At 42.9% G+C, this 72,089-nt stretch overlaps 1 protein-coding gene across 2 annotated transcripts; it reads left to right on the top strand.

The window, feature by feature from the left end:
• The first annotated feature begins 24,556 nt into the window (after positions 1-24,556).
• PGRMC2 (progesterone receptor membrane component 2) lies at positions 24,557-53,034 on the top strand. 2 transcript variants are annotated; one of them, XM_036763544.1, is made up of 3 exons: positions 24,557-25,004; positions 49,771-49,926; positions 50,865-53,034. In XM_036763544.1, exons 1-3 carry the CDS (start codon positions 24,557-24,559, stop codon positions 50,960-50,962), a joined length of 702 nt encoding a protein of 233 aa, XP_036619439.1. In that variant the 3' UTR covers positions 50,963-53,034. The 2 variants fall into 2 exon arrangements, 1 of the variants encoding a protein (XP_036619439.1); XR_005010675.1 differs by lacking the exon at positions 24,557-25,004 and adding an exon at positions 25,109-26,019 and having other exon boundaries at positions 50,865-51,911.
• Positions 53,035-72,089: the final 19,055 nt, after the last annotated feature.

Below are 72,089 nucleotides of genomic sequence, written 5' to 3' on the forward strand. Positions count from 1 at the left end.
AGTTTCCTTCATTCTCACTGTTTCGCAAGTAAGAAACTGAATATAAGCAGATTTGAAATTTACTTTTTGCTAAAAAATTTTCCCTAAATTATCAATCAGAAGAAACAAATTCATGTTTTCAAAACAAGCATTAATCCTTCAGGGTGGGTGGGACTGACATGAGCCTTTAACACAAGACTTTGAAGCATTCCTGACGAAAACATCAGAGCTACGTGGAATTTTTGAAAGGTCAACACAAGGGAAAAATAAAAAAGCAAATATATTTGAGCAATTGAAGGTCTTAGGTCAATGAGCATTTATTAAGTGCTTTTTTTTTCTGTGCTAAGCTCTGAGAATACAAATAGAAGTAGGAAGAAAGACAGACCCTAACCTCAAGGAGCTTACAAAGAAGAGAAAATAATAAAAGGAAGTTGAAAAACTGAGGGTGAGGATAGAAGTTTCCCACATAGGGGCATGGTGGAGAAAGAAGTTTGGAGAGTCAAGAATGGAGCTAGAAGAGGGGTAACCATGCTTGGTCTGGGCATTTCCTTAAAATGCAGGCTCTGGGAAGAACCGACCAGTCAGAGGAAAGGGCTAAAAAGTCAGAGGCCTCTCCAAGGATGAGAAGGCTGCTGGAACACAGAGGCAGAGTCATTTCCAAGAGTAAGAATGCAGCTTGTAAATGGTGAAGAAAGAAGTCCTGAAAGTCAGAAGTGGAACCCAGAGAAGAATGAAAAGAGTGACCATGGCTGGCCTGAGAATTTAAAAGAAAGGGTCTGGGAGGAACTAACCAATCAGAGGAAGGGGCCACAGGGGTGGAGGCATCTTCCAGGATGAGACAGCTGCTGGCACATGTGGGAAAAGAAGTTCATAAGGTGAAGAGGAGAGAACAGAATGAAAGTACGGAACCAGCCAAATGGTGATCATGTGCTTACATTCTTATGAGGGAGAAGACGATATCACTATGTTCTTTTCGAAATTTTCTTCTCTTCTTTCCTTATGCTTCCACCACCCCCTTATTTTTATTTAATGACCCCCAATTGCAACCAAAGCTACTACCTGCCCCCTGGATCCTTCCAGCACCCACCAAGGGGTAGTATCACCCCCTTGGGGAATCTATTGATTAGCCTCTTGGAAGCCTCCATTCACATTGAGCTGGTGATGCTAGATGGTTCCCCTACATGCATGGGATCCATAAACTTTTTAAAATATATATTTTGATAACTGTTTTGATGTAATTGATTTTCTTTGTAGTTCAATGTATTTTTTTATGCATTTAAAGACATTACTCTGAGAAGGAACTGACAGCCTTCACCAGATAGAGGGTCAAGGACACAAAAGGAGTGAAGAACCCTTGAGGCTTACACAGTCTTTACCCCCAATTTCCCCTTCCTACTGGAACCATGAGTTTATGCCCATTTAATAGTAGTTCTCTTTGCTACCCCCTTGTGGTTCTCCTTTGTCCTGGTACTCCTCAGGCCCTTCAGTCTGCACCTTCTTTGAATATTTGTCCTTAGAATTGAGCATCAAACCAAAAGTAAATTAATGCCTATTCTTTCCTTCATGTCTTGGCAGAATAAATGAATAACAGCTGAACAGATTAATAACCTCAGTTTTAACCTCCTATCAATTTGACAGGTTGTACTTTTAGCTTCTAAGGCACAGGGGAACCTTTCTGTAGGGAGATATTATGTCAACACACCAGGCATTATCATTAATGAGTTATATAAATGCCCCCAAAGGGATGAGTAGAAGCTATTATGTTTTCTTGTCAACAAAATGAAAAGCTGGCCCAGTGCCTTAGTAAGAGAGTCGTAGCAAGAACCATTAAGAAAAAAATCCTCAAGGGAAGGAGCAGACATTCTTTTCCCTAACCACTAGGCTAATGGAGAAGTACTGATAGGCATTAAAGGGACTCCACTGTACCTTGGTCGCATTTATTTTTCCCAGGCCTTAGGTCTTGAGGGGTTGTTTAGGCTGCATGGTGTTACTCATCAGTTTCATCATCATTATTATTTGTGTCATCACAACTTTGATCTTGGGAGCTTCCCACCCATCTGAATTCAACCTGGCTTGTGAAATTGCTCCGAAATCTTTGATAATTACTTTCTCCAAATCCAGTGTGCATGAGGTAAGTCACTTCTCACCTGGCTGCCCTTCCTTCTCCAACATGCCCTTGACTCAGATATCTTCTCTTGCCCCCTCAACCTTTTCAGCTCCTTTTTTTGTATTCTGTCTTCCCTCCTTAGATCATAAGTTCCTCAAGGGCAAGGACTGTCTTTGCTTGTTTTTATTTGTATCTCCAGCATTTCCACGAGTGCCTCACCCATCATAGGTGCTTAATAAACGTTTATTGGCATTTGGCACTCATCTTCCTGTCATCCACAAACTCTAAGAGGCTCCATTCACTTCCTCCCAAAATTTCATTCCTTCCATTTTGGCAGCTAGCTCCATCTGTTTTGGTCAGAATCAGATTGTGCTAGTCATGATCTCAGGCCAGTTGTACTGCCATGGCATCTCCCAACAGTCAATTAGTCAGTCAATAATTTATTAAGCACCTACTATGTGCTAAGCACAAGGGATATAAAAAGAGGAAAGAGATAGGCTCTGCCCTCAAGAAGCTCACAGATCACAGGAAAAATTACTCCAGGCATTGGAGTCTTTTTTTATAGTCTCTAAATATTAGAATCTCTGGCTCAATTCCAGCAAACCAGTCATTTGACCATTTAACCACCAGGTAGTCTAGACTTACCAGGTTTGTCTAGCACCCAGAACCCTATCCCTGAGCACTGATTCTTCCTTAGCCTCAGTGTGAAATTCTGGTTGCTTCAAGCCTCTATTCCTTCTCTCCACTATCATATCTGCTCAGAGAAGCAAGGCTGCCTTCCCAAAGACCTAACTCTAGGTCTTTTAATATTACACATACTTCTATGAATTGATGCAAAGTGAAGTGAGCAGAACCAGGAGAACAATTTACACAGTAACAGCAATAATATAAAGATGATCAACTAACTGGGAAAGCCTTAGTAACTCTGATTAATATAATGATCCACCAAAATTCCAAAGGACTCATGATAAAAAACACTGTCTACTTTCAGATAGAGTTGATGGACTCAAATTGCAGACTGAAGCATTTTTTTCTTTTTCTGGTTGTGTGTGTGTGTGTGTGTGAGAGAGAGAGAGAGAGAGCTAACATAAAAATATGTTTTGCATGATTTCATACGTATAATGGGTATTGTACTTCTTGCCTTCTCAGTGGGTCGGGGAGAGGGCGAAGGGAAGGAAAAAATTTGGAACTAAAAACAAAAACAAAACTGAATTTTAAAAATTAAAGATCTTGAAAAAAAAACATTATATGGACAGGACATCACTCAGACTGTCCACAGGATATCATTCACTCTCTCTACATGACTCACTCCCTTTTCTAATCATGCATTTCAAGCCTAAATCTGTTTGTTTGCAATTTCCATACATTGCTTCTAGTGCTCCAGGTAAAGAGGACAAAGGTCACAGATGACCCAAGAAAGCAGAACTGCTCTTTGACCTCTCCTTTGTGCTGGCTTGATTTATTGGGGGAAGAGGGTGTTGAGCAAGGAGAATGATCACTAACGGTGAGTCCATGATACGGTCCCTTCCTGGCCATATCCCAACCATGATCCCTGTACTTAGGCCATCTTTTTCATTCCTCTCCCATCAGAATGCACACTCTGCCTCTGAACCCTGGGCTCTAATAAGTGAGCTTTTGCTTTATCTTTCTTGAAACGTCACCAGCTATCAGAGTCTAAGACTCAGCTACCTAGAGCTGAGAGGTCAAGTCATCCAGATCCAGCTGAGATACATTTTTCAAGGCAATGGTCAAAGAAATGATTTTAAGTTTTACCGCATAAACCAACCAATCAACCAACATTTATAATGCACTTCCTATGTTCTAAGCATTGTGCAAAGCACAGAAGATTGAAAAACAAAACCATCCCTGTCCTTATGGAACTTAAATGACAAGAGATAGTTTGTTATAATTAATAATAAAATTAAAAGCTAATAATAGCTAGTGCATGGATGCACAGTATATATAAACTATATTATAGGGCATCTGGAGGGAAGAAGCTCAAGCAGCTAAAGGGACTAGGAAAGGCCTCATGCCAAAGGTGTCCCTTGGATGGAGTCCTAAATCAATTAAGGGACTCCAGGAGGCAGCAGTAAGGGAACAGTGCATTCCAAACATGGAAGACAGCCAGTAGGAAACCAGGACCTGCTATCAATGTAATCAGCAGTATCTGGTTGGAGTGTGTCCTGGTCACTGCAAGAAACAGAGCCAACCCTGAGTTCAGAACTGTATCAGGAGAAGCCAAGGTCTAAAACCCAAGTCGAACCAACAAGACCGAGCCAAAACGTAGGAATTCCTGCAGAAGGTGTGTCCTATCTTAATCACTGCAACCAGGTACAAGCCAGGGCCTGCCAACAATATCCAAGATTACAGGAGAAATCAGAGTCTGATACAAGCACAAAGTTTCAATCTAGAAAATGAGAGTGGAAATGTGAATAAACAGAAGAAAATAGGGAACATGATGAAAAAAATACTATAGATTGATAGAAGCCAAAAAGACAAACCCAGAAGAAACTCCACTGCAATTCCAAATAGAGGCTCAGAAGAAAAATGACCTGACTACATTAGAATATGAAGCAAGAGATACAAAATATGATGTTAAGTGAAATGAGACCAAGCAAGGACAAAATGGAAAAGAGAACTTCTACCTTAGGACAGAAAGTGGTAAACCTTAGCCAAGAACTGAGCTCCCTGAAAACTAACATAGACCAACCAGAAAGCAATGGCTCTATGAGACAAGAAATATCATCTCCTGTTCTGTTAAACGTAGCAACTTATATTTTTGTAAATATTAAATCATTTCATAATTTAGACAGTTTTATTGGCATATAGATGTGTAAAAAATTTTCCTAATAAGTGCTTTAATTTCATCTTCATTGGTCATGCATTCACCCTTTTCATTTTTGATACTGGTAATGTGATTTTCTTTTTCTTAATCAAATTAGCTAATGGCTCGGAAGCGAGTCTGAAGCCGGGACTCCGGTCAGGTTGGGGCTTGTAACAGAAAAAAATGAACCAAACCAGAAATAATTTGATACTGGGCAACAAATAGACAGGTTAATCAGTAGAACAGATAAGGTATATAATATAAAGAAGCAAATGAGTACAGTATCCTAGTGTGTGATAAACCCAAGATCCTAGCTATAAGGAAGAGAAATCACTATTTAATCAAACTACTGGAAAAACCAGAAAACAGTCTAGCAGAAACTAAGTACAGACCAACATCTCACACTGTATTACCAAGATAAACTCAAAATGGGTCATGATTTGGACATAAAGAGTGACACTATAAGCAAATTAATGGAGCATAGAAGAAATTACCTTGTCACATCTGTGGACAGGTGGAAAGTTCATGAGCAAACGAGATAGAGAGGCTTACAGGAGATAAAATGGATAATTTGGATTGCATAAAATTAAAATGTTTTTGCAGAAACAAAACCAATGCAGCTAAAATAAGAAGAAAAACAGGAAACTGGGGGAGAGGGAGAATCTTTGAAGTAGGTTTCTCTGATAAAAGTCTCATTCCTAAAATATGTAAGGAACTGAGTCAAATCTATTCTATTTCCCAACCACTCAAGGGATATGAAAGGCAATTTTCAGAGGAAGAAATTCAAGCTATCAATAGCCATATGAAAACATGTTCTAAATCATTAATAATTAGAGAAATGCAAATTAAAACAACTTTGAGCTACCACCCTACACTGATCAGATTGGCTAACACGACAAAAAAGGAAAATGATAAGTGCTGGAGTTGCTGTGGGAAAATAGGTGTGCTAACATATTGCTGGTGGGACTGTGAACTAATTTAACCATTCTGGAAAGCAATTTGGAACTACACTGGAAAGGGTACTTAACTGTTCATAACTTTTGAACTAGCAATATTGCTACTAGGTCTATACCCGAAAGAGATCAAATAAATAGGAAAGGGACTTAAATATACAAAAAATATTTATAGCAGCTCTGTAGCGGACAAAAATTGGAAACTAAAGGGATGTTCATCAATTGGGAAATGTTTGAACAAATAATAGAATACGAATATGATGGAACACTTATCGAGCTATAAGAAATGATGAAGGGGATGGTTACAGAGAAACCTGGGAAGACTCGTATAAACTGATGCAAAATGAATTGAGCAGAACCAGGAAAACAATTTATCTGATAACAACATTGTAAAGATAATGGACTTTGAAAGACTTAGTAACTCTGACTGACACAATGACCAACCACAACTCCAAAGAATGAATGATGAAACATACTGTCTACCTCCAGATGGAGAACTGATGGATTCAACAAATGGTAGCCTATTTTCTCTTCTTTCTTTTCGGATGTAGTTAATGTGGAAATTTTTTCTGCATGACTACAGATATTTGTAATCAGTTTTGTTTTTCTTGCCTTCTCGATGGGTGGGGGAGGTGGCAGGAGGAAGGAAATAATTTGATTCAAAAATAATTGAATACATAGGAATAAGTATACATTTCCTTAATATGGTTAAGTAGTATAGATCTGAAACCAAGAGCCACTATTATATGTAGGAGAGCTCAGCCTTTCCAGCAAGATCAGGACTAAAACAAACATATCTATTAACATCACTATTATTTGATATAGTTCCAGAAATGCTAGCTATAACAGTAAGAAATTTTTAAAGTAAGGAAATAAGCATAAACAAACACGTGTGTGTGTGTGTGTGTGTGTGTGTGTGTGTGTGTGCCAGTTCTACAAAGACCATGCCTAGAAATAACAAAAAACAAAAACTTTTATCCAGGCTGACAGGAAACAAAATCAGAAAAGATGTACAAAGGAGAATATACCAGAAAATACATAGAGTGAATGAGCTCTCTCATTGGGAGTAAGATAGCTCAATCAAAAGAGGGAATCCAAGAGCTCACCTCAAGGGGAAAGTCCCCAAAGACTCTAGGTCTGGGGACAGAGATATGATCAAGGTACCAACTCCTCCAACACGTTGGCTTCTTCCCTGAGTTTCTCCCTTTAGGAACCACCACCACTCCCAAAGAGAAGTTGGAACCATATGTCTTTTATGTCACTATGTCTTTTCTCTCAAAGCTGGGAGCCAGAAGATCAAGATCTCTCTTCTCTCAAGCTCTCTACCACACAGTCCCTCACACAAATATGGAGGATTGAGTAATTAATCTCCACCAATAAGAAGAGTCTTATACAATTGAGTTTTGAGCCAAGAGTTACAATAAAATAAAATGGAGGAGCCAGACTAGAGGGCCTCTGAGGCCTGTAAAATGAGAATAAAAATGCCTGCAATAACTACCACACATCATTGTTCTGAGAATCAAATATAAATTTTGCATCAATATGTAAAATGCTTTGCAAACTTCTAAGGCCCTTTGTAACAAATGCTCAGATTTATACAACACTTTGAGGTTTGATCCTCACAGCAATTCTGTGAAGCAGATGCTGTTACCATCCTAACTACAGCTGAAGAAACTGAGGCTAGTGACTTAGCCAGCATCATACAGCTTGTAAGGGTCAGAGGCAGGATTCAAACCTAGGGCTTCCTGATTCCTAATTCAATGAGCTACTACCCACTATACCATAAAGCATATCAGTATTGGCCTGCATCAGCTACTTTTATTCCTCAGTGGCAGAGGAAACCACTAAAAATTAACTCTCCAATCATCAAATAACACGACCAATGGAAAACACTTTTGTTCCTTTGGCCCCTTGAGCCCTGATAAAGCCAACTGAACGCTCACCTTTACACCCCGTGATAATGCCATGACTGACAGCCATTGAGATGACATGTCAATAGCATGAGATGACAAAAGCCTGCAAAGCTGAGCTCCTAGTACCCTGACCTGGGGACCACAGAGTGCAGGGTGCCCCTCCCCCACCAGGCTGGCTATGCCCCAGCAGCTCTGCCACCTTCCAACTCACCCTGGAGGTAATAATCACAGAATCTCTGAAAGTTAGAGGTGGAAGGGACCTTAGAGATCCTCTAAAGCCAACACCTTATTTTACAAGATAAGGAAACTGAGGTCTAGAGCAGGAAAGGGACTTGCCCAAGGTCACAGATAAAACCAGTGGCAAAGTCAGGACCCTTCTTCTCTGACTGCCTAATCTGGCTACTCTTTCCACCAGCATTACAGAGGAAGAGGGTTGGAGAAAAGATTAAGCATTGGCTAGCTCTGGTCGTCTTATCTAAGAACAACATCCTTCTGGAAAATCACCAAACAGCGGAATGTCTCCAGGACAGATGGGGCTAACCTTAGCAGAGGAAGATGAAGCATTGAAGAGGTACCAGGAAGGGACCCTTCCCATACACAAACTATTTCCTTCCCTAACCTCCCTCACTATCTGAAATTCCTACTCTAATGGTCCATTTCTATAAAATTCAATTATCTAGGGGGCAGGGAGTATATTATGCTTTCAGCCAGTCACACTATAATGTGAATTCATTTTAAAATCTTTTGTTAGCAGAGATACCAGAATTCAGTGAGTTGCAGTTATTATTTGGGGGAGGGGTAGCAGGAAAGACTCATATGTAGAATAATGTTTAAAACAGCTCTTTTTGTAGTAGCAAAGAACTGCACACTAATGACGTACCCATCAACTGGGGAACAGCTGAACAAATCAACATAATGGAATGTTACTGTGACTTAAGAAATTCTAAAAGGAAAAGTTTTAAAGAAACCTGGGAAGTTATATGAACCCATGTAGAGTAAATAAGCAGAATCAGGAGAGCAATTTACACTATAATAACAACATTATAAAGAAAAAAAACTTTTAAAGCCTTAAGAACTCTAATTAATGCAATGGGTAGCCACGATTCTCAAGGTTCAATGATGATGCATGCTACCCATTTCCCAACTGAGGGATGACAGATTCACGATGTTGAATAACATCTATTTTTTTCAAACATGGCCAACACGGGAATTCATTTTGCTTGATGATGTATATTTATTTTAAAAGATTTTTTTTTCCTTTCCTTTTCCAATGGGAGAAGGAACAAAAATTAATGGTTATTAATTTAAAAATACAACAAAATTTAAATTTTAAAAAAGTAAGAGTTTGGCTCCCATGAGTATTCATAGCTTGGAGGCCTGCCACACACCATTCAAAGTCTTTCTCTTTCCACTTTAAACCTATAGAGGTCACCAAGAGAGAATGAGCAGAGAGAGAAGAGCAAAAGTCCCCTGACATAACCTTGGTGAACACCCACAGTTAGAGAACAACATATGCATGAGAAGACAGCAAAGAAGACTAATAAGGATTGGTAGACAGGTAGAAGGAGAATCACAATATATGACTCTTGTGAAAACTCATAGAGAGGGAACTCTGCAAGAAGTCCAGGTGATCAGCAATGTCAAATAAAGCTGAAAGGTTCAGAACTAGAACTGAGAAAACACAACTGGATGTGGCCATTGAGAGGTGACTGGTGACTTCAGGGAAGGCATTTTAGTTTAGAAGTGAGGTTGAAAGCCAGATTGCAAAGGGCTGAAGAATAAAGGAAAGGAAAATGGAAGCCACAAGTGTCAACAGTTATGTGGGGGATTTTCCCCCTAGGAATCTGGCTGAAAAAGGGAGGAGAGATATAAGATGCTATTTATAGGAGTTAACAGAAAACAGTAAAAGTTGGCCTTTTTAAAAAAACTTAACATATAGGTGCAATAAAGGAATAGATCCTGGGGTTTGAGGAAACAGAGGAATTGGGGGGTTAGAGAATTAGAACAAGCAACAACATGAATGATGAAGTCACCTAGTATGAGGGCAGAATTTGCAGAAGACAGGAAGGCTGTGAATCAGTTGCTGAACTCTTGAGAAAGGAAGGAGAAATACATAAGAATCAGTAGACCAGAGCCAATGGAATCTGTATCAAATAAAAAATTTTAATGGAGTGAACTTCAAAGCAGGAGAGATCACTGGGTACCTACAGCAAAGGGAGAGTCTGACAGTGGCAGGAGAGAACAAGAAAGAGTCTTACTCTCCCTCTAGGACCAGTAGAGTGGAGGGAATGGAGAAGACATCCAGGGATACAGTGTCATCTGGGAGAAACCAGGTCTCAGAGTATACAACAAGACAGAAGGAGTGTAAGAAGTCCAGAATGAATGGAAGTTTGTTTATTATAGAATGGGAATTCGAGAGGGCACAGTGGAAGGAAAGGGTCGAAGAAGATGAGAATGAGAGAATGGGAAGTGGAGGTTAGGGAATTTATTCCTAGTAAGCTGGTGATTGAGTAATTCAGGGATACTCAGAGTAACATACCCTGGGTTAGCCACAGGGGTATAAGGGATAGAAGATGAATCAGAATGCTCACTAGTAGAATGCTTAGAAATCTCCAAAGGAAATTCCAGATTTTCCAATCACTGGTCCCATGACACATCTAATAACAGCAATCATCTTTCATATTTGTATTTTGTTAATTGATTCACTTTGTATTTTTACACTATAGTCACTTCCCGATAAACCTTCCCCACCCATGGAACCATCATCCAGAACAAAGAAAAACTACTAAGCAAAACCAGTTTGCACAGAGATTGTGTCTGATATGGGATATAGCATCCCACATGCATTGCTTACCACCTCTCTTCCACCAAGAAGATGAAAAGTATGTTCCTTCTTTCCTAGAAACCAAGATATATCATTGTATTTAATCTTGGTTTTATAATCTTCCATCAGCAAAGAAATACCTGACCTCTACATCTAGTTGGCACGAATACTTAATGAAATAAGCTGTTCTTAGAGCTACTTCCTCTCTCCCTCCACCCATCCCTAATGGGTATATTCTAGGTAGGCCCATTCTTCCCAGCAGTAACCTTGCAGTGTCTCAGAGTCTTTCCTACACACACACACTATCTACATATTTTGTGCCACCTTCCCTGGGCACAGAAATTGTTAGCTGAACCCTTCCTGAGAACCTTTCTGCCATTTAATTCCCTAATCCACGTCCATGTCCTGAGGTCCAGGCAGTCTACAATCAATCCAATCAGCTATCAGTCCAAAAATTGGTAGAGGAGGGGGAGAGAAAGGAAGGGGTGGGGTGGAGTAAGATGCTTCTAATCGTACCATTAAATAAAAAAGCTGTTCTGCTTGTTGGTTTGGTCATTCATCTAACTAGAGGTTGGAAACTGGATTATTAATTCAACTCAATAAATCTTTACTGAGCATCTCTGGAAGTCATAAAACCATGAAAAGAACACCAGGGTTGGCAGTATATCAGGTGCCACTTACTACCTGAGTGATCCCAGGTAATTTACGTAATGCCTCTGGGTCTCAGTTCCCTCCTCTGTAACAGGAGGATGTTGGAATAAATGATGTCTGAGGTCCTCTCCAGATCTGAATCTATGATCCTCTAATGTGATGCATGAGCAATCTGAAAGTTATTTCCTAATTGCTTTATTCCATGACCAAAAACTCAGAATGAGCCCTTCCAACATTTTTGAAAGCCCTCAGGTCCTTCCATTTCTTTACAAATTACCCTGCAACCTTCCCACTACACCCAATTCCCAACACTGTCACATGGCCCTACTTGAACCTATACCATAGTTTCAGTAAAGTTTATTGTTGTTTGGTTGTTTTTCAGTCGTGTCTGATCCTTCATGACCCGGTTTGGTGTTCTCTTGGCAAACATACTGAAGCAGTTTGCCATTCCTTCTCTGGCTCATTTTACAGATAAGGAAAACTGAGGCAAATGGGATTAAGTGACTTGCCTAGGGGCACACAGCTAGCAAGTGTCTGAGCAGATCTGAACTCCTGAAGATGAGACTTCCTGACTCCACGCCCAGCACTCTATCCCAGCTCAACCTAACTGCCCATTCATTAAAATTACCAGAATACTAATTTCTATTAAGGATTAAATGTGCCTTTTCCCTGTAGGTATTTGAGAGTTGTTTGTGTTTTTTTTTTTAAAACAACAAATCAAGTGAACAAGTGTTTATTAAGTGCCTACTATATGTCAGATGCCGTGCTAGAGACTACACATAGAAAGCCAAACAGCAGTCCCTGACCTCATGAGGCTCACAGTCTAATGGGGGAGACAACCAGCAAACAATCTTGCACCAAGAAGCTATGGATTGGAGATCACCACCAAGGGAAGGCACTAGCATTGAGGAGAATTAGGAAGGGTCTCCTGTGGAAGGTGGTGTTTTGGTGAGCCCTTGTAGGAAGCCAGGAAAGCCAGAAGACAGAAATAAGGAGGGAGAGAATAATGCCTGGGAGATGGAGGGTCTTGTGCAAATAACAGCAAAGCAGTGAATGGCATTATGAGATAAAAGGCAACTGCCAAATGAGAAAGGGACAGGAGAGAGACAGACAGACAGAGACAGAAACTTTGAGACTTGTCCCTTTGTGAAGCTGTTGGAAATGGTTTTATTTCACAAAGGAAGACAGAAAAATCTCATTTAAAATAACCCTGGAGTGTGACAAGAAAGTGGAAAAACATCAAAATTCACAGTTAGGTGCCTTCCCTACATTATCCAAATGCAGTTCCAAAATATGAGGTTCTCCAGAATCACAGACACACTCCACAGAGCTCTCCCACCTGCTCCTGGGACCAGCTGTCTCAGAGGAAATTCTGTGAAAATCAAAAACACCAAATCTGATGTCCTCACTTCCCAAATCCTATTTTAAGGATTCACTGTTTATGGCAGGGGGCAGAATTATTTAACTTTTCCCCCCATAAATAATTAATAGAATGGTTCAGATAGAAACACAGGATGTTAACTGAATCCCATAATTTCTGAGTAATGGAACTAGAAAAAATGAGTTCAAATCCTGACTCTGTTACTTACTACTTATGTCATCCTCAGGAAGACACTTTACTATTCTGAACCTCAGCTCCCTAATCTATAAAATGAGGGAGTTAAATTAGAGATTCCATCCCTACTAATTCTACATAAACATGTGTGTGTGTGTGTGTGTGTGTGTGCTTTTATACATGTATGGAGAGAGGAAGAGCGAGAGAGAGAGAGACAGAGAGACAGAGAGACAGAGAGAGACAGAGAGACACAGAAACAGAGACCGAGAAACAGAGTTTAGGATCAATGACCCTCAGCCTTCAGGACCCAGCCAGTTAAGTAACTCAGCTTGACCTCTCCCTCTCCTCCTCTTTAAAGGATTGTAAATTTTGATGGCCGGGAAGCTCCCCAGTTAACTTGGGGTTTACTACCTAGATTCCTGCATTCCTGTCTTTCTTTCTTTCTTCTTTCTTCTTTCCTCCCTCCCTCCCTCCTTCCTTCCTTCCTTTTTTCTGACCTATTTCTCTCTGAAGCTCATCCAGGCTCCAATTAATGGCTATATTTTGGGCCCTCCTGGCTCAGAGTGAATGTCAATGGTAACTCTTTCTCTTTTGAGTAACAATGCTGAGGGTCTTCCCCTCCCAGCTTGATTTTTTTTTCTTTTTTCTAATTAAAAGGCCCATCCCTTAAAGAGGCCTATTCACTGAATGAAAGGCATTACCTCACTCAAAGTGAGAACCTGAAAAGGCCTTAGCCTAAAAGGGCCAGGGTCTTCCATGGCATACTGGGCCATCTCCAGTAATCCTGATGAATAGCAGGCCACTGGACCCAGATGGCTCTGAAAGAGAAAGTGAGGCTGGTGAACTTGCACAGCCCTCCCTCACTCAAATCATAGTCAACTCCAAGTCATATCATCATTTTCCTGATGTCATGGTCCTCTTAGAAAACGAAGGACAAACAACAATAGCCTTCATGTGTATCAGTCGCATGTACTAGTCAACAAGCACATGAAATCCCCACCACACAGTTTATTTGATCTGTTACCTTATTCATTATTATCCCAGGTTCTAAAGCAATCAAGGGACATATTCTAATTTTCCTCATCAATTACAAATTTTGCAACTATGATCAATTATCTACAAGCCCCCCATCCCACCCTGTGGTTAAGTACTAGTTCTTAAACAAACTGAGGAAATCTGTTTTCATATAAATATTTACTCCTCTAAAACCAAGGTCCCTAATCTTTTTTTTGCTACAGTCACAAACCCCTTTGGCTATCAGTAGAGCCTGTGACTCCTAAAAATAATGTTGTTTTTGTAAATTCATTAATGAAGGAAACACTAAATTTCAGTTGAAGTTTAGTGAAAATAAAGAGGTAATTTTTTTTCCCCAAGTAATCTTAATCCCAGGTTACAAAACTCTTCTCTAAATATCTCAAATCCCAGAATTGTCTAAGTTTAAATAGACATCAAGGTGAACTTCTGGTTAAGGTAACGATATTTAAGGTCCTAGAGAAGCCCAGCTTTCCAAACAAACACTTCAGCAAAGACCTAAAAGGGCACCAGTTATAAGGAAGATGAAGGAGAATCACTGGCATGGATCTCCATTCAATCCAGAAACGTACAAGATGGCCAAACGCTCCTGGAAGCTCACGGCAGGCAGCTCCAGAAGACAGAAGCCAGGACAAGCTCTGGTAAATGGGGCCTGAAGCCAATGAAGTCTTGGCCCTGGCCTATCAGAGCTGTGGGGAACAAAGCCAGCCCCCAGTAGAACACTGCATGGGAAAACCCAGACAGGCAGGACAATTATGTACTGTGGCTCCCCAAGAGGGAACAGTGGAGGGTCAAAGCTAAAGACAGAGAGGCAGGCCAGCTTTGTGGTGACCCACCTGTTAGGTTAGGGGGTCCTCCAACAGGCCTGAAGCCAGACCTCCTGAAGGAACCACAGCAGGAAACAGAGACAGCCCAAGCTTGCATATAGGGTCGAGGTGGGATGTAGGGGGTGGGGGCATCTCCAGAAGACACAAGACCAGCTTGATCGAGTTGGGGCCTGCTGGGACCACAGCAAGAGGGTGGAGCCAGTTCTTGGTGGGGATTATGCAAGAAGGAGAGCTGAGGCCAGCATTGGCATGGGGCCGCCAGAAGGCAGAGACAAAAGCCAGGGACTGTGGTAGAGGTCAGGAAATGGGTCCATCTAGAACTGTAATGGGAGCAGCATTTAAGAATAAAGAATAAAGATGGCCTGCCAGCCCCATCAGGGAGGGCAGGGCCCTGGCACAAAGTCCCAATCCAGGATCCGAGACTGGAAATATGAATAAAGCAAAGAAGATGTCAACTACTATGGAGAAACATTATGGATTAAGAGAGCCCAAGAACCCAGAAGAAGAATGGGACCCCATTACAAGAATAAGAAGAGCCACAAGGACTCCAAAAATGGATGGAAGAAATTAAAAAAGAAATTAAAATGAATTAGAACTACTGAGGAAAAAATGGACTAGGGACTAAATAGCTTAGAAAAGGGTCAAACTGAACTCTGGGATTCCACGAGACAAGAAGAAAGATGAGAACTAAGTCAAAAGAGTGAAAAATTACAAGAAGGTAAAAGGTATATACTATCAAAAACAACTCATTGGAAAAAAAAGGTTGAAGAGGAATGATTTAAGAATCATCAGACATCCTGGAAACCATGAAACATAAACCAGAAGAGCATGTTTCAATTTTTTAATTTCTTTTTTTTTTGGAGAGGGGAAGGCAGGGCAATTGGGGTTAAGTGACTTGCCCAAGGTCACATAGAAGCATGTTTCGAGAAGTCATAAAAGAAAACTGCCCAGATCTACTGGAATCAAAATGCAAAGTCAAAACAGAAAAAACCAACTGGCCACCTCTTGAGAGAAACTGCAAATTGAAAACACCCAACAATACCAAAGCCAAAATTCTGACCTTCTAAGTCATAGGAAAAGTACCACCAACAGCCACAGGGAAGAGTTCAGGTATAAAGAAAAGTCAAGACTCAGAGGTAAGCTACTCCATCCAGTCTAGAACTGCACAAAATATATGACTAGGAAAGGGTGGAAGCTGGCAGAGGGGTTGAACCAGAGAAGCCAGTGTAGGCTCAGGAAAACTCAGAAGCAACAGAGGCCAAAGGAGGGGTCTCTTGTGAACTCCAGCCACCCAGGTGAAAGCCAGCAGAGGTAGGGAGGTGGGTCACACTTATATAAATTAACCTGAGGCAGCCAGAGCTTAGACCAGTGAGTTCCCAAGTCAGAGTAACTCTAATAATCAGATGACTGAAGCCAGATCCCAGCCCAACCTGCCAAAACAGAGGTGCATACTGTAGCTGTCCCAAGGGTAACTGCACAAGGAGACAGAGTGCCTGAATGTGAACTCTTTCAAGCACTGTGAGCTTCAGCAGATGAGCAAGATATCCAAGACTGGGTGCCATGCTAGAAAGACCATCCAGGAGGTCTGAGAACAATTGGATCTTAAACCAACCATGGAGCGCACCTGTCAGGACTACATCAGGGCACAGAACCAACTGTGAGAAGCAATTAAAGAGAAAAAGAAAGATACAGCTGAGGTCTGAAGATGGTATGGATTACCAGGAAACAGATAAGAATCAAGGATAGAGGGTGACACCTAAAAACAGCCCATCCAGATCTCCAGCAAAAGCAGCCAGAATACAGTAGGAAAAGCATTTATTAAACATCTACTATGTGCCAGGCACTGTGCTAAATGATTTAAAAATATTCATCACATTTGATCCTCACAACAATCCAAGGAGGTAGGTGTGATTATTACCCCCATTTTACAGTTGAGGAAACTGAGGCAGACTGAGGTTAAGTGACTTGCCCAGGGTCACACTGGTAGTAACCATCTGAACTCAGGTCTTCCAGATTTCAGTCCCAACATTCCATCCATCACACCACCTAGTTTACCTAACCCATCCAAAAGGACTAGAAGAGACTGGCTGGAATGCAAAAACCTCATGAAAAACTGAAGCAAAAAATATGACTAAACACAAGGGGGAAAAACGGGAAAAGGGAGACTGGAGACAAAACTCCAGAAGAGAATAGCTCCATAACAGCTACAGGTACAGCCTCAGAGAAAAAAAGAAAAAGAGGTTTGATCATAAGGAAAGGCCAGAAGAAGTAAAACAAGTTAAAATGAAGTTAACAACAAAACAAAAACAAGTTAAAAATTAATCAGAAATTGAGAGTTTGGGAAAAAACTTGAAAGAGGATAAATAGCTTAGAGTAGAAAATGGAAAATTATAGGGAATAATGGATTCCCTGAAACATAGAATGGAGACAACAGAACTCAATAACTCTATGAGAAAGAAACATTAGAACAAAATCAAAAGATTAAAAATAAAAGAAGAAATATAAGGTATCCACTATAAAAAAAAACAACTGTCTTGGAAGGTGGGTCAAGGAGAAATAATTTTAAAAATCAGCCTCCCTGAAAAACATGACTAAACAAAACAAAGACATTATTTCAAGAAATCATAAGAGAAAACTGCCCATAACTAGTAAAACCAGAGGGGAATTTGAAAATAAAAAAAAAAATTACCTCCAACCACCTCCAAATCTTGAAACATAATATTGCAAAATGCAAAAGACATGCTTTCAACCAAAAATAATTTAGTCTGCATACAATCCTATAAGGGGGAGGGGAAATGGATTTTTAATAAAAGATTTTCAGACATTCCTAATGAAAAGACCAGAGCAAAGTAGAAACTTTGAAATGAAAACTGGAGGTAAGAGAAATCTAGAAAGGTAAATTTGAGTACTTAGAAGGAATTAACTGCTGATAAAGTTCCAGAAAGAAAAGATAAACATCCCATCTAATGTCTGTAAGGATAAGAAGAGTAAATAAGATAGACAGATGGTTTGGATATGGATTTACTATGTTTTGTTGGTTTTAAGAAAGAAAAGTTAAAGGGGGAAAAGAGAAATACTTGGGGGAAGAAGTGAAGGAAATTAAAAGCACACAAATGGTACATGTAAGAAGAATAACCCAGATTTCAAGCCTTAAGGCATCTGGTCCGCTCCTGCCGGATTCCTAATTTGGTAGAGAGTGATAATCAACACTGCATACCTTCAGGAAGAGTCAAGTTGGCATTTAGAAGAAGAGAGATATTGTTCTGTTTGTTTTACCAAAAGATAAAACATTTCCACATATGGGAAATAAAGAGGATTTTATATATAAAACCATGACTGCTAAACATAGCACACTTTTTTGAAAACTATGTAATAACTTCAACTTATCACTTTCAAAGCTGGACTGCTTCTTTGTGTTTCCCTCAGAACTTCCTTCTGTTGCCCTTTTTCTTCTTTTATTTTTCTTTGTTTATTTTTACACAAGTGTATTCTCGGTCCCTCTTACTCTCCTGCCCCACAATTGAACAATAAAAAAGAAAAAACCCTCATAACAAATGTGCATAGTTTGACAAAACAAATTCACACACTGGCCACATCCAAAAATGTCTGTCTCATTTTGCATTTTAAGCCTATCGCCTTTATTGCAGAAGACAGACGGGGAGTGTGCTCCATCCTCAGTCCCCAGGCATCGCCCTTTGTTGTTACATCGATCAGAGTTCTAATGTCTTTCGAAGGTAATTTTCTTCGTAACATTTCTGTCATGTTACATCTTCCTAGTTTTACTCACTTTACTCTGCATCAGATCACACAATTTCCTCTCATATTGTTCATTTCGTTGCTTTTTATGATACAATAATGTTACATGACTATACTATATGCTACATTCTATCATTTATTTAGCCATTCCCCAGTAAGTGCGCACGCCCTTAGCTTCCATTTTTGACTATGAAAAAGCTGTTATACTGTGTGCATAGAGAATTATTCTTCTAATTATTTCTTTAAGAAAGAAACAAGCAGTTCTAGCCTTAGAGACAGACCTTTGGAAAGAAAGAAAAGACTTAGGAAGGCAAACAGGTAGAAGAAAGCTGTCTCCTCAATAAATTCCTGATTTCCTGCTTGCCTCCTTAGAGATCTGGGGAATTTCCCCTTGGGTCAAATCAAGGCCTCTCTCTTGAGTGAGCTGAAATATCTCATTCCCCTTGGGAAAGCTCATTCAGTCTGTGTTTCTCTCAGCAGAGGACAAGATGGAGAGTGTCATGGAAACAATGAGCATGAACTTGGCCAGGCTTACAGAGAAGAGAGAAAGAGAAAGAGAGAGAGAGAGAGAGAGAGAGAGAGAGAGAGAATAGAAGGGCCTAGCATGGTCCATGGCGTCACAAAGAGTCTGACACAACTGAACAAATGAACGTTTTCTCATATACTCTAATTTGTCTAACTTCTCCAATTTTTGTCACTATTCACTTGGACAGATGGGTTGGTCATGATTCAATATCTGAGATGGTCTTTTGGGTAACTAGCCTTTGGTCAGAAGGTGCCAAGCCTATGGGTGTAAGCTTGCCTTACCCTCCCCTCTCTCCCCACCTTGAATGGATAGTGATTAGAGAAGCTAGCTGTCTGTTGCTTTTAAACCTGAAAAAAAGCATGCCTTTTAGGGGCAGGACTCCTCAGGACTCCAAGATTTAGGGAGAGCAGGCAGATAGAATTCTAATTTGGTAGCCTATCTTTCTCAAAGGAGAACAGAAAAAGCCTCATGGCCCCTTCTATTTCCCTCCATGCAGGAATCAAAGTGTCCCTTGGAGAGCAGTGGGCAAGAGTCCTAATTATCTATGCCTTTCCACAAGCCAAACTTGGATAACCCATGCGGACATACCCAACTTATGTGGGCAACATACTCCTTGCACAAACATGGATGAAGGGGAGGTAGGAGTAAACATCTCATAACCTCCATCTTCTCTGAACCAGACAAAAGAATAAAGTCAACAGAAAACACCTGAGGACAGAGGATGGTGAGGGGCTTTAGGGGAGTGACAACCACAAGCAAAACAAAATTCAAGCTTGGAAGGTTATTCATAAAGTGGGGATTGAAAAGAGAAAAAGTCCGATAATTAGAGAAATGGTTGTGGACTTGAAGGGATCATTACTACAGGACCTCAAGGTCCTGCCTTTCTAGTACAGTGCTCACAGAGCTCCCCATCCCCGGCACCAATTTGTTTTAAAATTTGTGCAGATCAAACTTTAAGACAGATTGGTGTACATGGTGGCCACCCCCACCTGCAATGGAAAACAAACGAAAGGTATATTGTGTTAGCCAAATTAGGGGTGGAGGTGAGGGAAAAAGACTGAACCAGGGTAGGAAAAAGAGCTTTGTATTTGGCTTCAGAGGACCTGAGCTCATGTTCTTACTCTACTTCTTACTTTCTGAGTGACTCTGGACAAATCACCTAACCTTTCTAGGGCAGGAAACACTGATAGTGACAGAGAGACAAAGATAGATGGGAAAGGGTGTAAGAGAAGGGCTAAAAGGAAGGAGAACAGGAAAGGGAAAGAAAAGGGAGAAAGAGAAGGAGGTGGAGGAACAAGAGGAGGAGGAAAAGGAGAGGACAGGAAAAAAGGAAAAGAGAAATAGAGAAGGGAGAGGGAGAATGAGAATGTTAGCCAGTTCAGAATGGCTTGAACCAGGAATATTTGCTCCAGGCTAGATGCCAAGCAGGTACAGGCATTCCAAGACAAGCCATTTTTAAACCCAGGCATCCAAGATACATCTCTCATCTCCCAGACAGAGTTGGGGAACAGAAAGAGGCCAAAGGGAAAGTGACCTCCCCTGGGCTACCCAATGTCTCTCCCAAAGGATACTTCCCTTCCCATTTACCTGTTGTGAAGGGAGAGGGGGTATGAAAGAGAATGTGCCCAGCCAAACTTTTGCCACAGGAAAACTTAAGTTACCAATGGAAGACAAACTTCGCAATAGTATGAACAGATTAGATCGAAGGACAAGGTGATGTAGTAGAATGAGTGTGGGGCATGCTGGAGCCAGCTCAAGCCAAAAGTCAACTGTTAAATTTGCAGTTTAAGTAACTCTACCTCAGGAAATGAGGAAACACTATGAACCAGTCTCGATTGTAGACCTAGGATAAGTGATGGGATGTTAGGATGTCTTAACTCGAGTCTTAGTGGAAACCCTACACTCCACCACCACCCAAAAGGGATATACACATAATAAAACAAAACAAAAAAACCCATCCTCAAATCTCCACAATGATTTTTCTCATAGCTGTTCCTAGGAAGAAAACCACAAGGTCTTCATTTCACGACTTTCATTTTTTAAGAGTGGGATGGGAGGATGTGTCTGCAGCATTTCTTCTGCTCTTTGCTGGCAACGTCACATTTTGTCTTTGACCTGTCGGAAGCTAAGGAGGATTTCTATTTCAGCGAGAACAGAGTTTAACAGCCACACAGAGCATCAAGATGTGTCTAGAGCTTTCTTTTTCAGCCTTGGCATCTTTTTCTCAAGTCTTGTGTGCGTGTGTAGTAGTTTGGGTGTGTAGATATAGCAAGGAGAGTTTCAAAATGGGTGTATTGGTTAACTGTCTATTCTTGGAAAATGGATGCCTGTCCATCTTGCCAAAGAGATTTTGGAAAGTTAAAGCTGCTAATGCTAAATGCCCAAAGCAAATAGTCATCAGGGTTTTGTTTTGGTTTTTTGGCTTTGGTTTTTTTTTTTTGCCAATGGCCACATAATAATTCCATTTTTACAAAAATAAACAAAAAGGCAAGTGATGGAGAAAATACTAACAATGCAGATTAAAATTTAAAGTGTCACTTTTTTTTTTGAGAGCAGCTTGTTAAACATTTACCAGCATGCCCCCTGGTTTAGGTTAAGACAACTCAGAAGCCTCTTTTGATAAGGCTACAATAGGCTGATTCATAGTGTTTCCTGATTTCCTGAGGTAGAATTACTTGAACTGAAAATTTAACAAGCAGATAGATTTGAACAAATATATCTAAATTTGAGCTTTGGCCTGTTTCTTTAACTATAAAATAAGGGGGTTTGGTCTAGATCAGAAGCTCTTACCTGCAAATCTACAGAACCCCAGAGTTTTATAGGGGGAAGAGGAGGGCCGTGAACTGGAATGGGGGAAAAATTATGTTTATTTTCACGCCCCTCTAACTGAAATTTAGCATTTCCTTCACTTAGGAGTTTAAACATTATGATTCTGAGAAGGGAAGCTCTTAGGTTTTACCAAACTGCATGTGTGGAGCCCCTGTCAGCACCAAAAGGGCAAAATGATTTCTAAGGTCTCTTCCAGCCCTGTCATACTATGAATTGGCACGGGTTCCAGATAATGGACAATGCTTTCGTGCCTTCCCAGTCACCAATAGAGTGAAACAAGGCTGTGTCCTTGCTCCCATGCTTTTCAGCATGATGTTTTCAGCCATGTTGTCAAATGCTGTCAATGAGGATGACACAGCATCAAGGTCAGCTACCGCACTGATGGCAAATTCTTCAACGTGAAACGGCTACAAGCCAAGACCAAAGTGGAGGGAGAGTTGGTGCATGATTTTCAGTTTACAGATGATTGTGCACTCAATGCAGCCTCTGAAGCTGAGATGCAACAAAGTATGGGTCACTTGTACTAATGAATGCTTGTGCTAATTTCTGCCTAACAATTAACACTAAGAAAACACAGGTGCCCCATCAGCCACTACCACACCATTCAAACGTGGAACCATCAGTTACGGCAAATGGAGAAGTTTTGAATGCTGTGGATTAGTTCATTTAGCTTGGTAGCGTACTTTCCAGGGAAGTACACATTGATAATGAGGTTGACACAAGCATTGCTAGAGCTAGCTCAGTGTTTGGGAGGCTCCAAAGTAAAGTATGGGAGAGAATAGGCATTAGACTGACTACCAGACTGAAGGTTCACAGAGCCTTCCTGCTGACCTCATTGTCGTATACCTGTGAAACCTGGACAGTCTACCAGCGCCATGCCAGGAAACTGAATTGCTTCCACTTGAATTGTCTTAGGAAGATTCTGAAGATCACCTGGCAGTATAAGGTACCAGACACTGAGGTCCTTACTCCAACTAAACTGCCAAGCATCCAAACTCTACTGCAGAGAGCACAGTTCCAATGGGCTGGCCACCTTGCTCAAATGCAAAAATAAGGCTTGCCAAAAAGACTATTTTATGGAGAACTCACACAGGGCAAGCATTCACACGGTAGTCAGAAGCAGCAATAGGAGGACACCCTCAAGACCTCTGTTAAGAACTTTGGAATTGTGTGACACGGGCAACATTGGCACAGGACCACTCAGCATAGCATGAGAGAATGTGCTGTGCTCTATGAGCAAAGCAGAACTGAAACAGCTCAAAGGAAATGCAGGATTCAGAAATTTAGACAATATACCCCAAATGTTCGCATGGATTATTTGTGCCCAACCTGCGGTACAGCCTTCTGAGCCCATATTGGTCTGATCATCCACAGTCAGACACATTGAAACTTGACTCTAGTGTAGTGATGTCACTTTGGTCATTTGCAAGAAGAAAGGACAACCACCAACCAGGCACAACTTCTTTTGGCAAAAGATAGTTTGAAGTTAACGGTTTTTAACTGGTTACACTGGTGGTTTCATAGAGGGTTATACTCTTGGATTGTTTTTGTTAATTGTTATAATGTATCTAATACAAGTGCCTATGTAGTCTATGAAAATGATTGCCTATCCCCTCCACAAGCACTGCCCCTGCTGAGTGAAGGTGAGGACCCCCCCCCCCCACCATGAGCACTGCCGCTGCTTAAAGGCTATCTCAGACTCTGGACGAGAACCTTGGCGGGGGCAGCCCCTCAGGAGCCGGGAGCCCAGCTCCGTGCATGCTGCCAATCCAAAGGCAAGGCGTGCCCTACAGGGGCTTATACTCTAACGCGGGCAGACTCACGCACAGGGTGGCTGAGGGGGTGCCGCGGAGCTGGGGGGGCCTATACAAGGTATGGCTAAGACTGCACCGAGTGACCCCAGGATTCCAGGAGAGGTGGCGAGCAGGGACAGCACGCCAGGGTGAGAAACGGCCGGTGCAAAAGCTCAGCGGGTGGTGCGAAGGGGACGAGGTTTGGCAAGCGGGTAGCCAGGGGAACACGGAGGACGCGGGGTAGGTTCGGGGCCCTGAGGATCAGGCTGGCGCACGTGGAACACGCAGGTGGCGCCATTTGGTGTCCGACTCCAGCACCCAAGTCACTCGGCCTACCTAGGCCCGGTTTCCCTATCTGTGAAATGGGGGGCGGAGTAGGCTGGACGTGAGGGTGCAGACGCCCTCCTTCCCGTGGCGCTCCCTCCCCCATCTTCCCTCCCCGGACCAGGCCTTGGAGGTCCGGGTGAGTGGAGAGGCACCCCCTGAGGCCCGGGCTTCCACCTCGCGCAAGCGCAAACCAGCGAAGCAATGGGGCGGGGGGGGGGGCGGGGACAGACTGCGCATGCGCAGAGGGGGGTTGTTCCCCCCCCCCCAGAATGGGAGGTGGTACCCTTAGAACGGGAGGGGCGGGGTGGGGCCGGAGATAGAGAGAGAGGAGGGACGCGTGGCGCTACGCACCACCAGTTCTTGCCCCGCCCCTCCTCGCGACAGGCGGTTGAGGCCCCACCTCCCCACCTCCCCACCCCAAGGAGAAAGGAAGGAGAGGAGGGAAGTGTGGGATGATGTGGGTGGGGCGGCGTGGCGTGCGCTAGGGCCGCGGAGGAGGGGCGGGCTCGAAGTGGGCGGGGCGGGCCAACGTCTCCGCCCCGCCCCCTCCGTGCGATCGCGACCCGGCCGCCGTCCCTCCCTTCGCGCGTCACCATTGGCCGAGAGGCGCCGGATGGGCGGGGCCGGGGCCGGGCCGGCGGGCGGGGCGGGCGGGCAGTGATGGCGGCGGGCGATGGGGACTTGAAGCTCAGCACCCTGGGCGGCGGCGGCGGCGGCGATAGTAGCAGCAGCAGCGGCGGAGGCGGCGGCGAGGCCGGCGGCGAGGCCCCGGCGGGCGGCGCGGAGGAGGGCAGCGGCGGCTGGACGCTGTGGCCTGCGGGCGGCGGCGGCAGCGAAGGCGGCGGCGGGATGCTGCTGAACGTGCTGCTCGTGCTGCTCGTGCTGCTTGGGGCCTACCGGCTGTGGGTGCGCTGGGGCCGGCGCGGGCTGGGTGCGGGCGCGGGCGCCAGCCCGGACAGCCCGGCCGCCGCGCTGCCGCGCATGAAGAAGCGCGACTTCAGCCTGGAGCAGCTGCGCCAGTACGACGGCGCGCGCACGCCGCGCATCCTGCTCGCCGTCAACGGCAAAGTGTTCGACGTGACCAAAGGCAGCAAGTTCTACGGCCCCGGTGAGGGCGGGGGCGCGCGGGAGGGGGGGGAAACGGACCGCCCATCCCCCATCGGAGCCCCGCGGCTCAGGCCCGGCCTCCGGGGCCCGAGCCAAGCCGGGGCCGCCTTTTGTCCTGGGGACCCAGGCCTGCCCGTGCGGGTTCTCGAAGCCGGTCTTGAGCCGCGCGTTGTGGCGGAATCGGGGCAGGTTCCAGAGCCGTGGGAGGAGGGGTGCGGGGTCGCCCGCTCTCGGGTGGGGCGGGGCGCTTTATTTTCACCGGTGTTTGTGTCGAGGTAGCGTGGAAAGGCTGTGCGAGGCCCCGTTAGTGCCGGGGAGACGAGCGTCCGGGCGCGGCGCTTGGCTGGGGCTCTTTCCTGGGGTGGCCGGGCCGGAGTCGCGCTGACTCCTCGGAGCCGCCTCCCGGGGCTGAGCCTCAGCTTGTGGAGGCTGAGCCAGCTCCGGGACCCTTAGGAAGGCATCGTCCGGCGTTTGCGCGCGGTTCTGCCGGCCGCCTGCCTGTGTCCGCTCCTGGCTAATGCCCGAGAGCCCAAGGGTCTGGAGAACCTCACAGACCCAGGCGTCCGCGTGCGTGTGGGCGCTTGTGGGCTCCGTGCACGCGAGGGCCGGGCTCCCGTGGGAGGCTGCAGGGGGCCGCGGCTCGAAACGGTCACCGCCGCACGGACGCTGTCTCCGTGTCCACCCGGAGCCCCGAGCTCGCCCGGCCACCGCCGCTAATGCTGATGTGGATGGTGAGCCCAGGGCCATGCCCGACCGTGAGTGCCTTAAAATAGCCGCGAGAGGGGGAGGCTACGGACATTTTGTGTGGTGCCCTGCCACGATCACACCTGTGATCCCACACGTTGGCACGTTTCAAATGGGGCCCGCTGGAATCCCCAGGAACCCAGAGATGAGCCCTGCGGACACCACCCAACCCCTGCTCCCTCCTGTCCAGTCCTGCTTTGGGTGACTGTGAGAAAGGTTGTCCACATAACTGTGTGGGCTTGGCACTTCCTTTATTCTTTGATTAGCAAACGGTAAGAAAGTCTATGTTTTAAGTTTAGCAGGGAAAATCGTTGAAATATTCTAGCTTTGCCACTCAGTATTTTAAGGAGGTTTTTCGAGGACCTGTGATTTCAAATTGGTGTAGAAAAGTGATCTCTCAATCTTCCACTACAAATCGGCACTTTGCAATTTGAGAGTTGCCTGGAACCCTTCGAGGTTAAGTGACTTGCCCATGGTCACACAGTCTGGGCCACTGAGTAGGGACTTGAACGTGTAGGTCTTTCTGACTGATAACAGCACCTATGGCTCCCTGCCCCTACTGCTTACTATTACTAGAAAATACATTCTATTTAGGGTTTTAATTTAAGTAATTTTCAGGTAAACCACTTTTTAGTTAAAACAATTTGCTAACAAGTATTAATCTTATCTGAGAGGCTGACCTCACCTTTAAGGATCACCGAGATTAAGAAACTTTCTATATCTAGCCAAACCCCAAATTGGACAGTTGTAACTTTATAGTGCCTTACTGAAGATGACTAGCTTACATTTACTTCATCAGGGTGCCTGGTGGGAGTTTTCTACAATAACAACAGAGTGCCTAGTTTGTAGAATTAAGTCATTTGATGGATTTAGCATTCTTTCAGCATTAGTATAGTAGAAATAACTTAAGATTCCTAGATGACCTGGGTTCAAATTTTAGTTCTGTACTTAATCACCCACATAACCTGACATCTGTCATTTCTTTGGGCCTCAGTTTACTTCTGCAGAATGAAAGAGTGTTGCTACCTCAGAGCTTTTAGCCTGGGGTCCATGAAAATATCTTAAAACTTTCCATGCTATATGCATTTAAAATATGCCCGAATCATCCCCAGACAGACCAAAAAGGATAGGAACCCCCACACTTGCTGATCTCTAAATCTGTGATCGGATATTGTAAATACAGAATTCTCATGGCCACACAGGAGAAACATGTATGATCAGTACAAGGAACCAGGAAAACAAGAGACAATGGGTTACGGCACATACTGCTGGCTGTTGTTGGCGTGACTGCTTATCTGAGAGAAACTTGTTAAGAGGCCCACTGGCAAGCCTCCATGTTATTGTGCTTTCTGAAGTTGACTTAACCTAGTCTAAGATTCGGATCCTTTAGAGAAATTACAATACAGACACTTGAAAAATTACAGTGGCTATCAGATAAAAGTAGTCTTTTATATCGGTTTTTAACTATTGAGTTGAACTAATTTTAGCCTTCGTTAAAATTAAGAATGAGGGGAGGTTATGATTTTGACATTTTATGGAACTATTCATTGACTTGCTAATAGTGGGAGAAATGAGATCTAATTTTCAGTTGAGATTTGTTCTGGTACTAGTGAAGTTGTTTTTGTAAATGTATTGTTTCAATTCAGCCAACAGTCAAGTGCCTATTTTCTACAAGGGTTTAGGGTCTTGAAGCTACAAAGACAAAAGCAAATAACCCCCATCTTGGAGGAACTTTCTAAATTTCTATGAACTGAGCAAATACATCACCTTATGGATCTATTATAAAGGGAGTGATCATACAGCTGGGACTGTTGGTAGGTGGAGGAGTTCTTTCATCTCTTTGGTCTTCAGTTTTCTCAACTCTAAATTTAGGGGATCGGTTGAGATGCTTTCTAGGTGTTATTATTCCAGTGCTTGTGTTTTTAAGAGCCCATCAAGCTCATTTCTGCCCACAGACATTCCTGGACATTGGACATTCCTGGTTTACAACAGCATTTGTGGAATTATTAAATTTCTTTTTTAATTTAATATTGCCATTCCCAAAGTTTTTCTTCAATATTACATTTGGAATATATGCTATGATACATGGATTTATGAATAAAATGAAAAAATAGGCATTACATTTCAGTTAACTTAAAACATGAAGAAAATGTCATGCTGAAAAAAAATGGGAGGAAAATCACAGCTGGAAGGGATCTCAGAAGTCCAACCTCTGATGAATCTGACATCCAGAAAAGTGCTCATCTAGCTGCTGCTTGGAGAGCTCCAGTCCTGGGGAGCTCCTGGTTTGGCAAACTGGGTAAATGTTTTTAGCCCCAGAAAGGGCAGTGTTGGAAGGAGCCCTGGAACCCTCTGGGGTGCTCACCGCTACAGGTGGCAGCGATCTTCAGGAACCCAAGTCAGAGCCAGCAGTACAAACAGGACAAAGGCTGCCTGAGTGTGTATACCATCTAGTGAGTCTGTAAACCATTTTCCCCAAAGTAAATTATAAGGTCAGCCCTTCAGACTCATGGCCTAAGAATTTAGTTGCTCAACTAGTAGTTATTGTATTCTGTGCATAGGCACTTTCTGTTCACTGGGACTTAAAAAAAACAACAACAAAATTGTGCTCGTTTTAATGCAAAAAAGTTGGCTTCTGGAGTTTTATTGACTTCATTATTTGTTTCCTTATGACTAGCTTTGTGATAGACATAATCATAGGATCATACATTTCATGCCAGAAGGGACCCTTCCTCCCATTTTGCAGACCAGGAAACTGAGGCCCTCAGGGGTTAAATGACTTGTTTAGTGTTACACAGGTAGTGGCAGTGCAAGAATTTGAACCCCGGGCTTATGGCTTCATGTCCGGTGATCTTTCAGTCACACCACACTATCAAATTTAACACAAAAATAAAATTAGATTATTGGTTGTTGTTATAACCCATCATGAAATAAAAGTGATTAGGAGAGAAGGCAGATCATAAGGATCATAGGTTTAGTGCCTCAGAGATCTTGTAGTCCAAACAGGCTCCTCCAGGTGAGGGGACCAGCAGCAGGGTCATCTGGGTGGCAGGAAGCATTAGGGTCAGGATTGGAACCCAAGACCTGCCCCATCTCCCTCGCTGACTGACTTCAAGAAGATTCTGGTCTCCCTCCTCTTACACACAGCCTCCTCACTTAGGCTGGCTAAAATAACCCCATGGAAAGGGAGGTGACACCACCTCCACCTGCTGCGTGTATAGTAGCTAAAGTAAAGCAATTAGAATTTATAATTGTGACTCCCGCTGGGCACAGAAGGAATTCAGGAAAGATTAGCTAAGGCTCAGCTCAAATTCTTTAATAGAAGTGGTTTTCTGCTGCTGTGTTTATTAAGTATTTGTAAAAGTTTAAAGAGAGTTTTTAACTTTAAAACTGTATGGATCATAGCCCTAGATTGACAGGTTAGAAATGGCATAACAAGGATTACAAGTCACACATTGTATTTAAAACCAACTTCACCTTCCCTTAAAGAGGATTTGGCCATTAGGATTTGGTTCTTGATAGGATTAGAGAGCATTGATTAGGAGGAAGAAGGTGCTGCCCTCCCTTCCCTTCATAGAAGCATGGCACACAGTGTGGCGTGACCACCCAGAAGGCCGAGATGTTCCTAGGCTGAGTTCAGAGAGGCACTGTGTTCAGAGAGAGGTACAGTGTCGGGGTTAGGCAGGCCAAGTGGTGACTGTCCTACTGTACGTGTCAGGCCACATCACAAGGAAAGAAGACTGTTGTTGGCGCTGGTGCCTTTTAGGAATGACACCATCATCCGGAGGGTGTCCAGGGAGCCTGCCCAAGAGACTCCTTGGCCAGGAGGCCCTCGGAGTCTGGAACTAGAGGCAGAACAAGTCTTGATGCAAGGTGCCAAAGTGAGCCATGGGGTCACTCCCACCAGAGGTCTGGAGGCAGAAGCTAACCGAGCCTCTTGGGAATGCTGGCTTACCTGGGGGGCCCTTCCTGCTCTAGGTTCCTCTGAGGATGGAAGGGCCACTTCTTAAACAGGCATGGGGATACTAGAACTGGACGGGGAACTAGAACATAGGGATACTAGATACTAGAACTGAGAATAATCAGGTCAGCCCTCCCATTTGACAGATGAGGTAGCTGAGGCCTAAATAGAACCAAGTGATTTGCCTGGAGATGTGCTCAATTCACTAAGTCCTTTACTGAGTGTGCTGTATAAAGCAGTCCCTGCCCTCCAAGCAGCTACTACGTGTTCGCAATAAGTGTAGTTGAAGGACGACTGAGACAAAGAGAGAACTAGGCTAGAGAAACATGGGAGAGATTGCCAGGACAGGCCTAGAAGGGTGGCAGGCTCCAGAGAAGCCAGCCAGTGTAGGAATGTGGTCAAGGTATAGTGTAGCACCCTAGGCAGCTGTGTGGAGGTGGGCGATGGAGGGCTGACTTCATAGAATGGCCCGTCCGGTTCAGCTGGATTACAAAGTTGGGCACGACCCAAGGCAGACTGAAAACCTCTGGAGCTCTCAATGCATCGTGGAGCACAGGGCCTGGGACCTAGTAGACAGTTAAGAAGTGCTTGTTGATTGATTGCTTTGCAGAGCAGTAGGTTTCCCTTAGATGGAGGGCTCCAAGCAAAGCTAGTAGGGCCCTTTGTTGAATTTGCAAACCTTAAAGCTCTCTCTACTTGCCGGCTGCTGGTACTGGTCAGGGATGGGCTGGGGTAGACGGCCCCACCCCAGAGATTTCAGTGACACAGGGATATACATAAGTGATTCTAGAGTCTAGAACTTGAGACAGCAGCTGTGGACTGACTGCCAGTTCCACGAGCACTCGGGACGGGATTGAGCCCAGGCTTTTCCTCTTGCCAGTGTTGGACCGACCCTGAACCAGCCGGAGTCCAGGGTGTCACCCAGACAAGCTGCCCTGAGGATCAAGGGGAGTGCCACACAGTAAAATACTATATAACTTGGCAATTATAATTTCATAATAATTCCAAATGATCTTACTGCTTTTAGTAACCCCTTTATTCAAAACAGCAGAATATGTAGTAATAGCTAACATACATGCTGGGCACTGTTACCATGTGCTTTGTATTATTCCTATCCTCACGACAGCCCTGGGAAGTAGCTGCTGCTTTTATCTCCATTTTACAGATGAGGAAACTAAGGCAGACAGAGCACAGCTAGTAAGTATCTGAGTCTAGATTTGAACTGGGGTCTTCTTGATTCCAGGCGCAGCTCTGTCCACTGTACCACCTTGTGTTCTAGCCTTGTAAGGAAGTCTTCCAGTATTTAACCTAGATTTTTCCTACTTAGCTTAGTTTACTTCCCACTTCTCTATCTTACAGATTATTCCTTCACATACCATATAGTAGGCTAATTCCAGATGTCTTAGATTCCACTCAAAAACATGGTGGGGTGCCCATAGGAACGAGGCTAAGAGCGATGGAGAGGAGCACATTCATGTGGGGTCTTTTCTCGTTTGAAAAGGGGCCTGTCATCTGAATGGGTTCCTTTCCCCAGACCCCTGTAGGAGCGTGAATGAACCTCACCTGCACAGCGCAACTCTGTGCTTGCTCCTTCGTCTTCCCAGGCCCCCCCAAGTCCACATCCAGCGTTCTGCCCACTAGACCAGGCTGCTTCAACCCTTATGGCATTATCACATTATTTTGATTCTTTTACTTTATGTAACTAGTCATTTCTTTAAACCTGGGGTTAAAAGTACATTTTCTCCAGGAAATCTTTTTTTAGGAGCAAAGCAACCTTTTTCTTCTGGTTTATGTGAACTACAGTTATTCCTTCCACATCACACCTTGCCTGTTTGGGTTTCAGTGTGTAACGCAGGTTGGCATAAGAAATTAAATGGGAATTTTGGGGGAGTTTTGCACAAGCTATAGACAAGCAAAGGCCAGCAGATGACACAGAAAAAAATTAGAAACTCAGAAATGCATAAATTATATGCATAATATCAGTATATTTTGTCTTTTAATACCATAATAATTCAGACTTCTTCTGTACAAACGGAGGGCCAAAAAATTTTATGTGGATATTCCAGATCATGGCGGCACTGTGTCTTTAACCTCCCTGAGATGTGAAGGGGATTACTCCTAATCGAAGTGATTGTTCATCTAGAGGAGGCCCATTTAAATTTCAAGCATTTTCTTGGCCCATAGTTTTTAGGTTCTAGCCCCGATCTGATCAAGCTCCTTGTGGAACATCTCTTTTGTGGCACCCCTCTAATTCATACCGCTCCGCTGAAGCTGCTCCAAGGTCCCCAAGGACTTCTGGATTGCTAACTTCAGTGGCATTCTCAGATTTCATTTTCCTTAACTTCTGTGTAGTGTAGCATTCGATGCTGTTAACCATTCCTTCTTAAAATTATCTCCCCCTTGGCCTCTGGCACCTGCTTCTGTCCCTCTCTTCTCTCTTCTGGCATAGCTCTCTCCTTCCTGGTTTTCTCTCCATTTCTGCCCCCATGCTAATGAGATTGTTCAGTCCCCAATCCGTAGCCCTAAGGGTCACCCTCACAGCTCTGCTCCATCTTTTTTTGACCTTTGGCTATCCTCCAATCTTGGTCTCTAGGTGTGACCTTCCTCCAGACCTGTTGTCCTGCTTTTGCAATTTTGTGTAGGCTGTTCACCTGCTTAGAGTGTATCAATATAGTCCCCGTCCTCCAAGGTCTCATCTCTCCCCAGTGGCCTTCGTGAGTCCTCTCCTGACCACTGGACAGAGAAGAAATCCGTCTTGCCCTTTTTTCAACTGCAGGAATACCTAAGGTCACCCCCTCTTTGTGCACTTATCAAATATCCTGCCCAGATGGTTGGTATAGTTTGCTTTTGTCAGCAGAAACTTTTCACTTTCTGATCCCATCCCTCCCTGACCCCTACCTGCCCTGTCACACTACATTGCAGTACACCATGCCCCGCCCCCCCAATCCTCTCCCCATTCCCATGCTCTCCTTTTTGTGATCTAAGGGGAAGTATCAGGAGGAAAGCCGTGTGATGAAACTGCTTGAAAAATCTATATATGTCTGATGAAGGAGCTGTTAATAGTGTAACAACCAAGCAGAGCATGTTTACTAAGCACATTCCAAGCCCTGCGCATGTGAAACAGTTCCTGCCTTCAAGAATTTGCTGAGGAAGACAGCATGTACCTGTACAGATATATACAAGATCCTTTAGCAAAGAGGGTGAGAAGTGCTGGGCGTGAGGGCACCTTTAGGAGGTGAGCTTTGAAGGAATCTAAGGATACCAGCTGGCGCGGGTGAAGGGGAGTGCATCCTCTTTATTGGAGACGAGAGTTGAGGGGAGTAGAAAGAAGGCCAGTCATTCCCTCGGGCAGTCGGTAGAATTTTGGTCTGTGTATATGAAAAAGGCATAATGGACACTTGAGGACTGGATGAGGAGGGCGTTGTGGGGGAGACATTTGGGGCTTCTGTTGCTGTAGAGAACCTCAGTGGTGGCACCCTCTGTGCCAGTACAGTTTTGTATTTCAAATTTTCTTTTTCAAGTAAGGTAACCAGAAATAGACTTGTGCTTTAGGACTCCTGTGTTTGGCACAGGCCTAAACCAGCAAAAACTGCTTCATAACAGAAATTACATTCTAGGCTGTTCAGTGTACAAAAAAATGTCATGAGTGTTATAAATAGGGTGTCAGACTCTCTAAATGTGCTTCTAAACCTTTTGTCTGAGTGCTTCAGGCCCACAGCCTTTGAATGCAGAGTGCTAGGTCCTTGACCTTTTCTTATGCCGCCACCCGCAAATGTGATTTCTTTTTGTATGCTATGCTATGATACTAGATCCCAGAGGGTATACAGTAGGTTACGTGGCTCTTTTGGCCAACGATTTTATGTATGGCCTTTAATCTAATGTGGGCCACCAAAGGATTTTGGGTCTCTACTATGATGTCTCTACTAGAGACAGTCTGACAGTGGTTGGTTGCTGAGGGTCACATGACAACCCAGAATCCTTTGGCCAGCTGTATGTCATGTAGGCCTGGTCTAGAGGCACATAAATGAGCACCGTTGATTTTAAAATTCTAGAAGTGACTAGGATTTAATTCAAGAAATAATTATTGAAGTTTACCATCAAACACTGTTCTATTATGCTAATAATTCATGTTAATATAGCATGGTTTCATATCTGTGAAGGAATGTGTAGGTGTTCAATTTTGTAGATCAGGAAACTGAGATGGAAATTTTTTTATACAGTGACAGCAAGTGTGGCTTAGAGGGATCTTGACTCTGAATGAATGCATAAATGAGAGCTTTTATTAAGGATCATGCAAAGCACTGGATTTATTAAGAGATGCATTTATCAAGGATCATGTTAAGCATTGGAAAAAAGAAGTCAGTACTTGGCTTTTGACGACCCCACAACCTGCATGGGCATTTCTAGCTGTGGGTCAGACAAGCAAGGCACCAGGTAACGATGCCTCTTCTTTAGGGTCACTTCAGTTGTTCACACAGCAGCCATTTCTGCTGCTGAGCCATAGAGGAAGCCAGGGACTTTGGCGGTGAGCACTCAATTTCTGCATCTTCAGGAGTCCTCATAGCCACAGCTGCTGAGGCTGTGGGCCAATGGGCACCTCTCCCCAAGCATTGCTTCCCTGGGACATGACGTTCTCAGTTCTTCACTCTGAATGAGCCTCCCAGTTATGGGACATGCCGGTCATACTTGAATTCTTCAGCAACCACTGCTTTGCATGCTTGGTGGGACCTTGCCCTAACCTCCAGCCACACGTGTGGCCATGTGGATGACTTGGTGACACCCTTCTTCACTTGTGCCTGCAACAGAGTTCTCTTACGGTTCCTGAATTAGCCTAGCCTGCAGCTCTCAGTTCTGAGCACTAGGGATTCCCTGTTAGGTTTGGGGTACAGTACTAAAGAGTCTTCATTTGTTTGCTGCAAAACTGTTTCACTGAAGAGTTTGTTATTTTGTTTTTGCTAAGGACCCCACTTATTATGACCATACCCTTTTTTTAGGTTTTAAGGTCATTTTTCCCTCATGTCCCATTTCATTCTGTCCTTTTCTCCAGTCGGAATAATTGCTGATTAAATACCATGTAAGGAGAAATTTGTTACAAACCTGAAAAGGTTATTGCTCATAAAATACACTAAGATTTAGTGGGGGGTGGAGTAATAGCAGAACATTATCTTCATTTCATGTGGTCCTCATCATCTTGGAGACCGATGCTGTTCTCATCACCACCTCACAGCAGAGAGTTAAGTGATCTGCCCACAGTGACAACCAGTAGATGTCCAAGGTGGGATTGGGGAGTTCTCTCTGTGTTGGGCCACACAGAGTTGGTAAAAGGCATGTACTCCCAGGGAGTCATGGTTCTTAGGGCATTCTGACCTGTGGATCCCTGAGGCACATCCACTGGAGCAGGGCTGGGAGGGGGCTCAAAGATCATGTAGGCCAACCCCCTTAGTTTACAGATGAGGAAACCTGAGCCCAAGAGGTTAAGTGATTTGTGATATGGCCAACAACACAACCAGGGTAGGGGTGGGATGACCAGATCCAGCTCCCTTCATGTGATGCTGCATTGTCTCAAAGCAGGATGGGTTGGAAATCCAGGTATCCTTGCTTGGGATTGAATTTTAATTCATTAAATCATCCTTAATGAGATCTTTATAAAACAAGTTTCATCCCTAGTTTATTGACAAGCATAGAGGAACCGCTTGAAATGCATTAATGGCTAAACTTACTCCTACACTTTAGAACTCTCGACAGTGTGGCTAGGCCGACTGCTGGTGGAGTTAGTGGAATTAGAATTAAAGTATGTTTGGCCCTATCTCTGATAGAGGATTAACAAGATGTCTAAAAATGGCATCCTTGGTATAGAGAGAGGTTATTTTTAAAGGCTCTGTTCTATGAATCATGGTATTTTTCCCTTGTTAGGATTTTCACTTGAATTTGTGGCTCAATTTTTTTTTTTGCCTTAGATTCCAAATGATTGCTAATTCCTGAATTTATTTTAATGAACTAGGAATTTTCAGACCTAATATTGCATTATAACACTATTGTTGGTTGGGTGGATCCTTACTTATTCAACATTATTGAAAGCCAAGTACAGCTAATAAAACATGAACAAGTCTGTTATATAAGAGTTTAATAGAATGGGAATTATGACTGGTTTCTGAGGTTGTACCTCTTTTTTCATGAGTCCATATTGCTAATACTAGAAAAAGCTGCTTTCGTTAGAATGGAATTACTCACACTCAGAACTGACTGATCCCACATACAAAATCATGTTATGGTTTTGCATAACTTTTTGGTGAAAGTGAAGAAATCTGTTGCCACAGAGACTTTGGAAAGCTCAATCTTTCACATAAAATGCTGCAATTTTTTAAAGAAGATAGCCTGAAAAGTTGGGTGGGGAAACATCTATTTACCACTGAACCATTTCTCTTCAAGAGTCAAAAAAGCATACTTTTGTTTTAGTTTTAGCATGGCATTTTAACTGTTTATACAAGTCTACTTTAATTCAACAGCTGTCAAGAAGAAAAGGGGGTGACATTTATTCAAAATCGAGACCTCCTGGAGGAAACTGGCATTATACACACATTAGATCATATACCAGTGCATATATTAATTAATTTCCTTAAGCTAGGAGTTTTTCTGCCTAGCAGTTTTCAAAGACAATAGCCATCTTTTTCTTTGCCTTTCTGCCCTTAAAATGAAAACCCATGTAAATCTGCCATTGGAACAACCTCCTGTAGCTGGAGCTAGCTTTTTCACCCCTCATTGGGCTTAGACAAGTCACTTCTCTAGGTGTTAGCCTCCTCTTCTGTTAAATGAGGTGACCTCTGAAATACCTTCCATCTTCCAATTTCAAATAAGAGTTGTACCGTGCAGGAATTTTTTCTTAGGGGCAAGGAGTGAGTTGCAGGAGTGAGAAGCCATAGAATCTGAGTATATATTTATCCCAACTCTGTTGTTAACCAGCACTGTGACTTTAGAAAAGTTGTTTTGTCCTTGTCCTGTTAGTTGAAGGGTGAGTAGAAAGGCCCAGATATCTAAGGGTTCGGACAGGTGTCTCCTCGAGGAGGTCTCCGGGATATAGTAGCAGGTGGACCCTTTGTGCTGTGTCAGTGACCCTCCATCTTTTGCCATGGACTGTGGGGGGTGATACAAGCAAGGGATCTGCCCTCCCACCCTTGGGAAAGGGGGTTGTCCCTGGAAGTCCTAATTGAGCTAGTTTTGGAAGAGAGGCACTGGTAGGAGTCAGTGTCCAGGACCTGAACTGACTGGGCTGGGCTGGAAGAGAGCCTCCTGGCTGGCAGCCTGCTCCTACCAACTTCTAGATGGAGTCTAGACCACAAGTTTAGTTTGATCTTGGATGTGCTGAGTTTGATGTGCCAGTGGTTCATCCACATGGCGGTCTTGGGAATTTAGCATAATCCAAATGTGACTAGTACCTGATGATTAAGGAGCGGTGGAGTTTTTATTGGGTGTTTTAGGTTCTTCCGGAAAGTAGGAAGGAAATTCTGTCAGCTAACAGCATGACATAATTTTCATTACCTCAAAATATTTTTTTAAAAAGTGGGGCGGGGGAGATTATTGGAAAGCTAAATTGTATATTCATTTAACAATGAATCTTGCCCTAAGTGTATATGGTACCCTGACATGTTATTCAGTGCTAGCATGAAGCCATCAGAATTAACAAAAACATTGAAAAATACATGAACTTTTATTGCCAAATCATGTATGTATGTGTGTCGTGTATAAGAATGTTCGTGTCCATATTTTTTTGGGTTTGTTTTTGGTTTTTTTTTTTTTTTTTTTTTTTTTTTTGTTTTTTTTTTTCATGTCCACATTTTAACAGCTTGATAACTGAATAGTCTAGCCAGTTAAAAAAATCTTCCAGAGCAACACCTTTTGATTAGTTTGCAAGAATGATGGATATTTAGTAGCTAAATTTCACCATTTGGGGGGGGATAAGTCTATGGCCAGTGGGGCATTTCTTCTTCCATTAGGATCTTTGGATCCTTTCCTTGGGAAATATTCTTTCAGCTATGACAGCCATTAAATCCAAGTACTTAAATAAACAGCTTTAGAAACAGGCCTTTGAATTATTGAATCATAAACTGTTAAACCAAGATTTAAAAAATAATATTCAATCACATTGCTCTCATGAAAAATATTACCCCTTTTTATGAGCAAAAGTTTTATGTACTACTAATAAAATGAAATATTTTTAACATACTGTATTTCCCCTTTATGTCAGCCTTTTAAACTTTGTCTTGCATGTTTTCTTAGTGTACATAATATGTTAGTATAGTTAGCATATGGCATAATTTATGAATATACCTACATTAGGGTCTGTTCTCAAAAAAGATTTTTCTCTATAGGGGCACATGATCCAAAAAGTTTGGCGACCGCTGCTCTAGAGATGACTTTAGCTTGTGCTGTAGCTTTTATTTCTTAGGTTATTTATTTCCTTAAAGTTATTAAAGCCATTTGAGCAAACTAGAATCTAATTCAGTAGTATCTTTGTAGACCATATTAATTTTTACTTTCAAATATTTTGGAGTTAAATTTTTGAAAAATATTCCTTTGGAACACTAATTGAAATAATTGTTTTAGTGGTAGAGATGTTAGCTAATCCAGTGAGCTCTCATTTGCTTTGGAAGACAAATTAGAAAGTGCCTGAGAATGTTGCAGCCCCCTCCCCCTTTTTTTTTTTTTGCTTATTCTGTCATGTTAGCTTGAATGTCATAATTAAAATGTGCCAATACCAATTCATTTGTCTTCATAGAAATAATTTGCCTTTATGGTCCATAAGACTGATCCGTTTTATTGGGCTGATGAACACAAGAACTTTCAAACAATTCAGGGGACAAGAAGACCCAAGTTTCAAGTGACCTTTTAGAAGGCATTCTCCCCACTGTCACTTAGGGCTCTTCTTCCAGATGCCTAGATCAGAGAGTCCCAAGACCCTTTCCAGGAGGAGGGACTTTTCAGAAGATCCCAAGGAGAAAAAGGATGAGTTTATTGATTGTTCCACCACCTGACTGACCTTGCTAAATGAATATGTGTGCGTAATCTAGGTGAAAGTATCAGCTAAATCAGAGTGAATAGAAGGGTGCTCTCCTTATCATAAATAAGAATTCGTCTAATTCATTCTGTAATGACTCGGGATTCAGTATTTTTATAAAAGTGCGCACAGGAATAAAGAACCAAGAATAAATTGGGCAACTAAACCATTAGCAGAAACGTGGTGGCTCAGTGCATAGAGCATTGGACCCAGAGGCAGGAAGCCCTGAATTCAAATGCTACCTGACCCTTGGAGCTGTATGACCCTGGGCAAGTCACTTAGCCTCAGCTTTTCCCAGGATTATTGTGAGGATCAATTGAGATATTTGTCTTGCAAGCTTTGTAAGACCTAAAGTGATGTAGAATGTTAGCTTTGGTGGTATCCTTTTCATGAAGAGCCTCCTTTAGGAAACCTGGCAGCTCTTTAAATTTATATGTACTTTATAGTTGGTAACATAATTTAAACGTTTATTGGCACATATTCTAATAATTCATATTCAGTAATTGTTTTGTTTTATACATAATCGAACCCTTTGGGGGGTTCAGTTAGGTTCAATTAGGATCAGTTTTTGAGACTTAAATGTGACTCTGAAGATTAAGACAGACTCAAGATTGGAATCATGAGTTCTTCGGGAGGTTATTTTGGAGGGGGATGGGGAATATGATAGGAGTTTTGTAGATAGCTCTTTGTATTAACAAATGAGTTCTTTAGATATTAACATTATATTATTTTAGATACTAAATTAACCTGAGTTTTGTAGATAGCTATGTTATTGGTGCTCAGAGCCTTTTACATTTTTGAATCTGTTCCACAGAACTGTTGATAGGCCCATTTTCTCCTCCCTTTTGCTTCTCTTTAGCCATTTAACTAGTTCTCAGTAAGAAAGTTGTAACCCACAGTAGCTTTCTTCTCTAATGTCACAGATAGCTCTCACTGAATTGCCTAAAGGAAAATGCCCTGGGCTTTTTCTTACTTCTTTATATTAAGCTGCACTTTATAAAGACTAATTTTTTAGAATAGATTTTATCCATTTAGCTAGCCATCCCTGTGAGCCGAGCTTTAGTCCCTTATCAGGAGCAATTAAACCAGGTAGAGCTTCCAACAATGCGTTTTCATGGAAGTTTTCTTAAAAGTATTTGTGTTCCATGGAGTACTATGTTTATTTCTAAGCTGGATGTGAGTAACAAGGTTAAAGTGGGAGCTTGGCTAGGATTTCTAGGTGGGCTCACTCACACTGCCCAGTAAGGGGGACCAGCATGTTTACACAGCTCTTTTCTCTCCCATAGAGAAGGTTAAGGGATGCCAGATTTGGGAGAATGGGGTGAGGAGGGGGGATGTAAATGCTGTAAGAGTAGGATTTCTTCTCTCCTTAATGTAAAGAACAAAATCAGGGGTTTTGTTGAGGTGTTTTTTTTTTCTCATTATGTACCATGTATTTAGTTAAAAATTGTTTTTCCTCGGATTTATCTTTCTTTAAAGTTTCTATTAGACTTTTTCATCCAGTCCAGATGATGGAAGCTCTTGTCTTAACCTCCAGGTCAAGCTTCTCTTTTCTCTCAGAGTTCTGGGACTGGCTTACTGTTTTCGTTTCCTCCACAACACTGCTCAGATTAGGAGGTTTAGCGCTCATGTTGATCTCTAGGACCCTCTGTCTGCCTCCTCAAATCCTGTGACCTCAGCCACCACCAAAAGTGTTCCAGTGACCAGCTGTTCGGATAGTTTTCACCTGATTGTAACCTCCCTCTCACTCACACCTCTGTAAACCTCCAACTAGTACTTCCTCAGGCCATCAGCCCTGCTCTGATTTCACTTCCAGTAGTCTCACAACCCCATAGCTAGCCAATTCTAATCTGCATTGTTTTCTATTCTTATATCTCATGCCTTGCCAAACTCTAGGCTTAATTACTATCATCCTCTATTCCTGCTCCTCCTTCTCTCCTCCATCCCTCCCCCCCCCCCCCGTTATGTCTTTGTATCCTAGCGAGTGAGTGACCAGCACATAGTAAGCTCTTAACCAGTGCTGATTGATACCATTTTGTGATTCTCTCACTAATTGTTTCCTGAAGAGCATTAATTTTATCATTATAGGTATCAGATACCAAAATAAATCACAAGCCCTCCATTCTTTAGTTAAGTGGTCTTTAGTTACCAAGGCCAAAATAATCTGATTGCCAGTTCTGTGGCATTTAACTACTGTGAAACTAATTGGTCTTAAACTTGGGAAGACCATAATGCCAAGCCTTTCCCACTGAGGTAGGACCTGCCAAAACTTGTACATCTTGTTAACGTGGCCATCAAAAATTCTCCACACCATAATGACGAATCATCAGAGAGTAGGTATGTTGCTGTGTGCAGTGTGAGATTATGAATATTTGTCAGTGTCATTTCCCCCGTTTCCAAATCATTTGGCTCCCTGAAAGGGTAGCAGTAGTGACCATGTCTTACCTAACCGTACCCCATCCTTAACACAGTTTGTGAATTGATGATGTGAATAGCGTATGTAAATGAATGAATGACACTGTTGGCTTTATGTTGCCCTATGATACACAGGCCTTACAGTCTGAGGAGGGGTAGGGAACCTTCTTCCTCGTGGCCACGTGTGGCCTCTTAATAAAAGGATTTGTTCTCTGAAACTTGCACTCAATCAAAAGGCCAAACCCAAGGACCTAGAGGGCCGGGCCACATGTGGCCTTGAGGCCACAGGTTTCCCCACCCATGGTAGAGAGTCATCTGCTTTTCATAAACTGTTTATAGTTTTAACAGAGTCTCACTTCAAAACATACTCCATTAGGCCACCTGCCTTGTTGAGTTTTGGAAAAATAGATTCATAAATTGGAAAAATTTCTATTTCTGAGATCACAGAGTACAGGTCTAAATTGTGCTCCTATTATCCTCTACTAATTTAATAATAAACTTTCCAGTATAAGGGACTAGATATCCACCATATTTGGTTAATGTAATTGGGAAAACATTACGAAGTGTACCGTATCAAGCAAACCTTTACATATTGAAAGAGTGCATAGGACCCAGGATGGAAAAATCTTAATCATAATTATCCGAAATCCAAACTCTTCAGAGGGCTCCTGGAATCCTCAAAAAATTTGATCAGGTCAGGGAAAGCCCGGTGTGAGTTCAGAAAGTGGAGAAACTGAGGACAGTGTTTTCAGACTACAGTGAAATAAAATAAATGGCAATATGAATAAAAGACACCAGGTTACCTAGAAACTGGAAAATAATCCAATAAACAACGATTAGGTTAAAGAAGAAATACAGGGAAGAACCATTTGAATCAGTGACAATATATAGCGTGAGTATAGAGCCTACTATGTGCCACAGGCACTTTACAAATATACTTTCATTTAATTGTCATAACAGCCCTGGGAAGTAGTTGCTATCATTATCCCCATTTTAATAGATGAAGAAACTGAGGCAGGCAGAGGCTAAGTAACAGTACTAAATAGTGCCAGTTAATTTTACTAAATTGCCTATGTTAAAAGAAAACAGATGAAGTAAATGTACCTCAGGACACGAGAAAGGAACGAGCAAAGTCCAAGTACAAACCCATTGATGAAGAGTTTAATGGGAACAAGTAGACTAAAACGTGAAAAAGCAGTTGAAATGATAGATAAAAGTCAGGTACTGAAATTGGCAAATCATTAGCGGATTAAAAAGTCTTCAGTTAGAAAATGATTCATGAAAAAGGAGTGAACAAAGTAAAATCAACGTAACTCTTCACTAACAAATCAGAGAGCTTGAAGGAAAGTGATTGGCCGCAAGCACAGCAACCATGGAAACTGGGCATTTCACAGTGGAAACAAAGTCTGCAACAGAAAATCATTTAAGGAAGTGAGTGACAAGCAAAAGGAGCAGGACAAGTGATTATATCATTCACTAAAAACCGCAGACTACCCTGGCCCAAATCAGATATGGATTGTCTCTGCAGAAGCCAGTCATTTGTAGATTACATAGATTATTCCTAACTGCAGACACATTACTACTGCCTTTTATGACTTAAATAGTTTTGATTTTAAAACCTGGAAAAGATGCTCAGATAGTCACACAGAACTATGGACCCACGGATGTGAATTTTCTCTTTAACGATGCAGATTGCAGCCTATCTACTTATGTCCATGCTTCTCCACAGTATGTGGCAGGTCTGCCCAGCCTGCCTCAGGCTTTCTTCACAATGAGGATGCCAGTGCAGCACCTCTGCCATCCAGAGGTTACCTCCCCCCTCCCCGTGTGACTAGTCTCCTTGATGAAATCCTTTAAGGAAATCAGAGGAATTGCCTTCATCATCTGAATGCAAAATACTGAATAATTAGCTAACGGAATAGAATACTGCTACCCCGATGTTCTTGTTTCACACTTTAAGGTTTACTCTCATCCCTTTGAGGTGTAAGAATGGCAAGCGTTCTTTCCCCTATTTTAAAGAAAGAAATTGGGGATCGGCAAGGTGACAGTGAATTGCCCGAGTTCGTAACCGCTAAAGCTTGTCGGAGCTGACTTTGAAAGCGGAGCTCTTCACGGCCCCTGCTACCGCTTTGAGACATACAGTACATTTCAAAGAAATTAGTCATCATAAGTAGTAACAAACAGGGTTTACACCACACGCACAACACTGTTTCAACATAAAAAAAACTATCAGCGTAACATAAACAAACCACCAAACCTCAGGATTTCTTCATTAAAGGGTAAAAGCCTTTCATAAAATTGAGCATTCGTTTAGTTATAAGAAGAGCAAGAATATAGATTCCTACGTTGCAGAGGAATTTTCCCTCACCACTCAAGTACTGTGATCTCATTGATTGGCCAGTTCTTCATTTGGGCAGATAGCAAACCATCCATGCTTACTCTTTCTCCCACCCACCACCTGTGCTTGAGGCCTGCAGTTCTTTGTGACATGTCAGGGCTATTGGTGAAGCCCTCTTGGCCCTCTGGCTGCCATCCCTGCTCATGCCACATGCCTACTCTGTCTTCTTTTTCTGACAGGGAACACTTAAAAGACATGCTTTCCACCTAATCCTAAGAGCTTCTCATTGGTTAGATGGTACATCCGTTGCATACTGTGCACTTTTCTGTCGTTGCCAGGGTGAGGCCCATGCCCTTCTTTAGATCTTTTTTTTTTTTTAATTTATTTTTTATTTTTAGTGTTCCACAAGTCTTTGAGTTCTCAATTTTCTCTCCCTCCCTCTCCCCCCCCCGGCAGCATGTAATTGAATATAGGTTCTACATCTGCCCTCACAGTAAACCCTTCTTTAGCTCTTCAGAAACAGTGATGCTTCAGGTCTTGTTGTCATACAGCAACACCATGTAATGTTTGTATTGAAAGATGGCTGTTTGCTGTATGGGAGGTTTGAGAGTCAGCTTTGAAGTTTCCGAAAAGTAATCCTGCCCGTTCTTCTTGTCAGCTCTGGGCCCAGCCTGGCAGTCATTTGTCCCATATACGTACTGCTGGCTGAGCTTTGGCATTTTATTCAGATGCATGTTGAAATCTGGGGAATAAAGCATTCTTCATCCATTTGGTTTTTCCCATGTCTGTGGACCAGAAGACTTTTGGGGGATTACAGATCTCAAGACCAGGTACTTTATATTATCTCTGAGCAAAAGTAAAAACAGACAAAATAGAGAAACATTAAAAATTCCTGCTGAAAACTAGAACCAGACAAGTATGTCTGCTTTAACCACTTGTATTTAACATACAAGTAACATAGTGGTAGAATGCTGAAGCTAGAGTCCAAAACCCTGGCTCCAGAAGATTCCTTGGACACCAGCTCCATGGGCCACTTCACTTTTCTGAAATGGAATCATGCTTGTAGGACCCACCCACCTCCAGATTGTTGTGATGACATTCAAATGAGGCCAAGCATTCTTCATACTTTAAAGTGTTATGTAAATAGCAGTTAAAATGATTGTATTGGAAATGATAGCAATTGTAGTAAACAGTAAAAAAAAAAAACTAGGATTAGCTTCAAAAATGAAAGTTTGTTTGCAAATTACTTAGTATATCTAAAAAATTCCCCTACCTCCACCAAAAATATCAAGACAGCGAGTGAGTTCAACAAGGCTCTAGGAAATTATTAATCCACAGATATCTCCATTCTTGTATGAAAAATGGTTTTATTTGTTTATAAACATCAAAACAATCAGCTGTTTGGGAATTGAATTCCCTAGGTACACCTGCCCTTCATAGGGACAGCTATAAAACTACATTCCACATTGCAGATGTTAGGAGCATGGCACCCTTGAGATCTGGAAAATCTGCATAAAATTTTTTTGACACCTCCCCACCCCTTCGTGCCAGAGAAGAAATCTGAATTTTTTTCTTTTATGAAGTGTTTACAGTGCCTTGTTGTAAAATTTGGTTTAATATTACACAGTACTCTACATGTATTACGCATTTCTGAGTTTCTAAGCTTGTTCTGTGTCGTCTGCGGCTTCCACAAAACTCCCAAAATATTCCCATCTAATTTCTTATGCCAGACTGCAAAATAGCAAAACCACTATGGGGAAAGTCACAATGTGGAAGGGATAACTGTATAATGAGTGAAGTAAAAGAAGACCTAAACACTTGGAGTGATTGAATGTTCATGGATAGATTGGATCAATATAGTAAAGATAATATTCAAGGAGCATCTGGAAGAAATCGTGTAGCGATTTCCTCTTTCCTTTGGATTCAGACATTTTCCATGATAGCAGCAGTGCTTGTGAGCGCCCATATCCCCTTTGTGTGCCACACTTGATTTATGATAAGCAGACAAAGGTGGTTGTTGTTGAATGACATGTGCATGTAAGAGACCTTGGGAGAGAACCTTCAAGTGAGCAGCCTTCTGCTCATCCTAACCAGCAAGCACAGAGGGGTCTGGCTGAGATCTAAAACTGGACGATACCTAGGAATTTATGGTTTGCCTTGCTCATTTTTACCAGTGAGGAGACACAAGGCCTCGGGAGGGGAGGCGTGTTGGTTACTCACCCAGGCGGTAAGAGCCGAGCCCCCATTTCCAAACCCAGCTCCCTTTTCACTCTGCTGCTCCTCATCCAGGAGACAGAACACCATAAAGCTGGTGAACACACATGGAAACTCACAGGCGTTAAAACCATCTCATAGCAGGCAGAGAAAAGGTGGTGGTTATCCACCCAGATGTAAAAAAGATTTTAATTTGATAAGACACAGCTAGGGAAAGTTTCATTACTTCCCAGATAAGTGTGCTTGCGATAGGGAGGTGGTTTCATTATGCCCAGAGCCCCGCCATATGTAATAATGGCCAGCATTTATAGAGCACTTCCTGTGTGCCAGCACTGTGCTGAGGGCTTTACAGTCATCTTGTGATCTGCACAACCATCCCAGGAGGTAGGGCTATTATACCCATTTTACAGATGAGGAAAATCAGGCAGAGTTCAGTGATTTGCCTAGATGGTGAAAGTCTAGGGCTGGATTTGAACTTGGGCCTTCCTAGTTGTCCTTAAGGGGAAATATTAAAGGGAATTCCAATTCACTAATAGTTTTAAATATTTAAAAAAAAAACTATGAAAATCTGAAAGAATTGTGATAAAGAAATGAATTAAGCAGAGAGAGTAAGTTATAGATAAGGTGGGTGTGCCTATCACAAAAACAGGTTCAATACATGTGGTTAAAGAAACTCACTAGACTGAGAAAAATACTGTAACTATGATAAAGTCTTGACGTCTAAACTTGATAATAAACTGTGTTAGAGTTAGACTAGTACCACCTGTTTTCTAATACGTGTACAGATAATTTCCAAAAAGGAAATGTAAATTGATCATTTTTTAAATGTTCAAACTCAATCACATGCAAATTAAAACAGTTTTGAGGCTGCATTCTCACAGGCATAGAATTGTTATTATAATGATCAAAACCACCAAATTCTATCAGGATCGTGGAACAAGCACCTGAGGGGCCAAAGGTGGCTGGCTTTCTGTTTGGTCCCCAGCACACCGCAGACAGAAAAGCCTCTGGTGTTGATTGAACCAAGTTTGTTTTAATTGTAGAGAAACTTGCCCATTGCTAACAGATGCAAGCTAGTAGTGTTCCCCATCTGCCTCAGTTTCTCCATCTGTGAAATTGAGATAATAACAGCACTTACCTCCCCGAGGTTGTTGTGGGGATCACATACGATGTTTATAGAGTGCTTTCAAACTTAAATTTGATATAAAGTGTTAGCCACTATTACCATGTTGTTCTTCTGTGTTAGCCTTGTTCATTCACTTCATAGAACTGCAACTACTTTTCTCTGAATTATTTATAGTTTTGTTGAGCCATTCCCCAGGTGATGGGTACCCAGGTTCTTGCTATAGTTCTTTGCTACAACAAAGTGTTGCTATACAGATTAGACATGCGGGTCTTATTACCCCCACCCCCTTTTTTTTTTAATCTCTTTGAGGTATTGTTGTCCGGTTGTGTCTGACTCTTTGTGACCCCGTGTGGGGTTTTCTTGGTAGAATACTAGAGTAGTTTGCCATTTCCTTCTCCAGTGGATTAAGGCATGAGGGAGGCTAAGTGACTTGCCTAGGGTCACACAGCTAGTGAGTATCTGAAGGCAGATTTGAACTCAGGTCTAATGATTTCAGGCTGTGAGCTGTATCTGCCCAGCCACCTAACTGCTGTAAGGTATATGGTGATGGTGTTCCTTGGTCAAAGGATATGTATGGCTTAGTGGCTTTTTTGGTTATAGTTCCAAACTATTTTCCAGATTGGTTGCAGAATTCATCAGTTCAGTTCTGCCATTTCATCTTTTGTGTTTGTTGGTTTGGTGGATATGAAGCGAAACCTCAGGGTTGTTTTTCATATTTGTCTTACAAGTGATTTTTAAGCTTTTTTTTTTCCTTTTGTCGTGCAAAAGAATAAGTGACCTAAATTCCTAATTACTTAGGAATGGTTGAACAAACTGTGGTACATAAACATAATGAAATGTCTCAATGCAAATAATATCCACATATGAAGAATACAAAGAAATATGGAAAGACCTTTGCAAAGAAAAAGTGGAACAGTTCACACTAACAAAGAAGATTCTGGGAAACTAAAAGTGAATTAAATTTTATATTCATTAAAACTCATGCACAAATATAGTCACAAAATAGCTGTGAATACGGGCAGAGCATAATAAGAAATGTAAGAGAAGGGCACAGCATCCTAGGGGAGCTCCCAAATGGGAAGTTTGGCTAAGGAGAATCAGCGAAGGATAAAGAAGATGGCTCAGGGGTGGGGAACCTGCAGCCTCGAGGCCACAGGTGGCCCTCTGGATCCCCAAGTGCGGCCCTTTGACTAAATCCAGACTTCACAGAACAGATCCCCTTAATAAAAGGATTTGATCTGTAAAACTTGGACTCAATCAAGAGGCCACACCCAAGGACCTAGAAGGCCACATGTGGCCTCAAGGCTGCAGGTTCCCCACCCCTGGTCTGGGTGATATGTGGTGCAGGCCACTTGGACTGTGGAGTATTGGTGTTATGAGAAAGTTCCTCCCTTGAGGAAAGAGACCAAAAAATACAACTCTATTGAATTAAAGTCATTACTGGTTGAAAACCACTGAGTACGTCAGGTATTCAGTGTTGCAGAGGCGGGTGCGGCGGGTGGGGGCATGGGGGGACCTTGGGTACCATGCTGAGGAAACCACCGAAGGCTTTCTGAGCTGTGGAGCAGGATGGTCATGGCCCCATTCTGTCCACATGATGGCATGCTTGTTGCCCATGTTACAGAATACTCAAAGCTGTCTTGATATTACAAATAACAAATGAAGATCCAAAAAGACAATAGTGATGACTAAAAGTTTAGCAGTTGGTTAGATAAAATTTAACCTTGTCATGCAAGCTTGGGAGATGTGACTACAGACTCATGTTGGCAACTTACTGATACCCCATGGGGCTAGGGACGTCACGTGATGGCCAGAATGCTGAATACAAGTCTAAAGGGAGCCGATAGCCCCCGGATTTGGCGTTGATTGGACCATTCCTGGAGGAGTATTCCATTCTGGTCGCCATGTTTTAGATGGAATGTTGATAAATGAGCACGTCTGGGAGATAGAAATTGTGTCATGTCAGGATTGATTGAAGAAACTTGGGATGTTTGGTCATAAGAATAGAACTTAGGGTGGGATTTTTAGATGTTTGAAGCTGTGTCATGTGGAAGAGGGTGACACAAGAAAAAAGGAACTAGAATCTATAGACAGATATAGGGAGACCAACTTCAGCTCATTTGTGAGAATTTGTTTTTTCTAATGACTTGGAGCAGTCTGAAAATGAAATAAGATTCCTCCTGAAACAGTGAAGCCCGTCCCTCAGGAGCGTTCCAGGAACAAGCTGGATGGCCACTTGTTAGAGATAATGGAGAGGGGATTTGTCAGGTTAGATACAATGACTCCCAAGGTCTCTTTTCAAATTTTGGAAACTGATTTGAATGTAAGGACATGCCACCTAGAATGGTGTGAATGCACATAGGTGAGGAGTGGTCAAGAGACAGAAGAGATGATTCTTGATACTTAAATACCACCTTTTTATTGCTAGTAAGTTTACAGTGAAATATTATGGAAATACACAAGCAAAATCTGGAATTTCTGTCCTAAAACAAACAACCAAGTCGCAAAGAGTTGGATCCTCAGGGTTACACAGATACATATATCTGATGTGTGTATGTATATCATTCCCCATTGCCTTACATGGGAAACTTTTCTTTCGTTTTTGAAAGACAAAATTTTAAGAATCTGAAATAACATAGATACAGTTTTATGAGAATACAGTTTAACTTTGATCATAAAACAAACTTTTTACTATGTGAACCTACTGGCTTTAACTAGAATAAGCATAGCAACCTCAGCTAGTATCATTTTATACTTCTCCAGTAGAGGCTTTGGAAATAAGGGTTGTCTATCTGTGCACCAAAGCACAGGTCATATGGTGGTGTCTCTCTTCCATATCTTCCTGCCAGATCTTTTAAAATATGACTCAGCCTAAGAGAACAAATTTTAAAAATAATAATTTTCTTTTTCTCTTCAGTGGGACCATATGGAATATTTGCTGGTAGAGATGCCTCCAGAGGACTAGCAACATTCTGCCTAGATAAAGAGGCGCTCAAAGACGAATACGATGATCTCTCAGACTTGAATGCTGTACAGATGGAAAGTGTTAGAGAGTGGGAAATGCAGTTTAAAGGTACTAGTGGTGGGTGGGCGGGAGTGTATGGGAGAATACAGAACAGATACTTCCATCATATCATTACTTACTCCATCATTAGGAAATAATATTTTACTTTTCATTTACTTTCTTCTAAAGCCCAAAGGTATGTTTTTCAGTATGATTCTAATTTTCTGATATTGATATATTTTAATATTTATAAGGAAGTCAGATACATACTTTTGCCACTTATGGTATTCAAAAGAGTCTTCAAATCTGATTTCTAAATGGTAGTGTGTCACTCTGAGAATGTAGAAGCTCTGGGCAAATACTCCTTTGTCTAAAATCCCAGAGATTGCTTTGTTATTCAAACTGTTGTTTACTAATATTGACATATAATTTAATTATAATTAAAATTCAATTTTTAAAAAACTTTATTATACCCTCTAGCATATATTGGGAAGGTCCTGCTTTCTGAACCCTTTTAGACAGCTCTCCTTGCCTCCTGTCCACTTCCATCCAGCCCTTATACTATTGTGTCTATTAAGAATTCAGGATGTCTTCATAGTGAGAAGGAATGAGTTTCTGGAGCCCCAGCATGGCTCAGATGTGTGTGCGCACACATGAGAGAGAGGGAAAGAGACTATCTTCTCCAGGGGGCCATGGGATCACCCAAATCTCTAGTTTTTTACATAATTTAAATAACTCTTCTGGATTAGTGGCATTAAAGAATTTTGAGATCATGTTTCTCTTTGGCAAAATATAGGGCTTCCTGCTAAAAGGAGCTTCCCAAGCTTCATCAGCTTTCACATTTTATTTTGAGCGGCAAGCTGTTCACTTAAATAATTAGCAACCTCAGTGAATGATAAGGAAGTAACTTACTCTGGTGGAGGAGACATGATTTTCCCCTTCTGTAGCGATGTAGCAAACAGAAACTGATGGCTAGGCTGCTGATGGTCTTTTCCTGTCTCTTCCAGAAAAATACGATTATGTCGGCAGACTCCTAAAACCAGGGGAGGAACCATCAGAATATACAGATGAAGAAGATACCAAGGATCACAATAAACAGGATTGAACTTGGTAAACAACCAAAGTCAGGGGCCTTCAGAACTGCAACCTCTTTTAATTCCCTTTCACAGAATGTCCTGCATCTTTGGGTTTGGTTCATCTGCTGCGAGAAAAAAAACAAAACTTTCAACAGATTTTGTACAAGAAAATGTGTGGTCTTGCTCCAGAGCTCTGACTGCTAGACATCATCCGTGCTGCCAAACATTTGTTGGAGTTGTTTGTGGCATCCAGTGCGGCTGCGTCACTGAAGAGACGGGGGCAGGGATTCTAGAAGGTGTAACAAAACCACCCAGCTGTCCCTCTCTGGTGAATCACAGACACCTAGTAGCATTTGCTGCTCTAGAATTGTGCCGGTCTCTCTGAAAAACAGCATGGATATGGTTCTTATGTGCTGTATTTTTGTTTCAGCCTTGAGGGAAAACTCTTGTGTACATCCATCCGTTTGAGTAGTTGGCCTACTGAAACATTAAAATGTGAATTTCCAAACTTTTGTCATAGAGGTGTTACTAGCTCTGGCAAAAAAAAATAAATAAATAAACACATAAATGAAAACAACACTTCAGTCCTAAGAAACCTTGACAGATTAGAAGGGGGTTATCAGGTTGTCCTTTTCCCAGGTGGATTTATGTCAAAACTAATTTCCCAGCATCAAGAACCCCGAAGCCAGTCTTTACCCCTTTCTTCAAATCAAATCAACATGAATTGTGCCTTATTTCATTTAGGTGTACTTGGATTGTTTTAAGGAGAACCCCACCTGTGATGTCAGAAGTCACTACAAGCAGCGTTGAGACTGAAGCTGAGAATGTTGTGTTGACTGGAAACCTTGATGTCATTCTGTGTGCATAGAATGTAAAAGGGATATTCAGTGTTACTGCCGTATCTGTTAATGTACATGAACTTATAATTAGCATTGCAATGGCCAAATACACCCTCCATGATCTTTTTTTTTTTTAATTGAAAACAAACAAAAAGGAACCTCCCTATCCCCCAAGCAGCTGCCTAACCATGGGAGCCCAGCCCTTGCATCTCCTGATGGTGTGAGTGTGCAGGGGGATTGTGTGGCTGGGTGTCTGCAGGTGTGTCTGTCTTAGTGAGAGTGCATGCGTGTGCGTGTGTGAGTGTGTGAGAGAGAGCCTCGGAAGGGGCTGCTTCTGCAGATGTTGTAAATATAAATGCCATTTTAATAAAGCATGTACAATAAACCAAAATAAGTTTGAGTTGAACTTTATATACAGAGTGTAAGTCTGAGTTAGGCTTTTGTTGGCCAGGTTTGTGCTATCAGCTGAGGATAAGGAAAACTCTTAGTCATAAAAAGTTGGCATTGTTAGCTGTTGGTACCACATCCACTGGAACTTCATGAATTCTCAAGAAAAATCTGAGGTGATTCAGGTAAGAACTGGTTTATTAAAACATACCTACTTCCCTCTATGTTTGATGACATCAACCAGTAATACACAGTGAAGGCACTCCAGGTAGCAATAATTGAAAATATGATAGAAAAGGAAATATTCCCCCATCGTTCATGAAATTCTCACACACCCAGATTGAAAAAGCCCATTTTCTGTCTAGTCATTGGACTTCATTAGGACTGCTTAGTTCGTCAGCTAGGTGACAAGTTGCCCCAGAAAAGCGATCATCTTTAAAAAGTCACCAATTAATGAGATGACTTCTTTCTGTTGTACAGACTCGATGTATTCAGAAGCAGTCTCAAAGAGGCAAACACTAAAACTGCAATAAATTGAGCTCTAATGGACATGAACTACTATGTTCTGTATCCAGTTTTGGAATGTTTTGTACAAAACAGTTGAACCTCAGACTAATTTGTGCTAGGACTGAAAAATGTTGGTGGATGCTGTGTGTGTGTTTATGTAAGACATTTTCTAGGAAAAAAAAATGTTAAGATAGATTTCTGTCACAAATTGATATATGGATCACTTGAGCCCAAAGTTCATAGTAAATCTGCACTTGTGACTACTTCCATTTTAAACTTGATGCAGCAAAAGAAAAAATTACACAGTTTGTTGAGAACAAAAGCAATTTGTGTTTGAATTTGAAATAAACAGTGTTCTGTAGATAACACTCTGGACTTCAGTTAAATGTGTTGCTCATCTCGGAATATTCTTCCTCAGCAGTCAGTGTAAAGTGATGGGCATTTCCTCTCCTCAGCCCTATGGTTTTTGCCCCATCCTTTAGAAGAAGGCTGAGCATCAGTCTAGCTTAGTCATAGCGAGACGTTTGATGATGCTGTTTCATGAAGTTCCCACAGAGGTAGATCTGGGTTCTGGTTTTTTAAGAGACTAGCCTGGGAAATAAGAGTAAGATGAGGGAAGCATCTGAGCCTGGCCAAGGTCTGGATTCATTCTTCTAAGTGCAATTCTATTTCTACCCAAAGCCAGTCTGGGCGTGCCCCTGCCACCTGTACTTCAGTCAAAATAGTGAGTGGGGAGAAAGAAAAGACCCGCCTTTCCCTTCATCCCTCCTCCCTCCACCATTGCTGATAGAATTATAGGCCCCTAAGCTTTCTGGGTCTGTTCCCAGCAGGAAAATAACTCCTTGTCTCTTTTTAAAGCCTCGCCTAAGCTTTGCTTTTCCCCCAAATAGTTAAAGAATTGTGCTCTGGAGAATAAAAACCCTGGCAGTATTATTTGGCATGATGAATCTTTCCATTTGAGGGAATAATGAGGTCACCAGAAGAATGAGTGGCAAAAGGGAAGAAGCAACAAGTCCTGGGTGTGCCAAGCCGTGAGCCTGAAGTGGAACTCAAAAATGGCAAGGAGACCAAAAGCTAGTATTGCTAGATCTGCTTGTCCAAAATGAGTGAGAAGGCCTCTAAAGCCAGGCACAGCCGGCAGGTGGAATCGTTGGGTTTGCCCCAGTGCTGCTGCTTGGACCATAATAGGCATTTTACTGTTAAAAGATCAATGCATATAGTTCTTTGCAAACCTTAAATCGCTATATACATGTTGGTTATCTGGGGCTAATGATAGCTTTGATAGTGCAGGGAAATAACACTCGGGCACCTCTTAATAGCTGCCGGTCATCACTGCGTAAGGAGCCTTTATTAAGATTTATTCTAGCATCCGAAAGACCAGTGCTGAAACAACAGCAAACATCCTTGGGATGGTCACATAAATGACGAGGCAAAACCACATCACCAGGGATCAGTTAAGGGACCTGAGAATGTTCGTCGTGCAAAAGAGGAGACGGACGGAACGGGATGACTGCTGTAGAACGAAGGATTGTCGACTTCAGACAGTCTTTGACCCTTGATACAAGGACCAGGAGCAATGGTTGGAAGTCATGCGGACAAATGATTAGAGTCGTCTGATGGCTGCCTGGAGGTCGTAAGTGTCTATATCCCAGAAGGTGCGTGTAGGAGCGCTCACCTGAGCTCCTACTGTGGAATAATTGACAGATGATAACGGGTGTCAGGCAGAATAACCTTCCGTGAATGGGTGGGATGCTTTGGGAGTAAAGACAAAAAAATGGGGGACCGAGTTCAAGAAAATGTACGCACATTTGGTGAATTGTTTTTTGTCTATGTTACGATCAGACAAGGCATTGATATAAATGTATAGATGTGTACACGTATGGGTCTGCACACACAGGTCTGTATTCAGAGTGCAGTTGGGGCTAATGTGGAACTAGACAAGGAGGTTGGGAGATAGAACTTGCCTTGCCTCGTTCCGGCACCAGCTTCCCGAATGAGCACATAAGTTCTCCGGGCTTCACGTTAAGGGTTAGTTGCTTCATGTAAGTCTGCTATTTAAGTGGTCAACCACAAAGTAATGTGCTACTAGCTGTAGTCATCATTTAACTTTCAAAAGTAGGTCCTTAGGGGCCCAGGTAATAGTTTGCTATTTGTAACCAAGCCCGCTGGAGTTTATTAACGCTACAGATGTGTCCCAGAAAAGCAGTGTGGCATGGTGGATAGAGGGCCAGGGTTTAGGTCCTGCCCCTGACAGATTCATGCTGGCTCTATGCCCACTGGCACATCACCAAACCAAACATCAGTGCCCCCCAAACAACTCTCAAAGCCTATCCATTGCGGTGCTGCTCTGCAACCAAGGGAGTTTCCACCCTGGAAGTTCCCCCACTCCAGGTACTCCCTCTAAGCTTTGGTAGCAATGGGCAATGACATGGACTGGTCTCAAAAGAATGAAAACGTATTAATGGGGTAAGTGCTAGGGATGCAAGCCAAAAGACAACCCCAACACTTAAGAGTGGTGGCCAAGGAAGGGGGTGTGGGTCAAGGAAGTGGTCATGAGGATGTTGAAGGGACCAAAAGGCTCTCCAGTGACACCACCTTTCCTGAGTTCCTTGGAGTGTTCGTTTGATTCCAGTTCTCTGGGCCAGGAGGGTTAGAGTTTGTACACTCTCTGGCGGGTCAGAAGATGAGGACCCCTGGGACTAGGGAGTGCAGGGACGAGTGACTGAAGAGCATCCCAAAGCAGGGAAACTTGGAAAGTGTGAATAGCATCAGGGGAATAATGGCTTCTTGTGTGGCATTCAACCTCCTGGACATTTAGTGGTCTCAATGAAAATGAGATATTTTTAAAAATATTAACCACATTTGTGGACAGCATCTTGACGCATATTGTCATTTGGTAAACAAACTGTACCTAGTGTTATATTTGAGAGGCACCTAACCATGACCTCTCTGCATCCTGCCACCCCCTCATAACTCCACACGCAGACACACACGCACAAAAGAAGCCAAAGTAATCTGCTGGATATGGTGAAATGCCCCCCTGCCCTTTTAGTCTCAGTCCCGCTATCAATACCTCCTACCCCCAAAACGTGGAGGATTATAATCCATATATTGGCATTCTTGCCATGGGAAAATGTCCCTGGAGAACTCTGGGTGAGGATAAATGCTTCTCTCCCCCAAGCCTGCTGTGTCCGTGCTGGGTAGCAGTACATGGAGTGTATTGGCAAAATCACTTTCCCGGGCTTTCTTGGTATTTTTGCAGTTTCAAGCCCCAGTGCAGCATTACTACGAAGTTGTCAGATTGCATCTGCATACCACAAATGTCTGTTTTCTGCTGGGTTTCCCATGGTTAAAGCCAAAAGAGTTCATTTTCGAATGTGTGCTTCATGCCAGGGGTGGTAGGGAATTAACATGTTTGCCAGCTGGTCCCTCCTGTCGGTTGCGTGTTTTCCTTCATTCCCAAAGCTAATGTTTTTGGCAGAGATTAGGGTCTGTTCATGGGGGAGCCAGAACAAGGCCAGTGGAGAGACTGTGTGTTTCATATAGTATCTTTGTGAAGACTGTTGACATTCACAGCTGGCACCAGGAGAGCCTCTGAGCCACCTTTGGTTAAATTTCAATGGCCACAAAGGTGCCAAGATTGTTCTCTGATAAATGTTGGGGTTCTCACATTCAGGAAAAGGCTTCATAAGACTTTACACACTGAGTTTGTTTTCCTTCTGTTCTGTATTATTCTTATTTAGACCCTGATGCACACGCTCCTCAAGGAAAAAAAAAAACAAACTGATGATTATTTTTAAGGCAAAAAGGTTGGCAAAATGCTGGCTTCAAATGGGATTTTTCAGCTGTCGTGAAGGTTGGCCTAATCTCTCAAAAAACAAAGATGAAGTGGATAATAAACGTTTAACTATATGTTTTTTAAGCAACTTATGAAACATAATGTCTCAGTTCTTTGCATCATGGCTTTCAGGTAGTGTGATGATTATCTCTCTTTAATCTGTTTTCCAGGTCAGTTGTTTTTACTATGAGATACTTACATTTTCTTCTGTTTTTGTTCTTTTGTCTTGTTTTTATATTTCTTGTCTAATGGAATCATTATCTTTTATTTGGTCCATTCCAATTTTCTGATTTAATTTTTAAACTCTTGCTTCATCCCTTCTAGGAATTCTGGTTGAATTTTTGCTCAAGCTGTGTTTTTTTTTTTTTTTGTTGGACGAGTTTTTGTAATTGTGCCACAGCATCAATTCCATTTCTAATTCATTCTTCCATACCTCTCTTTTCTTTTCCATTTCTTTTCTTCAAGCAGTCTCTTTTCGTTTATGAAAAACCATTTTAAACTATTCTTTTAGTTTTGCTTTATCTCTTCCAGGAATTCTCAGTGAACTGTTCTCAAGCTATGTTTTTTCTTCAAGGCTTTCCTTGTAGGTGTTTTGATGTCATTCTCTTTTCTGGGTTTGTGTCTTGAGTGGCCCTGTCACCATGATAGCTTTCTATTATGGAATTCTTTTTTTGTTTACTTATTATTTCAGCCAGCTTCCTGACTTGAGACTTTATCCTTCTGCTGCTTCCCTGGGGTGCTGAGTGTTGTGTGATTCCAGGATATGAGGGACAATGTGGGCTGGGGTCCTGCAAGCTCTTGGTGCTCCTAAAATTGTCTGATCCAAATTAGATGCTAATTTTTCCTTTCTGCCTGAGCTCTGCAAGTTCCTGACTTAGGTTTGGGTCTGAGCAACACACCTTTGGATTTGCCCCTCGTTGGAAGTTCCAGTAAACTGCTGCTGGACCCAGCCATTATTAGCCAACTAGAAAAGCTCTACTGGTGCAGAGTGACAACTGTAGGCTCACCTTTCCTCTGGGATTCCTGCCCTGGTTATTTAGTGGTAGACTTTAGATTAGGCTGGAAATGAGACCCTGCTCCATTCCTGGGGTCAGGGCCACACAGCTGCTGCTTACTTCTTGTGAAGTACCTATCCTATGACTTGTAATTGATGCTCACTGGAGATCACCACTCCTCGATCCCCTCCTGGATCCCCTCTGGCTCTACCAGCTAGAACAAGGCACTGAGTGGCAGGGCTGCCACTTGACACCTGTTCCTACTCCTACCTTGCACAAACAAGGTCAGGCCCCTAGGAGCTGAACCTCAGATCTCATCTTGCCCCAGGACACAGCCTCTCCCTTTGCTGGCATTCTCAAGGTGGATGTTCCTGGCTAAACTATATCACCGGTGTCCACAGACCTGTCTCCCTGTGCTGATGGCATGGTGGATAGGATACTGGGCCTGGAGTCAGAAAACCTGAGTTCAGAACCTGGCCTCAGGCACTTACTAGCTGTGTTACCCTGGGCAAATCACCTAACCTTGCCTCAGTTTCCTCGACCGTATAAAGATAGCACCTACCTTGCAGGGTTGTGGGGGTCAAATGTCACCTAGCACAGTGACTGTCCCCTATCAGGTGCTCTACAAAAGCTTATTCCCTTCTCTTCCCCTCTGTGCCGACCTGAGCAGAAGTGACTCGCCAAATCTTCTTGGGTTTCCCAAGCAGGGCTTGGTGTCTTTGCCATGCCAGGTCAGTTTCTAGCTGCCCAACAGAACCAGCTGCCATGGTTCCTAACTGGACATGTAGGAGATGTTATTCATACCACATTCCACCCCTTGGTGGCAAGGTCCTAAAATTATCTAGGGGACTTTCTGCCTCTTAAATGGCCTTAGGGACATTAATCACCAGTAGTCGACAGCCCTGGACAACTTCTGGGATACAAGAAGCCTGGAGTAGATAGCACAGGAGGGGACACCATCCCCCCCCCAAAAAAGGAACAAACAATAAATAGCCTCCCAAAGGAATGAAGATGAGATATTCCAAACTTCACCTCTGCTTCAGAATGACCATATCCCAGATCTGAATGCATTAGGCTGTGATGCAGAGGAGAGGTTAGGGCAACAAACCTCACAATGTATATTAGTGATAGTGAGATGGTGAAGAGGAGCAGTACCTGAAACACGAGGGCCTCAGCACCCACTTCCCAGCATGGTAACTGATTCCTATTATAGGCTGTAGTAAGATTGTTCAGAGGTCATAACACCTATTGCAAGCAGCCTGTCACAGGGAACCCAATAGGGAGAGGGAGGCAATGATACCCACACTGCCCCTTTAGAGGCCTCCACAGAGAGCCTACCTCCTCCTGCAGAGGTCTGATTAAGGACTTCCCCTTACTTTGCTTTGGGGACTCAGGATGGCCACCGAGTCAGCTAAAAGATCTGCTTCCTTCCAGGTAAGTTTATACCCACCATAGTAATGCAGAAATAGTTTCATTGCTAGCCCTCTCCTCTCTGCCCTGGCCCTGATAGTACCACTGTTACCAACCTAGTTCAAGCCCTCATCACCTCTCCAACCTGGACTACTGCAATGGCCTCCTCATGGGTCTCCCTGCCTCCAGTCTCTCCCTTCTTCAATCCACTCTTCAGACAACTGTCAGAATAATCTACCTGCCTCAGAGACCTTGGCATCCCAAGCCCTCCCTGGGCAAGAGTTAGCCAAATCAGGCCTCCCTGGGCAAGGACACCTGTTAATTGAATGGAACATGGTAATTTCTCTATGGTGTATGGTGCCCTTTGAAGAGACAGAAACTCCAAAGATCAGGGAAATTGCACAGCACATAAAAATTGATGTCATCCTTTGTTTTTGAAGAGAACCAAATGACATCATGGAATGATGAACTGCACATGAATTGGACTTCAGTGAGTCAAGAGTCGCACAAAGTCATCAGTCTCACTCTTCCAGCGGCAAGACAAAAAGGGGACAGGATAAGGAGAAGCCGAAGAGGGCCGATGGGAAGCATGTCTGCGAGCAAGCCATCCTCACAGGGTAGAATCCAGACCCAAGAAACCTGCTGGACTAGAGGCTAACTAATCTCCGACGGGGCATCTGAGAGAGGTGGGACACCCTGGTCTTAGTAGTCAGGGGCATGGTCATGAAGCTCAGTCCCTCTTCTATACTCTCACCCTTGGACAGAGGGCCTTTATGGGGCTGACCACTGGGCAATGCATTGGCAGGAATGCGGAGACAGATTTGCCTGTCCTAGTATCTCTATCACTGCCTGTGCTGCTGCCTACAAGTCAAGGTTGGATTCCCTAACCCTCCTTTCCCCTCTCCCTGTCCTCCCTCCCCCTCTCTCTATCTCTCCCTCTCCCCCTTAACTCTCTCCCTCTACCTTCCTGTCTCTTTCTCTCTCTTTTTAAGCATCACTTGAAAGATACGGTCTTGGGGATGAGTCAAGTCAATGGGAGCCATCAATATACTGAGGAGGAGAACAGAGGTTCTCTAAAACCTGAAGAGTCCTATAAGCCTCTGGGCTTGTCTCTTAGACTACAAAGAAATAAAGGTCAATAGCTTGTTCCAGATTGAATTTAAAATCATCTGGATTCTCCAGATCCACTCTATTACAAAAAATTTAGATTTAAATCCAAAAAGTGTGATTGACCAGCCAAGACTCTGAATTTTCATCAGTATTGAAGCCCCCAGTTGCTGTCTTCCTTCCTCACTGGCCACACAGAGACACTATAAGGGAAGCTGATTTAGTAAAGTATTCTAGCCTCCTTCATCTCCATCACATTTTGGAGTGTCATTAGGAAGCACGAGCAATGTAAAAAATCGTAAATAGCTTTCGCTTCTCCTTGGACTTGGTATTATTGGGTGTTAACTATTTTTCCATTTGGCCCTGACCGTGACAGCCTGTGTAGAGGTCACTATAGAGGTGCTGACTTCCAACAGCTCACGATGTCCATTCCCACAATCTTCGCCCTGACTTGCCACCTGTTAAGGCAATCAGACTTTTCCCTGTTCTTCCCTTTGGGAATGCTAAGACTATCAAGTCTCCCCTTTCTTTGAATTGGTGGGAAACCTTTTGCTGTCTTTATTTTGGAATATTACTCAGCACTGAGGCAACCAGGAGTCATTGACTTGTATGTGATGTGACACTGGAGATAGAGAACTTTCACACGCAGCCTGGGTGAAGTCAGAGCCCTCAGGGCTCCAAAGAGAATATAATTGAGGGGAGCTTGGTGTTTGACTTTGGGGCTCACTCATGGAAGGAGTGTTGAGACCCTGGGCAAGCCATTGTAACTGCCCCCAGGCTTTGATAACCCAGACAGATATTAATGCTTCTCTGCTAACTATGAATTGTGATTTGAATCAGAAAAGGTCTGTCTGTTGATGTTTGTAATTTCTGTTTGTATTTGCCTTGAAGTTCAGGGGGCTGATCGTTTCCCCCTGAACTAAGTTTAATTAAACTGAGATTGTTAACCCTTTAAAGTTGCTTTCCTTAGAAAAGCAGATCAAAGAACCTGTGTTGGCAGCCTTCTGTGTGCTGGTTGTTATTGGTTTTACACAACCACAGTAGCTGCTAGCCACGATGTTGTTACACCACCACAACAGCCACCTGGAAAGGGTTGTGCTTCTGCTCAAGCAAAGATGACCCTTCCCTCAGTAGTCCATCTCCTGATATCCCAGTGAAAATTGAGGGACCCTGATGGACTCATTGGAGGTTGCTTAATATGTTAGTAACCTAGCAACCACTGTCCAGAACACCCTTATGTATTTGGTGGCCCACCCACTGCTATTGTAAGTTGGGCATTTGGCTTCCAGCTCCCCCATAGTTCCACAATAAGAGCAGCATGAGTCAGGAGAACCTTGCCTCTTGCCCAAGGGGTCCTCATCTCCCAAGTCTCTCAAGTGTGTAGATTGGGATTTAGATGACTTGAGACTGACAAAGTGGAGCAGCAGTTTTAGGAGCTCCCTTAAGCCTGGAAGTAGAATACAAAGGGCCCTTACTACCCCGATCTGGGCAGTCTTTATGGTTTTACTAGTACCCCTATAGTCTGGCCATCTGTCTTCTTAACCCTATGTTTCAGGAGCCGCACCCCAAATTCCTAACAGGAGAGGTTGTGGTCGCCCTCCACTCCTCCAGGAGGCCAGCAGGTGCTGAGCCTAATTCCACCATTTACAGGTAGGCAACCACTGTGACCTGTGCTCTCCTTCTCATGCTTCACCAGTTGGTGAAGTGCCCACACTTTGTGTGGTGATGTGGTGGAGGCTCAATCCTGATCCCACTGGAGTAGCATTCTCCCATCAAAGCCATCTCTTAGAGGATTTCTACCATTGCCTTGGAACCTCCCCTTGTGGAACTGATGCAAAGGTGACTTTATTGCATCAAATGTATGTGACTCCCCATCTTAGCTATCTAAAAAAAAGAAAGGTGTGGTCCCCGTCTGGAGGCTATAATCATCAGTGCATTGGTTGTGTCTGAAAAGGTGTGATCCATCCATCGCCTCTTGTGGTAAGGGCTTTATCTACTAGAGTCACAGCCATGCCAGTTGGACTAACCTTCTCTAAGAAGCTGTCCTTAGGTCTTCATTGACTTCCAGGTATGGTGGTGCATACTTATAACCCCTGCTCCTTGGGAAAATGAGCCTGGTGGATCCCTTGAGCTCAGGAGTTCTGAGCTGCAACTGGGCTGAAGCAGATCAGGTGTCTGCACTAAGTTGGCACCAATAGGGCAAGTCCCTAGAAGGAGAGGGCCACCAGTACTGCCTAACGAGGACAGAGCAGCCCAGATCAGAAATGGAGCAGGGCAAAGCTTCTGTGCCAGTCAGTAGTGGGATCGGCCTATGAGTGACTGCTACCCACCCTACTGAGCTGCTTGCCCAGTCTGGGCAAGATAGGAAGACCCAGTCTCCCCAATTCACCCCCCCAAAAAAGAGCCTTAATTGGTCCAGGGGGCTCCGGCTCCTAACATAAATACAAAACACAAAGGCAAATGAGACATCAGGATCTCCTCCCTCTGGCTTGGTACCAGGCCACCAGGACACAGACTCAGCTGAAATGGTGCTGTGTCCTTGCTGGCTATCCTTCCTATGCCATGATTAAGCAAACTGTCTGTCACCTGCTAGATGTCCTCCAAGTGGCATTTCATTCTATTCCTGAACCTGAACTGCCAGACCAGCCTTAGCCTACAACAGGCCTGTCTCAGCCGCAAAGTAGGAGACTACAACTCAGTACTTTACCCAGTGTCTGACACATAGTAGGTAGGCGCTTTTAATAAATATTTATTGACTTTCCTTGCAGGAGGTATACATTATCAGACATGGGCAGCGAGTTGGGGGTTTTCCTTTATCACATTTCTTTGTTAAAAGGACCTTTGGGGTGTCAGGAGATGACAGCAATGTAAAAAAAAAAATCATTAATAGATTTTTTTTTTTTTAGAGTCCTGTGAGAATTCGTTAGGAGCTGTGTTCCAGAGGGTACATCTTAGGGCCTGATCCAGGCCTTCAGCAACTTTCCAGTAGTCCATCTCATGGACCACAAGATAACCCAATAAATGAAGGACTGAATACGTGGCCTCCTGGGAGCATTAGCCCAGCCCCATGGTTAATGTGCTTCAGAGCCTCGAGACTGAATCAGGAGAGCGAGGTCAAAAGTCCAAACCATAAAGCCACTGTGGAGCTTTTGCCCTTTGTGTGAGCTCTGGCCTCCTGTGCAAAGGCTGAACTCCTGGACTTTGAGAAGCTCTCTCAGAGGCACCAAGGCCAGACCTCTCTCTGCTGACAGGCCCAGAGCCAATCTCCTTTCACTTACTTCTTTCATGCTATCTCAACCAAGGAGAATGTTCAAAGAATGTTCAAAGTCCTAACGGCTCAGTCTGGGAACAAAGGTGACAGAGCCCACCAGTCACTGGTGTGGAACCCCCGAGAATCCAGGAAATCAGAAGTAGCACCTGTAACCATACTTTAGAGAGGGGCCTTCCTCTAGACTGAAGGAGAAAGCCAGAAAGCCATTCAACTTAGGTTTTCTGTAGGCCTGGAGAAGTGCAGCCCTCCCTTCTCCAGATCACCCAAACCTGAAGGAACTATCAGGACTAGCCTTTGGATCCCTGAGTTTGGGTGGGGGCTTTCTCTCTTCTTCCTCCACAGCCACAGAATCACTCACATTTACTGCATCTGCTGCCAGATGGAGGTATTAAAATAGGCAGGAGAATATGATGGGCTCTTCTGTTCATTTTAAGGAAGACTGCTACCAACCCAGAAAAATAGCACGACTCACTCGGTGCCCAGAGTAGGGATAATTCACGTAGAGGATTCTGAATTATATATTATATTATGTTTTATATATAATGCATATAAATATAGTATACTATATTGATAGTCTAATTAATAATTGGATTCAAGATTCAAGAATGAGGAGTAATTTATTAAGCATTTACTATATGCCAAGCATTGCGATAAGTGCTGAGAACACAAAGAAAACCAGGGAGTTCCTGCCTTCAAGGAGATCTGATTCTATTTGGGAGAGACACCCCAGAGAGGAAGATTCAGCTACAGGGAAAATGTAAAGCCTGGAGGTCCATCTTACCAGAAGGATTGCAGTTGGGTACTCCCTACTTGTGATAGATCAGAGTTGCCCTGGGACCTTGCTGGCCTCAGGCCCCAGCAAGGCTTCCTGGTCATAAAGAGTTCCAACGGCGGCGCAGGGCCACTTAGACCCACATGGTGCCATGGGAGTAGCCATACCCTACTAACTTAGTGACCAGAGCCAAGGCCAAGTGCCTCCACATCCTTGGTACAGATTCTTGGTGTGTTAGGGCAAAGTTAACCTCCTCCTTTGTTACATGTTCAGTGACTGGCAAGGGCCTCATTTCATCCCGACATTGAACCTGACCCAAGAGGGTCCCCATCCAAGCAGTGTGAGCAGGTGTCAAGGACATTACATTCTGTTGGAGAAAATAACACACACAGACACACACACACACACACACACACACACACACACACACACACGATGCTTGGGCTGAATATACATGCTTGTGTGTGTGTGTATTCAACTTAAGCCTCATCTTCAAGAAGTCTTTCATAAATCTGCACATGTACATATACATATGTACACACACACACACACACACATATATATATATATATATATATATATATATATATATATATATTACTTAGCCCAAGTCTCATCTTCAAGAAGGCTTTCATGAATATATATACACATGCATGTATATATTATAACATATATAATTCATATATATGCACACATATATGTGTACATAGCATCAATAGAAAATCTATATGACGTACTTAGGGAGAGAGGACACAAGTCACTTTGGGGTATGGGGAAGGTTCATGACAGGCTTCTTGGAGAGGCCGAGTCTTGGGCTGGATCTTGCAGGAGGCAAGCTGTTCTCGCTGCAGAGCTAATGCGGAGGGTCAGCACATGCAAAGATAAGAGACGAGTTCTGTGCATGAGGAGCAAGAAGACCAATGTGGTTGGACCCTAGAGAGGGAGATAAGAGGCTGGAAAGGTGGAACCAGATGTTTAAGGGTTTATCTCAGAGGCAATAGTGAGCCGCTGGAATTTATAGAGTAGGCCCGCAGGGCTGTCCAACCTTAGGTTTTTATTGAAACAATAGACAATATATTTTGCTTTGCCATTTTAGTGAGAGCTCTGCAGTAGCTTGGCTTCATTTACTAAAGCATTTATGTAAATTTCTATGCTTGTAGGCCGGTTCATAAATCCCACTGAGGGCCGCATTTTGGACAGCCCTGGAGGGGAATACGTGGTCAAGTTGGCAGAAATCATTAATTCGTTAAATATGTTTCGCACCTGGGAGATATCTGAACTACTAGAGCACTTAAAGGTTACTTTTCGAGAGTGGAGGGGAGTGTTATTTAACCTATATCTGCATCTTTTTTTAAGGAAGTGTCACTTTTTTCTCTTCTGAAAATCAACAGTTCGAATAATCATTGACTTACTCAAGATAACTTTAACACCTGGATGATTTTCACTAGCCTTCCTCAAAATGCTGATGTGCCAGAAGGAAGACGGTGGCGTAGAGTAGAAAAGAGCTCGGACTTAGATTCCAAAGATCTGAAATCGAATCCTAGTCCTCCATCTACAATATGACCTTGGGCTTCTGTTTCTTCACATGTAAGATGGCAGCGTTAAGGTAGAGGTCTCTAAGATCACTTCCAGCTCTAACTTATGAACCTGTAAAATTCAGGGCAGCCCACGGAGCACTGGACCTAAAATCAGGAAGGTGTGAATTCAAATCCAGCTTTGGACACTTATTAGCTGTGAACCCTTAGACAAGTCACTTAACTTCAGCTTCTTTAACTGTAAAATGGCAATAAATAGCACTTACCCCCCAGGGTTGTTGTAAGGATCAAGTGATACAGCGCCTAGCGCATTGCCTGGCACATGTTGTTCAGTCGTTTGAGTCACATCCCACTCTTTCTGCCCTCATTTGGGGTTTTCTTGACAGAGACACTGGAGTGGTTTGCCATTTCCTTCTCCAGCTCATTTGACAGATAAGGAAACTGAGGCAAACAGGGGTAAGTGACTTGCCTGGGGTCACACAGCTACGAAGTGTCGGAGACCAGATTTGAACTCAGGAAGATGAGTCTTCTTGACCCCTGGCCTTGGACTCTATGCACTGTGTCACTTAGACACTATATAAATGCTAGGGCTATTATTATTCTTATTAAAATGGCTCCAATAATGTTTTCACTACCTGCCTCACAAGGTTGAAGATCAAATGAAACAATGTACTCAGGATACTTTATAAATTTCAAAGCATTTTATGTCATTTTTATCATCATGATGAGACAGGACGGCTTGTAGTCATCCAGCCAGCACCAATGCTAAAGGCCATAATTTTCTATATTTATTAAAATTCTCACTTGCCCAGACCATAATTAATCTGAGGCCTGACCTCATTTAGAGACAAGTAGGGGTGGGGAGAGGAAGTAGGGTTGGGCTCTGAAATAACTGGTATAACTGGGTGAATCTATAGTTGAAATGCTGGAATTCAGGCAAGCGACCTTCCAGGAGATTATTCTAATCACCAGCTTCAAAGAATTAAATTGTTGGGTCACCTTGCTAATCATCTGATAAGCAGGAGTGAGTACCCTGTGTGCATGTGGCAAGGGTTTTCTCACTGGCAGCAAGATTTAACTTGCCTTGGTAAAAAAAAAAAACAAAAAAAAAAACATTTTTTGTTTTGACACAAAAAAAATCACTTCCCAACGTAGCCCTTTGGCTTGGCAAACGCTGCCATAGAGATGTCAGATTCCAGAAATGGCCACACAGATTCTGCCCCGGAATTCATTTGCTTGGTGACCTTTTTTGTGGTTCACTGGTGGTGCTACTTTGGTCGAATTACCTCTAGTTGGAATTCTTTCAACACTCATGATGTACCCTCTAATGAGCTCCTTGGTGTGGACACCTCCTCCAACAGCGAAGATCTTGACCCAACCTCATTTTTTCATTCTTTGTGATTCTTGTCAATGCCTTTCCTTGAGTCCCCCATAGGGGACTCCAAGCTAACACATGAGAAGCCATCCTCTGAATCTTTTCAAGTATCTTCTGGGTACCAGTGTAGCTGTTTGGCCCACCTCTTTGTCCAGGCTTTCAGGTGACCCAGAAAATTATTTTGGGGAATGCTCTTCACTGATCTGCAACTCCTCAGAGTCTTTTTGTCTTCAAGGGAACCAGGGACACTGAGAGACTTAGCAATCTGCCAATGATCACACATCTAGTGTGAGAGAGAGGATCTGAACCCAGGCCTTCCTGATTCCAAAGCTAGCCTTTGATAGACACCATGTTGTCTTTCTGAAACTGATTACAGAATACTAAAAAAACAAACAACAACTAAACAGTTGTTTTGTCTTAGTCCTGTTTGTTAAGTAAAACCAGTGGTTTCATAACTAAGGGTCCCTTCTCTCTCAAGAATGCAATGTGCTAGGAATTGTATTTTCCTGAAACACTTACACTGCAAAGTTAAACAGCCTGCTGGAATGTTAAAATGCTAGTCACTGCAATTAAGAAATCATTTCACTAACATGCACATAGTGTTAATGCAACATGTTCCTAAGTGGCCTTTGAGTGCACACCCTTGGTCCAATAACTACAGGCTGATTTCAGCTTGAAGGGTCTATTTGAGATAAAGATTGGAGATTAAGCTAGAAAAGGTTGGTTTTATTGCCTTAATTACATGATAAATCCTTTCCAGAATGGCTTCTCTGCTTGATAAGATCTGATCTCTTAGGGGCTTAAGTTACTTTAGCCATTTCTGATAGACACTTGAGCCCTGAATGTAACACCCTTATCAACACTGGAGTACTCTTGGTCCAGATCAAGTCTAAAAGAACTTTTCACTTATAACCTCTAAATTACTATTTTATTACTGTTCATGTGATAGGGAGGAAACTTCACCAGTTCCTAATCACCAGCCTTCCCCATCCCCTTTGCCCCCTACTGTCTGTGGCACAAAGTTCCCTCTGAAATTCAGGTAGAAGGGCATCATTTAGCAATTGAATTCCAAATTCCCAAGATAAGTGGGCTCAGATGAGCTTTCCATTTTGACTCCATATTACCGGAGTCTTCTGCTCAGTTATTTTGACTACAAAATGAAGGGGAATGAAAAGGAAAGTGGTGTGGGGCTTCAGCTACCATCATTGAAAATCTCCCCTAGAGAAGAACCAGAACATTGTACACAATTGCAGACACATTGTGTGATGACTGACTTTGATAGACTTGGCTCTTCTCAGCAATGCAAGGTTCTATGACAGCTCTAAAAGACTCATGATGGAAAAGGCTATCCACATCCAAAGAATTACGGAGTCTGAATGCAGATTAAAGCAAACTATTTGCTCCCTCTTTTTTTGTTTTGTTTCTTCTTTCTCAAGGTTCATTCCATTGGTTAGAATTCTTCTTTACAACATGACTAATAGACTAATGTCAAAATGTGTTTAATGTGAAGGCATATGCAGAACCTATATTGTATTGCATGCCATCTTGGGCAGGGGGAGGGGGGAGAAGAGGGGGAGAAAATTTGGAACTCAAAAGCTCATGAAACTGAATGCTGTAAACTAAAAATAAATAAATAAATTTAAAAGGAAAAAGAAAAGAAAATCTCCCCTAACCTTTGAGATTCTCACCTTTATTTATTGAAGAAGTAATTACAACTAGGTGGCATAAAGATAGAGCACTAGGCCTGGAGTCAGGAGGTCCTGGGTTCAAATCCAGCCTCAAACTCTTCCTACCTATTTAACCATGTTTGCCTCAGTTTCCTCACTTGTAAAATGAGCTGGAGAAGGAAATGGCAAATCATTCCAATATCTTAAGAAAGCCCCAAATGGAGTCACAAAGAGTCAGACACAACCAAAAGGACTCAACCACAAGTAATTACATGGCAGTCAGTGGTTAAGCGAATCTGAATCTAGATCTGATATTGGCCCATTCTACCCTCCGCCAAGAAAGAGATGGATGATTGGTAAAGTGATTGATAAGCCCTGTTTACAGACTTAAGGCCAAGGTGACTGCCTAACCTGGGGTAGACAGCCCAGTTCCCACACACCTACTCCAGCAAAAACCGAAAAATAGAACCAGACCAAATAACAGCCAAGAAATCCAATGAGAAAGGACAGACAGTGACTTTTTCCACCATCCAAGTACACAAAAAGTCAGGCAGGATCTCATGGACAGCAGGGAAATGGGATCAGCATGCTGTGAATAGAGGTATGAATTGGTCCAACCATTCTGGGCAACAATTAGGGAAGTATGAGGGAAAACTACTTAGTCTAAACTTCACGGAGGTCAAAGAGGCATTTATTAAATGCCTACTGTGCTCCAGGCACTGTGCTAAGTGAACAGTAGCAAAAAGCTGAAATAAAGAATGGCCCCAATTATTGGAGAACAACTCAACAATTTGAGGCATACCACTGTGTCAGCATATTATGTCAGAGCAAGGTTAGCACCAACCTGGCAAATAAAGTGGAAACCTCCCAGCACCATCAGAGAGAAGTGCCTAAGATGCTGGCAGCCTGCAAGGAGTAGGGAGTTCCCCTGAGAAAGCCCCAGTGGGGTTGGAAGCCTACAGAGAGGATGGGTTTTCCACAAGGACTACATGAATCCCCAGGAGAAATGAAGCAAGAGATAAGAAATGAAATAAATGTTCTGGCAGAAAGAATTAATTCCAAGGAGAACAAATAGCTTAGAACTGAAAGTTGTAAACCTTATCCAAATAACAAACTCCTTGAAAATTAGACTAAATCAGGCAGAAATCAGTGACTCCATGAAACAGCAAAGATTAGCAAAACAAAATCAAAAGACTGAAAAAATAGGAAAAAATTTAAAGATATCTGCTAGCGAAAACAATTAGCCTAGGAAATTGATCAAGGAAAGATAATTTAAAGATCCTGGTGTTGCCATCTAGGAGTGCTAGGAACCCCAAAATACAAGGGTACAGGGCAGGGGTCTGCCTTGAAAGAATTTGACCACTCAAGCCTTCTTTCAGTCCAAGTAGCGAGTTTATTAAGACACCAGTTGAGTGGGCCAGATTCCCAGTGAGTCTTCAAATTTGATAAGGACAAGACTGATACTTTTATAGGGAAAAAGACTATGGGAAGATCTGGTTGGGATCTAGAAGTAGCAAGTGTCCTGGGGTTCTTATTGACTGACATGGGTGATGCCTCAGGTGAATGCCAGAGGCTGCTGAAATTTGTGGGAAAGTTCAAGGACCCTTTTATAGGGCTCCCATTGCTCCATCAGCCCTATCACCTTGACCCTGAAAATCATGATTTTTTTAAAGCCAAGATACTTTATTTCAAGAAATCATAAACAAAAACTATCCAGATCTAGTAAAACAACAAGACCAAGTAAAGAAACAAAGAATCCAAGATGACCAAGTAAAGATAGAAAGAATCCACTGATCACCACCCAGGAGAAAACCCCAAAGGAAAAGTTCCAGGAATATCATTGCCAAACTCCACAGCTTTGAGGTCAAAGAAAAGATGCTGTAGCTATCCAGAAAGTGTTCAAATGCTAAGTACCACAGTTGATACCATGGAAGAAACAGTTAAAAAAAAAGAAAGAAAAAAGTCATGTTTACATTTATAATTCCATTTGCCTTCAAGTTTCAGGTTTGGGGTTTACACTGTTGGCTTCTCCTCACAGGATTAGAGGCATATTGGGGAGGGCACTTCTCTCTAGCCCAGGAGACAAAGAAGGAGAGAAAGGTCAGAAAAAGAATGTTCCTGGTTAACCCTTTCTTTTCCCGTCTAGCCACTATCAAACAGGTAGAATTTAAATAAGATAGGATTGGACCTGGCCACTTACTGGATTTGGGGAGTGACAGAATGAAGGAACAAGGAGGACTCCACAGTTGTTAGCCTGAGTTTGTTGGTGGTGACTTCAACAGAAATAGAAAAATTAGGGAGTAGGGTAGGTTTGGGGGGCACATGCTAGAACTCAGGGAAGAGAAAAGAGCTGGGTGAGAATATTCTGGAGTCCTCTGCACAAAGACGATAATTGAACAGCTGGGGCGAGAGTGTAAAGAGAAAAGATAACACAGTCTTAGGTTACACCCATGCGAAAGGGTGGGACATAAAGGGTGAAACAGAAAAAGGGACTGAGAAGAAAAAAAGACAGGAGAGAGCAGTGTCATGTCAACCCATGAAGGGGAGAGTGACCAGAGTATCCAAGATGGCAGAGAGGTCAAGGAGTAAAACTGATAAAGGGCCACGGGAGTTGGCAATTGCTAATAAATTCCCTTCCTGTCTTTTTTTTTCTAGTTAAGTGGTAGGGTCAGTCATCAGATTCAAGGGTGGCTGAGAAGTCAATGAGAGGAAAGGCACTGAGAGCAAAGAATGAAGACGGCGTTCTTCAATCTCAAAGATATGGCAGGATCAGATGAAGAGATGTATTTTTTAAGGATAGGGCTGATCTGGGCACAGGACACAGTGGACCGAAGGGAAGGAACCAAAGTCAGAAGACTGGAGATTATAAAAAGAGAAGAAATGATTAAAGGAATAGTCTCCTGGAGGAGATGGGACCAAGGGCACAGGCAGAGGAGGGATTGGCGTTGACAAAGAGAAGGACCATCTTTTCATTCCAGGCTGGAGCAAAAGAAGGCAGCATTTAATTCCATCAAAAGCAAAGTGCAAGCCAAGCTTAGAAAGATGCAGGATTCTTGGCTCAGTAAAAAGGCATATGAGATTCAGTTTTATGCTGATGGTAACAATCCAGAGCACTTACTTCTATGATGCCCTGAAGGCTACTATGGGCCAAAAACCTTTAGTGCATCTCAACCACTCCATACAGGTGATGGATAGAGCAAAAGGGGAGAGAGTGGGGGATGATGTTGAGGGGAGTTGAGAAGTGGGGACAAGAGGAAGCTCTTGACATATGGCTTCAGTTTTCTCTGTCAAGTATGAGGCAAGATCCTCTGCCAAGGGCAAAGGGAAAGGACATGGTGTAAAAAGCTTGAGGAGGAGGGAAGATCTGGAACAGCCACTAAAATACAGAGTCAGTCTAGAAGGGAAAAAAAGGAGTGACAGGCAGCAGGGAGGACCCCACCAAGATCAGACAAC

The sequence above is a fragment of the Trichosurus vulpecula genome, chromosome 6 (genome assembly GCF_011100635.1).
Source record: "Trichosurus vulpecula isolate mTriVul1 chromosome 6, mTriVul1.pri, whole genome shotgun sequence".
In the NCBI taxonomy this organism is placed as follows: domain Eukaryota; kingdom Metazoa; phylum Chordata; class Mammalia; order Diprotodontia; family Phalangeridae; genus Trichosurus; species Trichosurus vulpecula.

What these genes read in the sequence shown, in the direction of transcription:
- PGRMC2 (XM_036763544.1), top strand. Translation starts at nt 24,557, where the DNA reads ATGGCGGCGGGCGATGGGGACTTGAAGCTCAGCACCCTGGGCGGCGGC. An exon ending in CAGCAAGTTCTACGGCCCCG is followed by an intron (nt 25,005 to 49,770) that starts GTGAGGGCGGGG and finishes TTTTCTCTTCAG; the next exon opens with TGGGACCATATGGAATATTT. An exon ending in GTGGGAAATGCAGTTTAAAG is followed by an intron (nt 49,927 to 50,864) that starts GTACTAGTGGTG and finishes TGTCTCTTCCAG; the next exon opens with AAAAATACGATTATGTCGGC.